This window comes from Diadema antillarum, unplaced genomic scaffold (genome assembly GCF_040938485.1).
Source record: "Diadema antillarum isolate AM-2024a unplaced genomic scaffold, OU_Dant_1.0 seq00000367_RagTag, whole genome shotgun sequence".
Classification (NCBI taxonomy): Eukaryota; Metazoa; Echinodermata; class Echinoidea; order Diadematoida; family Diadematidae; genus Diadema; species Diadema antillarum.
Genome location: NW_027271368.1, coordinates 725,032 through 785,979, shown reverse-complemented (window position 1 = coordinate 785,979; position 60,948 = coordinate 725,032). Strand labels below are relative to the sequence as shown.

General features: G+C 39.3%; 2 protein-coding genes across 4 annotated transcripts; one reads left to right on the top strand and one right to left on the bottom strand.

Moving 5' to 3' along the window:
• Window positions 1–1,279: 1,279 nt before the first annotated feature.
• LOC139731219 (uncharacterized) lies at window positions 1,280–11,623 on the top strand. The gene is made up of 7 exons (XM_071642104.1): window positions 1,280–1,468; window positions 2,171–2,329; window positions 3,821–3,949; window positions 5,042–5,133; window positions 7,316–7,515; window positions 8,354–8,466; window positions 11,489–11,623. The coding sequence occupies exons 1-7, from the start codon at window positions 1,280–1,282 to the stop codon at window positions 11,564–11,566; spliced, it is 960 nt and encodes a 319-aa protein (XP_071498205.1). The 3' UTR covers window positions 11,567–11,623.
• Window positions 11,624–29,083: 17,460 nt separating this feature from the next.
• On the bottom strand, window positions 29,084–46,571 carry LOC139731218 (beta-1,3-galactosyl-O-glycosyl-glycoprotein beta-1,6-N-acetylglucosaminyltransferase 4-like). 3 transcript variants are annotated; one of them, XM_071642100.1, is made up of 2 exons: window positions 46,482–46,571; window positions 29,084–30,691 (listed from the first exon to the last, which is right to left on the bottom strand). In XM_071642100.1, the coding sequence occupies exon 2, from the start codon at window positions 30,590–30,592 to the stop codon at window positions 29,180–29,182; it is 1,413 nt and encodes a 470-aa protein (XP_071498201.1). In that variant the 5' UTR covers window positions 30,593–30,691; window positions 46,482–46,571; the 3' UTR covers window positions 29,084–29,179. The 3 variants fall into 3 exon arrangements, with proteins under 3 accessions (XP_071498201.1, XP_071498204.1, XP_071498202.1); XM_071642103.1 differs by lacking the exon at window positions 46,482–46,571 and adding an exon at window positions 44,399–44,455; XM_071642101.1 differs by lacking the exon at window positions 46,482–46,571 and adding an exon at window positions 38,775–38,802.
• Window positions 46,572–60,948: the final 14,377 nt, after the last annotated feature.

The window sequence follows — 60,948 nt, the reverse complement described above, 5'->3', positions numbered from 1 at the left end:
ATGTGTGCGAAGCGCGAAATTCCTAGGGTTCTAGATGCTCTCTGGTGCTATCTAAGGCTTATTTTTTTTCAACATACAATAGCAATAAGTAAGAAATCTTTCCAACAGGAGACACAGAGCCAGGGTGGGAGAAATTAAATCTCAAGCGGGAGAACGGGAGATTTTATAAATATGGGTTTTCGGCGGGAGATCTCCCGTTGAAAATGGGAGAGTTGGAGTCTCTGGGTTTTCGGCGGGAGATCTCCCGTCGAAAACGGGAGAGTTGGAGTCTCTGCAACCTTCCCACAAGCAAACTCCTCCTCCAACTGTCTCTTCCTCGTCATGTTCGGATGTCCCCGCTTTCTTTGCTCATTTAAACTCGGTAGGCGCATGCTACTTGTTCCTCAGAACATCATCCTCGTCCTTCCTCGACACACGCCCATACCATCGCACTCCATTCGGCCTTGCCAAGCAGTGCGTACTGGTACAGACATGAGGATGCACGAACAAAAAGTGCACAGAGATTGATGAAATTAATATCAAAATTTATTCGACTGTACATGTTTTTGCACTAATCTGACATATGAATGAAATTGAAGATTATACCATGTACTGTACATAAGTGTCATAATTTGTCGGAAGCGATTGGAAAAAGTAAAATCTTCCTTCTAGTGAGGGTACAGTTTCAAATATTTTCACAACCTACAGCTCTGATTTATGCTTTTGCTTATTGCATCATAAGGGGAAATTTTATTTTAACAAATATTATCACCAACGTTATTTTAATTAGCATTCAAAATAATATCTTCAGATTGCTCAGAAAGATGGCAGTTGATGAAATGCAATCATCAAGACACAAATGCACCTGTGGAATTTCTTTGTGCATCCATAGAAAACTTACACTTACAGCTGTTTGAATAATTACAGCCAGTTGGAACTCCATTTCTCAAACCCCCTTGATACTCAAAAAAGTAATGATAAACCCTTTGCTCTTTGCTTCTGTTTTTGCCTACACCCTCTATGCAGAAGTTTAGACACTTTGCAGTGAAAATTATGTATCATCATAAAATTCCTGTCTGCTCATCAACTGATTACTCTGAGGTGACATCACTACCTGTGCATATTGTGAAATCGATGAAATAATCAATCTTTTCAGTTCTTTCCATTTTTCCCCTTGTATTTCCCATTGGAGAGCCTGCAGGTTTTATCCACAATCATCTCTTTTTGTCTTTGTACATTGTGACCTTATATTTGTATAATTTTTATCTCTATTTATGATAGGTGGTAGAATGCTGAAAAAATGGGAACCATCGAAGAGCTAGCTGTCTTTCAAGAGATGAGAAAAGAACAGATGGATGAATCTGTATCTGTCGAATTGGGGCCACAGGTCAACGCCAGGCTCAGCTTTGAGAGAAGAGGTGGGCCAAACAAGCCTGACGCGTTCGGCCATTACAAAACATACGCTTCTGACTTGTTCTTCACATATCCAGTGAGTATCAAAGGTTATATGTGTCGCATTTGTAGGATAATGCTAAACTGCTCCATATTATTTTAAATAGCAGATGACTAAAGTATTCACCAAGTCGTATTCTATTGAAGATGGCATGTCAAACTCAGTTAGGTTTTGCTGAAGGGAGATACAAATTGGTAAGGGATGGACTTTGTCAGACTGTGTCTAATTTTGTCTAGTAGGTTACTGTAGGTTTTTCTCTCTTGAAATTTTTTTGATTCGTAAAGTTGGTCTCAAGCAAACCTGTTAAAAACTCCCTGGATCATGAGATGTCCCTAATTCCAAGATAGCAGTACAATACGATACACAAATGTCGAGATTGCAGAAAATTTGAAGTATGATCTGCAGCACTGCACAAGCTCTACATGGTGTGTTACAAACTAGAAGCTATGAAAATCCCCTTTGCAAGCATAACTGTAGTAGAAAACATGGCTGTTTTTTTTTTTTTTTTTCAATCCAAAGTCTGAAAAATGTAATTCCAGACCAGTTCTTTCCTGTTGAGTGACAGCAGTCAACTAGTTGATTATTATGGCACTTTCAATTTTACCAGCACAACAGTGAAAATTTAATCAAAATCAGATCAAAATCAGCCACATTGCTCAAATTTTTCAAACTGGGAACATTATCAAATGATGCCTAATTTTAATGTCATCTCTCCATCTCTCCCCTGCTCTCATGCAGCTGAAACTGATGCTGCCAGCCTATGCCAGCTCCTCAAACTGCCAGTGGGTGTACAGCATCAACTTTGGGGGCGGTATAGTGTCTGGCGATAACGTTGAGATACAAGTGGATGTGCAGGACAGCTGTTGTGCTCTGCTGACCACCCAGGCATCCACAAAGGTATATTTGCCTTGTTGTTGTAACACCCCTGTCAATATTAGGGAGCTTTAGATTTTAGACTCGCGGACGTTCAAAGGAAAAAAACATGCTCTGAGCGTGCACAGAAGCGCGCGTCAAGTCAATCTATTTTCAGCTTGCGTCGCCTGAGTTTTTCACTACATGTACTGGGCTATTTTTACGTCTGCACAGTTTGCAACGTAGAGAACTGCTTGATGCACCGATCATATGGGGGCGCCATTTTATTTTTTATACATTGTGTCCCAGCGTAATCTAAAGCTATTTTTCAACACGACGCAGGGGAGGGGAAAACGTCCAGCACCAAAATCTAAAGCTCCCTATTCCTCAACATGGCAAACATTAGTGTCTTTAAATTCTGTTATAAAATGGGTTCAAGAATGTAGCCAATTGGAAGCGCTGAAATGAGTCACATATGCGTGTATTAATTTCTCACTAACATGCACGGCCTGACATCACAATGTTTACACTAGCAGTGTGCACTCAATCAGTTGTTACAAGTGCGTCGCGCTACTATACGCGCTGTCAATCCTGTAAACAACTTCTAGTTCGGGCTGCCGGCCGGCCTTTCTTGTGTGCATAACGTGTGGCGTACGTATACTCTTATACGAACAGTGCTTATATGTGCGGGATTTCCGAGTGCGACGTGCGTAAATGTTTGGGACGAACATCTTCGGACATCGATTCTTGAGCGAGTGCTACATGTAGCTGACTGGTATTGACCCACTAAGGTACGTGAAAAATGCTGTTAGTTTTCGACCCATTTTATAAAACAAATGATGCACAGGATTATTTCGTGGCGTTAGTGGAGATGCACACTAATGCACTCTATCCTGTGCATCATTTGTATAATATCCCTCGTTGGGAGCCTTTCTTCCTCCTTCTCATTTGTGGGGGTAATGCGTGAGATGCCCCCACAACCCTAACAAAACCAAAACCAAAACCAACAAAGAAGCATGACAGAAAGAAAAACATTGAGGCTGAATTAATTCAAAGTTCCAGAACGTGATGCTCAGTTTTATATTCTATTGGGCACCTCTTCCATTGTGCTGTAAAAGAATGTCCCAAATGATAGCGCATGATATCCTTGCATATTTACCAAAGAGAAAATTATATTGCTAGTGTGTTTGCAAACACAGCAAGCAGAGACCACAGTGTGCTCCCTGTATAACGAAGTCCTCACGGCCAGGACTAGTGGTTTTCTTTTGTTATATCGAAAGTTTGTTCAGTAGCCCATTAGTAAAGTATATAAAGATAATAGATGATAATGTAGGGCATCAGTTTTTACTTTGTTGCATCGAACATTATACTACAACCATGTTCGTTATAACAGGAGTGCACCATACTAGTTCCTTGAGAGTAACCTGTTGAAGACGAGTCCCGAGAATACTCGCGCTGGAAATGTGTGTTATAGCAAAATCAGTCTGTCCTCAACAGATTAATGATTGATAACCAGCCGTTTCTGCGTTGACCCAGGTGTACCACAGTGAGAACGGCATGACGAGCCAGCAGAAACTCCAGGGCCATGTGGGCGCTGGTAGCCTCCTAGCAGTGCTGCAGGACCCAGTGACCTGCTACGCATTGGCCAGATACAGGCAGACGCAGGTGAGTGACCCAAGCTTTCTCAATTCCTGTCTGAATATTCCCCAAGCTTTAAGGCAAGCCCAGAATGTGTCCTCCTTTCAGATTGGTTGATCTTCCTCCATCTCTTAACTCTATATGTGCCACGGTGTAAACCTCCTGTGTGCCACATTATTCTGAGACAGCAACGTAGTCATGCTTTGGGAAAACGTTCTGTTTTTCATGTCTACGTAACTTGTATAGATTTTTGTTACCCTGGACATTTAATAAGCGAAGTAGTAGAGAAAATGCCAACCTTTGTTTTGATGGAAATTGTACAACAAATGCATGACTGGTTTTCGTTCAAATGACCAGTAGCTACATTATTGTATAAGAGGCATGACTTTTGCACACAAAACAGTGACAGAAACTTAGAACTTACTCGCAAATTCAGTAGGGAATACCTCTTGATAGTCAATCACCACATAAAATGCAAGCTACATGTAACAGGAATGAAATTGTGAGAAACGCTTTCATTGCTCTGCGGCATTTGGCGATTTATCAATCGTTTTGGGAGGGCTTGTGCGTTTGAGCAGAATTTGCGAAGTTGGCACGCCGTCAACTGAGTCGGGCATGCGAACGTGGCACATAAAGAGTTAATCTGCACCCAGTTTTACTGACATTCCTTTCCATTCTTCCTGGTGTTTTCTCTTTTTTTCTGTCTTTCTCTCTTAAGTCTCAGCAGTAAGAACAAATTTAGGGAACCCGTGTGTCAAATTGATACCATGTTTACACAGTGACTTGGCTCGGGGATTTAACACGTGAGCCATGCTCAGCACTGCAATTTTGTTTCATGTGAACGCAATACTGTTTGACCTGCTTTGAATACCACAGTTTTGATCCACTAGAATGGCAGGTTACAATCTACAAGGCAAGTTGAAGTCACCTTGTTTTATGTGTGTAAACAGAAAGTTGTATTAAACCCACTTGATCTTGGTCAAACACAGCATCTGATACACTTGCCCTTGAAAAAAAATGAAGAAAAACTGTGTCAGAACTGATTAAAAACTTCTTAAATGAGAGTATGATATATTTCTCTGGCCCGTATCTCCCACCGTTTGTCTGTCATTACTAAAGAGTTTTGATGTAAGTGAAAATGGCAGCCTGGTTTTCATGGACTGGTTGACTGCCGGAAGGATTGCCAGGGGAGAGAGATGGGACTTCACAAGGTAAGAACAGTGATACGTGCCATATGGAGGGCTCGACACTAACGGTGGCCCGGTGGCCCAGGGCCACCAAAAACGCACGTCGGGCCACCAAAATTTCAGAAATGAAGAATTCGTTAGCCTGATCGGGCCACCAAAAGAGGTTGGATGTTTGCCTTTGGGCCACCAAAACTAAAAGTTAGTGTGGAGCCCCGCCATATGTGTGTTCATTTGTTTATTTATTTATTTATTCATTTATTCATTTAGTTATTCATCTATTTGTTTATTTATTTATTTATTTATTTATTTGGTTATTTATTCATTTATGTATTTATTTATTTGATTATTTATTCATTTATATATTTGTTTATTTATTTGTGTATTTATTTTTAATTTATTCATTTATATTTATATTTATATTTATGCATTCATTTTAGTATTTATTCATTTATTTATTTCATTGTTTTTACATATTTGTTATTTACCTGTCTATCTGTTAATATGTCTCTTTATCTATTTATGTATCGTTTATTCATTCATTCATTTATGCTCCACTTTTAAGTTGTATACGCAATGCTATATCAGCGATGAATAGACATCCCCTTGCACCAGTCTAGATAAACCATACACACCGATCTATTCAATACATTGCGGATGAAACTTCTCTTTATTCATCTGTTTATTCATTTATCTTTTTTTTTTATTGGCTGCTTTTCCAAGGATCTCTATTTCCTACTGCTCATACATGCAATGATTGTCAAGGGGCTCTGTTACTTGTAAAAAATAAGAGCAGCAATGAATTCCTTTTAGAAAATATATGGATATGTGGAAATATGGGAATACCCTGATTTCACCCAAGGCATCTTTTCATCACTTTCTTTGGAGAGACAATAAACAATAAATTCCATAATATTGCATCATGGGGGGGAGGGGGGGGGGGGGGAAGGGGGGACAGCTTCCTATCAGGTAGTAAAAATGTTTTTGATATCGCTTACTCTGTAGTTGTAGATTTGTCTTATAGACATCAGACGAAGACTGAAGGAGAGTATACTGCCCTACTTTGGCAAAAGGAAGCAAGTGACAAAAGTGACATTTCTCGTAAAAGAGCAAAATGTGTCTGTCATTTACACTGACGTCAATGGACTACCATGATGTCTTATCTATCATATTCTCTTAGTAGGATGAGTGTTTCTGCATGAAATTTGGCCTGGAAGAAGAACTCATTATGTGAATTATGAAAACATCAATAACTCAAATTTGGATGGTATGTCACTTGCTTCCTTTTGCCAAAGTAGGGCAGTATAGTATACAAATACACCAGGCCTGAGAGGCTCTTGTTGAAACTATGTGCATGAGCTGACTTCAATAGCGCTATTTTTTGAGGGGCGCTGCTCCAAAGAAAATAGTACTGTTGAAATTCCCGAAAGCACATAGTTTAACCGGTACCTCAAACAGTAGCTTGGTATATTTGTATTATATCCCTCACAAATTAAGTGGAATTTACTCACTGTTTACAGTTCACAGTTGACCGGTCACCCAGTTATACAAGTTCATTTCTTCTATGCACAAAATTACACACGCCAAGTGGATGCATGGTCTGCAGTGCACGATACCCATTTATTTGTATTTGAGAACCTAACCTGTCTTCTCGCGAAGCGAAGACGCCGTGTTGGTTGAAAATATGTACTGGATTTGTTTCATTAAATTAAGCGGGATGCAATACTGCTCATGCACAAAAATATGCGGGCCTGACGTGTAAGTGGTACATTTAGCAAATTACCCATGGGATTTAGTTTTTTACTTACTTCTCCCCTAGAGAAATAGTTGGACTCTGAAGGGATAAGGCTTTACATAGTGGAAATATGTTTTGTCACTTTTAATGCTCTTGACCAATCAGTTACGGATTACACTTTACTATCCTGCGCATAGGATGTGCCATGCCACCCATATACCTACAGTCATGGCAGATTTTAGATTTAGTGGGACTAACTATCATGATGTTGCACATATTATGTACCTAAATAAATGTACCTGGTATTTGTTTTTAATATTTTCACGTCAGCCTAGCATAGTGTATTCACCATCATCGAGTACGTTGTTTTCTTTGGAACGCAAACTTAAAATTGTGATGTTCGAAGAAGATTTGTTTTATTCGGAGATGTGCAATAAGAAAAGGTGATTAACTTTCACTTGATGGGCATTCCAGCTATTCCAGTTCCAACTCGGTCACCTTCAACGGCGCCCTCATCTACCGCGATTCCATCCACCTGGAGGATACTCCACTCCTTAGCGTCAAGAAAACGATGCAGGCCTACAACGTAGTGGCATCCTGTGTCCTCGTTGGTCCCGCTGTGGCAGGAATCGCTCAAGACATACTGTCTGCATATGGTGGCATGCGGGACTATGGTCAGTGCTGTTTGTTTTGCTTTTTTAAGTCAAATGATCATTAATTCCTTTTTAATTTTGATTTAAAAGCACACATAGCATATAGGTGAGAATGATTTTTTGTTGTTGTTGCACATGTATGCAATAATGTGTACTGATTTTTTTAAGACACATTTATCACATTTATATCTGATCAATTATACTCTTATTTTTTTTTTTCAGAAAAATTGTTTTTTCTGTTCATTTTTCCCCCCGTAATGTGTTTTCTGATGTGAACCTCACAGTATTAGCTCTATTTTCAGTACTTTCCTTGCCAATGCACAGGTACGTAAATACAACTTCATTAAGTTAGTTTGTCTATAAGACTTTTTGTGTGTCTGTACAGAATGAGGTTGTGGGAAATGGGATGAATGTGACCAAATAAACCATGCATACACTAGTTAAAGCATCAGTTCAGATTTTTAGTAACTGAATGGGTTACTCTGATCACCTTTCCACTCTTATTTGATAATGGGATTAGGACTTAGCAGCATGGTTCAAGTAGCCTCATGATAATCTTGCTATACCTTATTAATATTGTAGAAATGTGAAATCTACACACCATTCTCTCAGCTGAGTATGTTGGAGACTTTCAGATGATTACCAGATCTGGAGTTACTGTGTTGTATTTTTTTTTCCAATTATTCTTGTAATAGTGTGTGTTTCAAAGCAGTTATGTTATCGACGCAGTGAACTGGAAATGAACACAGGTAGAGTAATCACTGTGAAAAAAATCCTTCTAATCTAAACCGTGCTCTGTGAATTGCACTTTTATGAGAAGAGTGTTAAATTTTTCTGTGTGATTCTGATGTGTTCACAGGGGCAAAGCAAAATGCCAACGTGACCATAGGGGTCAGTCCAATCGAGAAGACGGTGAACGGCGAGACAGTACATGGAGCCGTCGTCAAGTTTGCTAGCACATCAGTCAGTGAGGTAATGTGAACAGCGTCCACAAAACATCAGGCATTCCTGTATTCGCCATATATTTAGCGTGTCTAATTTTTCACAAATCGGGACTTCCTGACAATTTCGCGAGTGGTTACATTCGTGATTGTGGAGTACAGTACTGAATGGAGGAATGTATACCTGCACATCACATTCATGTTGGGATTAGAGTTAATATTTTCATGTGTTTTAAATTCGCAAATAGCACTTGACTTACAAAAATTCCAAAATAAAATCTCGCAAAATATTCGGTGTAGTCAGTAGTACATGTTATCTTGATCATCTCACTTAATTGTCCCCGCCGAACGAGTTCGAGCAGGGGACTATGAAACAGGCTCCGTACGTGTGTGTGTCTGTGCGTCCGTCCGTGCGTCCGTCCGTGCGTCCGTCCGTCCGTGCTAGCGTCCGTGCGTCCGTCCGTCCGTGCTAGCGTCCGTGCGTCCGTCCGTGTGTGCGTCCGTGTGTGATCAAAATGTTCAATTTGCTACTTCTCTGTCATTTATGAGCCAATTTTGATTCTGTTTGCTTTATATGATAGCACTACATGGGAGCTTTAAAACTTCTACACAGAATTTCAGTTGTGACCTTTGACCTTGACCTTTGACCTATATTGTACATTTTGCTACAAAATGCTACTCCTTCGCCATTTCTAACCCGATTTCGATTCCGTTTGCTTTATGTGATGGCACTAGGTGAGGGCTTCAAAACTTCTACACAGAATTTTGACCTTTGACTTCTTTGACCTTTGACCTTGATTTTTGACCTTTATTGTACATTTTGCTACAAAATGCTACTCCTTCGCCATTTCTAACCCGATTTCGATTCCGTTTGCTTTATATAATGGCACTAGTTGAGGGCTTCAAAACTTCTACACAGAATTTTGACCTTTGACTTCTTTGACCTTTGACCTTGATTTTTGACCTATATTGTACATTGGCTACAAAATGCTACTCCTTCGCCATTTCTAACCCAATTTCGATTCCATTTGCTTTATGTGATGGCACTAGGTGAGGGCTTCAAAACTTCTACACAGAATTTTGACCTTTGACTTCTTTGACCTTTGACCTTGATTTTTGACCTATATTGCACATTTTGTTACAAAATGCTACTTCCGGCGGGGACATATATTACGCACCGCGTAATTTCTACTTTTCCTTGTTGTTCCTTGTTACCACGTGATTAACTTCATTCTGTCTTTCCTCTTTGGAGTCATAAAGCACCACATACGTAATAAATGTGTTACGTGGCAACATTCTATCCGTATGGTGGTCAGTTGGCTAGTTACTGTGGGTCAGAGCTGCCAAGTTTTTCTGTTTCTACGATAAGAGTATCGAAGTGATGATGTCACTGTCTTTTATTATAGCTTGGGTTGGAGCCAGGCGCAAGCATAGTTAGTAACAATATATTGTTGTTGGGGCGACAAAACCTTGTATCTGAAATATGTCAAATGTTCAGGAGAGCAAAAAAACATGGCAGCCAAAGCACCGTAACAAATGGGATAGTCTTTCCTTTGACATGGTGTGGTGGCTTCAGTTTTGGAGTTAGACAGCTAGGATTTTGACAGGACATCACATAACTGATTATATGACAATTAATATAAAAAAGAAAGGATTCCCGCCAAATTTTGAGGTAATCAGGTTTTCTCACCCCAGCGATGATATTTAGTGTTCACAGATGTTTGGGTCATGTGAGGTTGTGTAGAGCCAGTTTCCAAGGTGATGAATGGCTTATGACATCACACCTTTGTATTCTGTAGGCCCCCTGAAAACATCAACACAATACTACATTGTACTACCTCTTCATTTCCCGACAAGAGAATATTGCGGTCTCCTTGATTTGAGAGTCATTTTCACCTGCTGCATTGAACACGATAGCATCTCTGTGATTGATCTTGGGAATCCCCCTGACTTTGATAATATAGGAATGTTGGCCGCCCTGTGACGTGACTGTGCATGATAGAGCCAATAACGGGTGCAAAACAGGTGCATGATGGTGATGGTTGCTAAGCCACGCCCGGTTACTGGTATCCTTGAGCTTGAGGATTTACCCACAATGCTCTCCACTCTACTCCTGATTTAATTCAACACTGCTGATGAATGCTGGACTCCCTGGCTTATGAAAATAGAATGGGCAGGCACATTTTGGACATTGGAAAAACTTGACTGCTATTGGGTCACCTTTAGATTAGTTAGCAAACTAGTATGCATAAGATCTCCCTGTGTATTACCTTTCCTAATCCAGTAGAGTCCTGAAGTATGAAATGAATACTGACATCATAGACATTCATCGCCATGGAAACTGGCTCCAGACAACGTCATGTAACCCAAATATCTGTAAACATAATGGTTGCTAACCATACCCGAAGCCTTGGGCAAGGCTATTTTGTGTAGAACTAGTGCTAAGCTATAACAGAAGACTGTGACATCATCACTTTAGTACTCTGTAGCTTAAAAAAAAAAAAAAAAGAAGTAGAAAATAAAAGATATTGAGGTCATATATATATATTTTTTTGCCGTCATCCCATATTCCATTGTATGATGTCTTTCATCCATAAATCTTTTAAAGTAGTCAATTTTCTTCTCTAAAATTCAGTCAGATTGTAACCAAATTTATCTTAGATTATTCGTCATGACAGGAATAGACAGTTGTTGAAAGAACCATGTGCCCCCCCCCCCCCACACACACCCTCTTTCTCTTTCTTTTTTCTTTATGTGATATGTGTGTGCCTCAATGGATTTGAGGTAGACAAGGAGGATTACAAATTCTGTTATGTTCCCCAATCCACTGGGTACCAACCTCCACCAGTCCTCTTTTTTTTTTTTTAAAGAAAAAAAAAATGAATAAAATATGCAGAGATACTGTACATGTACCTCTACACATACAAATATTTTTTTTTTTCCTCAGTGCATCTTTGTTGCTTGCAAGTTGCATTATTGATGATTTGATGCTTGTTACCATGGCACCATCCTTTTGATTTTTGCCTTGTCTCTTTCTGTTCTATCATCCCCAGGTGTACTCCAAGGTGGAGGAGCTCCTACATCCGCTCTTCCCGACATTGGGGGGTAACCCCTTTGAGGACAAGCACTGAGGAGAGACTGTGACATGGAAGTGGGAGGGAGGCTTGGGCCCCCACAGGATTCATTACCAAGTCATGGAACCCCCACATGTACCATGTTGGGTTATAAGTTCTACATAATCATGTCACACACACCCAGGAGAAGCAAAAACTGCCTTTGTTTATTTGCTTGGTTGTGGTGGTAGCGATCGTTGTTGTTCCAGATGGGTGTTGGGGGCAGAATTGAGGTGTAATTTTCCATCCATCTATTGCTGTGACCTTCAATTTAGTTCAATGAAATTGATTTTCTTGGTATGAAACAGAATATTAAAAGCTTCCACAATTTCTCACATTACAATCAGACACAAATGTCAGATATGTTTATGAGTATGAGAAGGCAAAATTACGATTGACAAAAATGAGTTAAAACAGCTATGGGGTATAACAAATTATCATCATTATGTATATAACACCTACCTGTTCATGAATATATGATGCATCACAAGTTACCCTGGGTTACCGTAGTACCCCTGGTTACCGCGTTGTGTAGCGCCACCTCACGTCCACTCGAGGACAGCCGCAGAGAAATGCATGCACTGTGTGTGCGTGTACATAGTCACTCCCATGCCACTGCATGTAATACGATGCATGCATGGCAGGCTGTGCTAGCAATAGCATGTGCTTCAGTGCACTGCAGTGTAGTGGCTAGCGCCGCTAGCTTCTGCACCAAAATAATTTCCACTTTTGGCAACCCAGGGTACAACCTTTCTAAAAAAAAATAATAATTCAACAAAATGGCTGATTTTCATTTGGTACCCCGGGATACTGTTCATGTCATCATATATCAAAACTTTGAGGGGTGATATTTGCTTAGTGTGCTGTAAGAAAATGTACCAAAGAAGCTGACGGTTATGCTCCATACTATCACATACTGCCCTTCCCTAGTATAGTCAAACCTGTCTTGGTGACCACCTGTCTATAGCTGCCTCCTGCCGTATACAGCCACTAAAAACAATTCCCTCTCATAGAAAAAGCATGTTAAAGAACCTGTGTATAGTGGCCACCTGTCTATTTTAGCCATTTTTTTCATCTTCCTTGGATAGCTGCTATCAACAGGTTCGACTGTATATAGTCATCTTACATTATACAATATTTGTCTCTCTATATATTTTTAGACATATTTTTGAACATATTTACAGAAATGGATCATGTTCAACATGTATTAGATAAAAGCCTTTTGCGTATGACTGATTATGCCCAGGCATGAACCAGGTGACAGAAATGAACCAAATCAAATTCTAAGCAATTTTGTCAGAAATGTACTGATAGAACAGGGTGGTATTTGTTGAAGGTCGGTTCATTTTTTGAAATAATTGAAGTGACTTTTTCTTTATATGCTGCATACTAAAAAATCGGGGCTCTTCTCTGGCTCTGGTGTGAGGATTACAAGTAAGTAAAAAATAGGTTTTGTCACAGCTAATGAACTTGTACAAAGAGGCGCAGATTTTTATTTACTGTATTTTATCGATTTCTCTTCCTCTGTCTCTTAAGTCAGGCCTCTATGATATATACCCCGCGTTCACACTGGACCCTGTGTCGTGGGGACAGTCACCAGAGATCTTATCTTTTTATGACTGACCGTCCACACTGCTATCTTGACTGTCCCAAGCTGTGGGGGCAATTTGGTCTTGGGGGCAAGCCCAGCTGCTACTTGAAACCAGACTTCACACATGCACACATTTGGTGAATACAGCTGGGCGCTATCAATTATGGCCCACGGTCACTTTTCCCCTCCAATTTTTGTCCCTGGACCTGACTTGCTTTGCAGGGACGGGGGGACAAGTCCCAGTGAGTGTACACACTATGGTTTTGGTTGGGAAAGTCGATCGGCATGAGACTTTCCCTGTGACGCGGGGACTTATGTGAACGCAGGGTGTGAGAGACCAGGCAAGGTGAGTGTGAATGAAAAAGAAAGGTGGATATGAGTTCTTCCACGCTGCCTGCTTGTCTTTTTTGTTTTGTTTTGTTTCATAGATGTAATGCATATATATGCAAACTTTATACGTATTTCCTATATGTAGACAATTGGCCTTATGCGTCCATATCAGCATTTGTATAATTGTATAATGCATGATGGTGCAGTGTGTGCTGGTGATACCATTTGTTGACTTACTCCATTTTCCTGGGGGAACAGCAGGAGCGGATCCAGGAATTCTGTAAAGGGGGGGGGGGGGGGGGGGGGAGGGGATGGGGCTCAACTAATATTTCTGGTGCCACTTCTGGGTTTCATTTCATTTTTGTCTCGCCCACCGGAGGTGAAGGCGAGACTGAGGGATCCAAATGGCGTCCGTCCGTCGTCCGTCCGTCGTCTGTCCGTCGTCCGTCGTCCGTCACAAATGTTAAAGTTTACCTGCAAGACTCTCTTATGATGCATAACTTGGCAATTGTTACAGCAATGGCAGCCACACTTGGGTGATAGAAGCACTAGGGGTATCTTCATGTTATGGTGTTGTCGGAGGTCATGTGATGATGTCAAAGGTCATTTGAGATCGTATATTAAAGAGTATGTGCAAGACTCTCTTTTCTAGTTAAAGTTTACCTGCAAGACTCTCTTTTGACAAATAACTTCACATAAGTTGCTTGGATTACAACCTAACTTGGGTCATAGATGCACTGGGGGTACCTTCATGTTACGTACCGTTGGAGGTCACAGGATAAGGTCAAAGGTCATTTGAGGTCATACATCAAAGTTTACTTGCAAGACTCTCTTATCACACGTAACTCGACATATGTCGCTACAATGGCAATCAAACTTGGGTGATGGATGCACTGGGGGTACCTTCATGTTATGGTGCCGTAAGAGGTCACATGATAAGGTCAAAGGTCATTTGAGGTCATACGTTAAAGTTTACTTGCAAGACTCTCTTATCACATGTAACTCAGCACATGTTGCTACAATTGCAATCAAACTTGGGTGATGGTAGATGTCTCTTGGGAAGTTGAAGGTAGCCACAAGGTCAAAGGTACAGACAGGGTCAACGAACTTTTAGGGCCCAATGGTAAGCTTTTAGGGCGCATTTCATTTATGGCTCATAACTTTTGATCTCTATGTCCGTTTGTGACCAAACTTGGATGGAAGATGTCCCATGGGGAGGTTAAGGTCGTCACAAGGTCAAAGGTCACAGACAGGGGTCAACAAACTTTTAGGGCGCGTTTTGATTGTGGCTCATCACTTTTGATCCCTATGTCCGTTTGTGACCAAACTTGGATGGTAGATGTCCCTTGGAGAGTTAAAGGTCATCACAAGGTCAAAGGTCACAGAAAGGGGTCAACAAATTTTAAGGGCCCAATGTTAAGTTTTTATGGCGCGTTTCGATTATGGCTCATTACTTTTGATCCCTTTGTCTGTTTTGTGACCAAACTTGGATGGTAAATGTCCCTTAGGGTGTTGAAGGTCACCACAAGGTCAAAGGTCATAAGCAGGTCAATTTACTTCTGGGAGTTATAAAAAATATTAATTCCTTGTACGCAAATGGGCGAGACACAATTTGGCGATTGCCTTGTTTTCTTTTTATTTCTTTTGTTTTTAATGAAAAACAAAGGGGGGCTTGCGCCGGTTGCGCCCCCCTCTGGATCCGCCACTGAACAGCAACCGGTTGGTATCATTCAACAACATTTCCTTGACAGTATGTGCAAGGAACCAGTGTCCCTTATGTTCACCCTGCTCTTTGTGAGGTGCAAAGTGTAATGTCTGTTACAAGGCTGTAACCATTGCTACCTTGCAGAGTGCTAGGTCTCTGAAAAAATTTGGTGATATCAACAAGATGTGTGTGTTTTACTGTGTGCGAAAGATGTTGTTGGCAACACTAGGTGATTTCAAGTTCGGTGCTAGTGCTGGTGCTAGTGCTTTGTCAACACTAGCACCAATGATAATTCAGAACCTTAAGCCAGTTGGTGTTAGCAGGTTTATCTCAGAACTACACTGTATGACATAGTTCTGGTAGCTGGTGCTGGGGCTCAGTCCTGACTGTCCTCTGCTGAACTTAGCTCCACTATTCTTCTCGGCTAGATTACCTGCTTTCTCCTCTTCGCCTAACATCAGCTCCTAGGAATTATCAAATCTGTAATTTCAAGATCAGTGTTGCTGTTCATGTACTCATTAGATCCACATTTATATCAGCAAGTGCATAACATTATACTATGGTGTGTACATAGCCTGTCTGTAGATATTAATGCAGTAGTCAACCATGGAAAATACACAAACACTCCTGACATGGCTGCATAGATCTAAGCGTAGAAGCAAAATGAAGATCTTACGTTGGAGATGTTGGGGAAAGTTGTGGCATTTTGATTATGATTTTTCTGTATTGCTTGCTTATACAAAGCAGGCTTGGCTACATTTTTCCATATTCATTCTTGCATGACTTAGGTGTGGTGAAGACTGCACATGTGTTGGGATTCATAATCATGATCAGTAGCTCTTGTCTTATTCATATGATCATTGGTGGAGCTTGATTTGAGGCAGTTGTATTGTTAGATAACACCATTGCCAGCACTAGCATTGAAATAGATATCACCCGTTTTCTTGTAGAGTTTGTTGATCCATAATTTGGCCAACTAACTTGAAATGTCAGGCACGTTTAACTTATGCTCTCATGTTTTTGTTTTTGTTTTGTTTTGTTTTTTTGCACGTCGATGCTCAAGTGAAGTTTTACTGAGAAGCATCCCATGTGATTACTTTGATTAGGACCATGGTGTCAATTTCCATCTCTGTTCCTGTCTGTATGACCAAAACAGAATTTAGTGTTTACTGCATAAAGAAAAGATAGAGCAACATTGTGTTCATGAGGCATGTATCAGGAATTTTAAGATGCAGAGATATGAGAAAATAAACTTGTCATTGTTGTAAAGGCAGAATAACTGAAAATAGTCACGAAAATGTACAACGTTCTCGTTTGTACAGGGGGCCTTATATTGTTTGTGGTGCAGTTGCAAGCACTTGCCACATTATTAGGCATAAAATTCTGTAAATTTCAATCTGATTTCCTATTTGTTTGTTCTTTCTTCTCGGGTCTGTACATATTTTGCTGCTACTCTGCATAAAAAGCACCTGAAATGTTCGATTTCCAAAACAGTCAATATCAATCCTACATAACTCTGCTTGAAGAGGCCTACAGTCTTTTCAGAAAATGAGCATTTAATAGGAACTGTTTCTCATTTGTGTTGAAGGTATCAACTCAGGGAACAAGCTCCTCAGGTATCCATTGACCTTTAAAGGGAATAAAACCCATATATATGTGACAATTGAGTTGTACAAAAATATTAGTAGAGTACATCAGTGAAGTGTGAGAAATATCAGACGATTTGTTCAAAAGTCATGAACTTTTGAAATGAAGGTACCGCAATTGTGGGATGAGAAGATTTCAACAATTTGTGATGTCACACATGGATGACAATACAAAGAAAATTTAAAAAGTATCAAACACTTTGATTTTCTAGCAATAATGGAAAGCAAATGCACTTGGCTTACCTTGCTTTCAGATAGCAGGGGGAATAATATTTCCCTCAAGCTTTGTCAGTTACAAGAGGAAGGAATGTGTACTTTTCATAAAATATTACTTTGGGAATTTTCCTTTTATTTTCTATATCATTTTGCTGTCCTTAAGGTGTGGTTGTACCAAAACTTTTGAAATTCATAACTTTTTAAGGGATCGTCCGATTCTCCTCATATTGTGATATGTTCTGTGATTTCTGTATGTGTGTAATCCACAACATTTGGTTCTCATTCTTTTTTGAGGAGTGCAATTTCTAAGGCAGGGGTTGCACTTAACTTTTTTTTTTAACTAGCCAGGCGGACTACTTAGAATCAATTTTGACACTGAAGCAATATTTTGGCTAGCCAGACGGACTAGTAACTTCAGAATTTTATGATTTGTAGCTAGTCCGACGTGATTTCGGGTGGCCAATGGCCAGCGGACCATCGCCAATTTCAAACCCTGTAAGGCACCTGGTAGCTGGGTGCACACCAGTGCTTGGGACAGTATAATGATTTGATTGGATGGCAGCATATGACCGTCAGTTGCCAATCATGAGAATACCCCCCACAAAAAAAAAGCAACAGCAAATCACACACACTCTCTCTCTCTCTCTCACAACACACACAACACATGCATACAAGCACACAGACCAGTCCCTTGAGTGTATTCCTATATGTATTGGGGGCGCTGTGGCATAGTGGATAAGACTCCCGACTCTCGAACGGAGGACCGTGAGTTCGAATCCCGCCCAGTGCTTACATCCTTGGACAAGATGTTTTTACCCACAATGTCCCTCTCGACCCAGGTGTATAAATGGGTACCTGGCAACACTAGGGTAATAATAATAGCAGGGCCCTCTGGTAGAACAGTGGCAACACTGAAGAGGTTACCCTGGGTAAATAAGACCATATTATATTATTATTATTAAAAGATGGATATTGAACTGCAGTCACCTATAACATCAGTGTATATACATTGCATGTGGCATGTGTAACACTTGATGTTGAAAGTAAAAAACAACTGGTGTTTGACAGTGAAACCACATTTCGCCGTCTCTCAAAATGTACATTTGTCAGAATGTGGTAATCAAGAGATCCTTTGGACTTTTGCCTGTGCAGATTAAACAATTTTTGACTCATACAGTAGTAATTTGTACTTATTGTGTTATGTTCATGAATCGTATCAGTATGTTTCTTCCTGGACGTTACAAGTGCATGAGTGAGAGGATGAAATTCAGTCTTATTTTCGCACACCCTTTTCACTTCTTAACATATTATACTGTATATTAAAGGCAAAATTTACCATTTGCAGATGAAACAAAAACCCAGCATTAGTGCTTCAAAATACAGTGTACAGTTCTAAAATGTGAGTTAAAGAAACAACCAATGTAAAAATTTGAATCAGTATAATCGATGTTAAGTACACATATTGTAAAATATACTAAATGTGAACAATAGTTATACATGTAATAAAAATATTGCCAGATTAAACCGTCTACAGTTATAGTTTATCGAGAAAAATAGTGATATCCTTACATTTTAGGCTTTGCTGCAAAAATTTCATATGTTATGATGTTTTGTGATACAATTAACCTACACATACATCATGTATGCATCAAATGTGATATCTTGAAAAATTTTTAAATCACTGCTCCCAAAGGTAAACAGGCCCTTTAATAATGTGTTTTGACAAGACTAATGGGGTGTCACAAGAAATTTGAGTTGCAATAGACTGCAATGTCTGTTTTCAAGCTTTGCAATTGATAGATCAATTGCAACTGGCACTCAATCGCAAGTTTCTGTTACTAGAAGGGAGCTTGCAATTAATTACAAGTTGCAATTGATTTGCAATCAGTTGCATCTTTCTTGCAACATAATCGATCATAACTTGCAGATTTGTAACCAATTGCAGGAACTGCGATTAATTTTGGGGAGTTGCAACACCCCTAAGCCTAAGGCATGAACAACTGTATGTATAGGTTTTCCCATCCATTTTCGCACTTTTGTCATTCAATTTCAAGATTTTATTATTCAATTTCGTCCCGAGAAGCACGTGGAACGCAAATCCTAACTTCAATTTCGTCAAACATTTTCGAATACATAGCATTCAAAATCGTCAATTGTCATTCATATTCATTCCTCCCGCTGACCGATCGCAGAATGTGAAGATCAAATTAGTTTTTGTTCACACAATTTCATGAATTTTTCATTCAAATTAGCCAAATGTCGGTATGCGAGACGTTACGTCTGTTTGTATCAGTGTGTACTAGGATTGCTTGTGTGTGTGTCTGTATCTGTGGTTCTGTGTGTGTGTGTGGGGGGGGGGGGGGACACTTGTGTGTATGTCAACTCCTGAATGTAAAATGTGAACGGTTACAGAAAAAAAATACATGAATGACTGTTAAATCACACCGGATAGGAGATATGAGACGAACACTTAAAATTTAACGAAAATGATTGACAAAAGACGAAATCGATCCTGCTGTTTCGAGTGCTGCGAGTGAGACTGACGAATTTGAACTGTAAATGACGAAAATATATGCCAAATGACTAAATTGAATGGACTTTATTTGAAAATGAACAACGAAAGACGAATTTGAAAGTAAGATTGGTCTATTCCCGACATCCCGCGACGAAAACCTACATCACATGTGCTTCTATGTACTGTAACTATCGTGCATCTGCATAAACTTTGTAAAAAAGTTTACCGGTATTTGTAAACTGTAGATTGTGTCTGTCTGCTATGAGATAAACTGACTCAACAGGAGGACATGCCATGATTGATAAGGAATCATACTCCGTTGCTCGATACCAATCAAGAATAAAAAATCCACTGGCAATGCACTTATTTTTAAGAATACGGATATTCAAAACTATGAATTCATCATTATGCAAAGATAAATGACGTAATCATATGTCTTTCTTCATTCATAAAGCACATGCAGGGGCAGATCCAGCAATTCCGTAAAGAGTGGGGGGGGGGGGGATGGGGGCAAAGCAATGTGCCACTTCTGGGGTTTCATCAGCTGACAAGCAAAAACAAGAATTTTCTTGTACATTGTACCACTTCCGGGTTTCATCAGCTGACAAGCAAAAACAGGAATTTTCTTGTACATTGTACCACTTCCGGGTTTCATCAGCTGACAAGCAAAAACAGGAATTTTCTTGTACATTGTACCACTTCCGGGTTTCTTCACCTGACAAGCAAAAACAGGAATTTTCTTATACATTGTACCACTTCCGGGTTTCATCAGCTGACAAGCAAAAACAGGAATTTTCTTTTACATTGTACCACTTCCGGGTTTCATCAGCTGACAAGCAAAAAAAAAAAATAATAAAAAAGATTTTTAAAAAACCTAAACCTTCAGAGGAATTTTCAGCGACCACTGCCAGATTTCTATGATCAGCTGACAAGCAAAAAAGCTTTAAAGGACAAGTCAACCTTCATAGACATGTGGATTGAGTGAATGCAGCAGTACAGTATTAGTAGAACACATCAGTGAGAGTTTGAAGAAAATCAGACAATCCGTTCAAAAGTGGTATTTTTTCTTAAAGGACAAGTCCACCTTCATATACATGTGGATTGAGTGAATGCAGCAATATTAGAACACATCAGTGGTATCTGCACAGTCACTGCTGGATGAGAAGACTACTGCAGTGTATGATGTCACATGCGTGCAACGCTATAAAGAAAATATAATAGAATTTCACAAAATGTTACTTTTTGAAAAAAAAGTGTACATTTCCTTGACTCGTCACTGATTTGTAAGGGTCATATTATTCCCCCTTGCCTTCTGAAAGAGGGAAGTCCACTGTTCCTTTTATTATGCGAGAAAAGTGAAAACATGTTGAATTTTCTTTATATTTTCGTTATATCGTTGTACACATGTGACATCACAAGCTGTAGTAGTCTTCTCATCCAGCAGTGACTAAGCAGAAATTTCAAAAATTCATAACTTTTAAACGGATTGTCCGATATTCCTCACACTCTTGCTGATGTGTTCTATTAATACTGCTGCATTTAATCAACCCACATGTCTATGAAGGTGAATTTGTCTTTTAAGTTTCTGCTCAGTCACTGCTGGATGAGAAGACGACTACGGCTTGTGATGTCACATGTGTACAACGATATAAAGAAAATATAAAGAAAACCCAACATATTTTCACTTTTATCAAATAGAAAAAGAACACTTGACTTGCCTCTTTCAGAAGGCAGGGGGAATGATGTATTAGCCTTAACATACGTCAGTTACAAGTCGAGGAAATGTGCTCTTTTTAAAAAAATATATATAATTTTGTGAAATTCTCTTTATATTTTTCTTATATCATTCTACGCATATGACATTCGATGTGACATTCGATGTAGCAGTCTTCTCATTCAGCACTGACTGCACAGATACTTTAACAATTCATACCTTCTGAACGGATCGTCCGATTTTCCGAAACTTTGTCTTCTACTAATATTGCTGCATTCACTCAATCCACATGTATATGAAAATGAACGTGTCCTTTAAAAAAAAAAATTAAAAAAAAATATATATATGCATATATATATATATATATATGCATATATATATATATATATATATATATATATATATATATATATATATATATAATAAGGGGGACGGAGTGGTGCGCCATAGTGGTCCGCCGTATAGGGGGTGTGCTGGATAGTGCAGAGCAAAGAGTATAGCGATTCTATACTCCTTGGTGCAGAGTGTTCACTGCCACCGTGAGGTGGGTGTGTGCAGGTGTGAAATGAGCTGTTAATGCAGTGTAGGGTGTGCAGAGCCAGTCTGAGTTTGGTATATGCAGGGATGCCAAGTTCAAAAAATGTTCATGAGTGAGATTTTCATGACTCGGCATCTCGGCGCGCGAATGTGCACGTGAGCGAGGGTGTGGGATGGGTTTTTCCTCCCTGTGGCCTCCCACGTTAGGGAGATTTTTCAATTTTGAGCTCTTAATGGTGCGATCAGGTGCATACTTAAGTGACTTTTTTTACTTATTTTGAAAGACAAAAGGGAAATATACCTTCAATTGCAACTATCACTTTAATCCTTTGAGCTATGCTCCTTATTACAGGCCAGTTGCAGACTTCTCCCGATGCGTGAGAAAAATGGGTGCCATGCGTGAGATCGTGAGAAGGCCCCTAAATGCTTGAGTCTCACTCAGAATGCGTGAGACTTGGTAGCTCTGTATATGCCTTACACTAATGGCATAGCTATTAAAAACAAATACAAAACTGAGCATGACGAGGATGTTTGTCAAGAGGAAACAAAGAAATACACTGTAGTAAACCTACAGGCTTAATTTATCGAGTACATATACATTCCGTGAGTGACTTGTTTGTGTGTTAAACAGGGGCCGCGGAACACACATACACTTTTGGATCGTGGAAAAAAAAAAGAAAGGGGAAAATCGGGGGGAAAATCACACTACCCCGAATTTCTCACAAAAAAGTGTGCTTCAGATCGCTTTATCTTGATTTTAAAAATGCAAAAGCTCCGTCGAGTGGGAGGGGGTATCCCCCTTCTACACCCTCCCCCTCTGCCTCATTAGACTTTGCACATACACACAGATGATGCACACGCGGAATAAGAGCTAAATGCCGTGATTTTGCTATTAACACTTTCCTGAAAAAAGTCCAAATCATTTCCATAAATATATTTTTTTTTGGGGGGGGGGGGGAGGGTGAGGGAGCTAGGAAAAAAATCCAAGTATTGCACCAAAAGTTTCCACCAGATCGCTGAATTTCAGGTCTGAAAATGTAAAATCACCTTCGTGTGGGAGGAGAAATATCCCTTTTGTATATACACCCTCGTGAGCATGCCTTTTCTGTTTGATTGCTTAACAGACAACGTTCATGAAATTAATTGTAACAATGAATGAATACAAGAAGTTTATTTAAATGCTACCACTTTATAGACAAATTGTTCAATAATAATCCACATCAAAATATCCTGCTACCTTAAACAAGTGGGGCCCTTTCAAGTCGATAAAAGACGGAAAAACATGCATCAAATTGCACCATTTACAACATAAAAATGCAAAAAGTTCTCAACGTGGGAGGGGGAACACCCCCCTCCCACGTCCTCCCCCCCCCCCCCCCCCCCCCCCCCCCCCGTTCCCTCCGCTCGCTCGGGCTCGGTCGCTTCGCTCCCTCGCATAGTAACCACCGCCCTCCCAATATCACAAGATCATTATCCAGGCTACGCCGTCGGTGCGTCTAAGGGTTTCAAGTCGATAAAAGACGCAAAAAGATGCATCAAATTGCACCATTTACAACATCAAAATGCAAAAAGTCCTCCCCGTGGGAGGGGGGAACATCCTCCTCCCGCACCCTCCCCCTTCCCCCCTCTTCCCTCCGCTCGCTAGGCCTCGGTCGCTTCGCTCCATCGCATAGTAACCGCCGCCCTCCCAAGATCATAAGATCATTATCCAGGCTGCGCCGGTGCGTCTAAGCGGGGGGTTGACCTTGATACACCCCCCCCCCCCCCCCCCCCCCCAAACTGAAAAACGTTCCGCGGCCCCTGCATTATATGCTGTGTACAATTAATCGGCACACCGCTTAATCGGTTAAGAAAAATGCTCTGCCCGACACTACCCGATTATGCGGAGACTGCTGTACATCGGGCTATTCAAAGGACCGTTCAAGAGTCAACGATCGCGAGTGGCGCACTTTTAATTCACTGGCGCGACACGATTGGAGCTTTCCGTCGTGCGCTAATCTGTCAAGGGGTGTCAGTGATCGAAGATCATGTTTGTTCGAGTAGTATTTCTATCTCTGCTTCTTCTCTCGATTCCCGCGGCACTTTGGTGGTTTTGCATCATGTCTGCGGTCCTTTCAATCATCCGGCCGCACCCCTTTTAAGTGATGCCGCCGTTGTGATATTTATCAAATGATATTCATTATATTTCAGCATTCCGTCATACATGGCAAACATAAACAACTATGTCCTATGGTGAGCCGATCAAGAGAGGCAATTTGCTCCAGATGTTGTCATGCTTAATATCCCAAATTGGCTTTTACAATGTAAGGGGGGACTGGTTATGGACTGCGAGTGGTCACCACTGCGGTGGGCCTTCGCAGCTTCGCTCACTTTCACAGCACAATAATTTGCGTGCATCCGCACACGCAATGCAGTAATATTTGTGTTCAGTGGCAGATCCAGAGGGGGGCACAACCGGCGCACGCCCCCTTATTTTTCGTTAAAAACACAAGAAATAAAAAGAAAAGAAATGAAATGAAACCCGGAAGTGACACCAGAAATATCAGTTGCGCCCCCCCCCCCCCCCTTTACAGAATTCCTGGATCCGCCCCTGGTGTATGTGTGTGTGGCATGTGTTAGTATACTTTTCTGTGTAATTTCCAAACTGATGATATTTCCGCGGTTGAAATCTTAAAATTCATCTTCTTCGATTCCCCCATACCCAGAATGAGATGGGTCTTTTGTGTGAGAACAAGGGGACACAAAGTAATAATCCTATTGGTCGAACAATGAAACCCCGATAATGGTTATTATTTTGAATTGAGTGGCCCACATTTCTACAGGCTAGTTGTCTCCGCGTAGGTGGTTTTCTCTTTTCAAAATAATAATTTGGCCTTTTTTCAAAACAACTACACAAGAAGTTGCACATGTACAAAACTGTTGTAATACATTGTACGTTTTGTTTTCCTTGAACTTGTATCAACAACAAAAATGCGCTTTTGGAAATGAAATTTCGTTTGAATTGAATTGATGCGGATTTTTTTTTTGAGGAAAATCGGACAATCTGATCAAAAGTGACGAATCTCTACAGTTTTTAGTGCAGCATTCGGTGGAGAAGAAGTCTATAGTAGGCCTAGGCCCTACAACGTTTTTTGACGTCACGTATTTAAAACCTACAGAAGGAAAATAATGCATGTATAAAGAAAATGCTACATAGTGACCTATTTTCACTTTTCTAGCATAATGGAAGAGCACTTGACGCCCTCTTTTAGAAAGCAGGGGGATAATGTTAGCCTCAACATTTTGTTAGTAACATGTTGAGAGAATGAGTTCTGACATTGTGTGGAATTCCTTTTACATTTTCTAGACCTTTATCATTTCCCATGCGTGACGTCACAAAGTGTTGTAATCTTCTCATCCAGCGATCGAAGCCTGCACCAAAACTTTTAATTTTCGATAACTTTGAACCTATTATCCTATTTTTCGCAAACATTGCTGACGATGGAGGACCTACTACCTGCATGGTGATTCGGAGACCCTTTAAATTGCTGCATTCACTCAATCCCCGTGTAGGACCCGGGCCCGTTTAGTGCGCTCACTTTGGCCACTCTGCACTACTTATAGTATGTAGCCCGTGCCGCGCCTTCACAACCAGGGAAGCATGGAACAACTCTTGCTGAAAGGTCAGTTGTCATGGTAACAACAAAAATCCAGCTTCCTGATTGGCTGTTGCTATTGAAAGTTGCCATTCCAGCAAGAGTTGCTATCATAACATCTTTTATGAAATGGGACCCAGCGCACGCTAACTCTGCTCTCTCTCTCTCTCTCTCTACACTACGGGCCTTAGGACCTACAGCTCGTGTTCATGCACATACAATGAGCTCAGGCTGGCTCAGCACACTCTACACTATAGCGTACACCACTGCACACACCCAGCTGACGCTGGCTCTGGACTTTCGATCCAAACTAATATTGCTCTGCACACACCCATATCATTCATCATGTGCACTCTGTTGCAAAGCCCATGTCACCCGGCCGGGCCGGGACTGCACGCATGCGCAAACAAAATCACACAGACACATAAAAATACGTTTAAATCAGCTTGAACGTGATATCAATACACGTGTAAACAAACAAAATGCGGGAAAATCAATGTACCTGGTAGCTCTTCCACCTTTTGTCATTAGACGTTTATTGAAACTGTTCCGTCAGTACGGTGATCAGTTAAATTGTGCATTTGCAGTAAATTATTCAATACTTTTATCAAAGAAAACATTCGAATTCATGGCAAGGCACAGCGATCAGTATGAAATCATTTGACGAGATTCTTATCCAGAATGTTAGACTACCATATACACAGACATACGCACACACAAACATCTCCGTACGTAATGGCACGCATTATTCGCTCAGAACTCTGCCTAAAAATTAGGAAGTACATGTAAAAAAAAAAACACGGTGGCCCAGTGGAATCTAAAACTTACTTTCGGCATCCTCGTTGCTTTTAATGCAACTGTATTGCATTGACTTCATTCAAGAGTATCATAAAGAGTAGTACCCCCATCTAGCGTTCTATTTATCTATCATTTTATATCATCCAAGACCTGTTACACCTCAAAGGATTACACAGGGCCGCGATGTTTTGTGTGTGTGTGTGTGTGTGGGGGGGGGGGGGGTGGAGGCTTTGCAACTGAGGGCCCGGGCCGGGGGGGGGGGGGGTCGAGGCAGTGCTCAAATTAAAGAAAAAAAAGCATTGGGAGGAACCTTCCGAAAGGTTGTTTTTTACGGTTTTTGTTTTTTGGTGGGTTTTTTTTTAAGAGCCAAATGTAAGGCCGATTGCAGCCCCCACCCCATCCCGTCCCGAGGCACCTGTCTACTCACCATCCGGACAGTTCCCCTCGTCAACAGATCAATATGCTTCACGTCCCACCAAAGAATCATACTACATGAGTATTCGACTCATACTAGTCAATCTGTCTATAGATGCTAAAATATTTTATCTTTCTTGTGGGCCTGCGAGCCATTTTTTTTTCTGTATGTATTAAACATTGTCATTCGGACATCCAGTGGATTCCGATGAAATGAGCACTAGCACCCCCCAATATATATATATATATATATATATATATATATATATATATATATATATATATATATATAATGAGAGGCTACCTATCAGTGCGACTGCACACAATCATTATCACCCAGGTTTAAGTCGTGGTGATTATTCCAATCGATGATTATAGCAAGCATTTTGCTAGATCCCACTTCATTGTAGCCTCGTCAAATTAGCAGTTGCCCAACCTTTTCGAGTCCCATTCTCCTCAGACATGCAGGCACTTCATTAGGTCGGTCAGTCATTACACATTTTTACACTTACCCAATAACTAAGAAGTACTGATCAGAGCTTCATTAAACAATAAAGAAGCATAAAAGGTACAGTATTTTTTTCGTCTAGGGTACAGTAATTACCTGCCTGAATTTTGAGAAAGATCCGAATTGAAGGCGATGGTCAAAGGCAAAGATAAAAGTCCGCTTTGTAACGTTCATGTTCACGTAACATTGTATGAATTTCACCAAACACTTCATGAGTAATTTCATTCCGTCCACAGTTAGCAACAAACTGCATTCTAAGGTAATCTTGTGAACGCAAGGCTAATGAAGATCAAGGTATGATTTTATCATTTGGATGCTTATCATAATAATATACAGTATTTACAAAAGTATATTAAGGCACAGTCACGACATCACTTGCAAGATCTGATGAAGAAATAATTTGATTCTGAATTGTCGCCTTTTACGCAATATTCACGTATATACATCTGACTTGGCACTTAATTTAATGCGGCAAGGCAAACGAAATGACTGATTACACGAAAGGCACCGTTTTGATTTATGATTAAAAATCCAATGTCAAATTTTAACATCACACTTTCAGCACATGAAAACTCAAGACGTATATTGGAGACTATTGCACCATATCTTACGCGGATTATTGCGTAATGATTATCGATTGACTGTACCGAAGATGAAGTGATGATTAAGATGGTGTACAATGTAAAGTTGAAAATTCACGAGGAGAGAATATCCTACGCCATAGGAGTCGACAATGTTTTGTCGATTCTTTTATTAAGGTTTGAATAAATTTTCTCCACTCTTTTTCAGCACACAAAAATGAATGAAAAAAGTTTTTCATCATGTTTACCAACAGACGAAATGGTGGCATTCATTAAAAAAACAAATAATTTCTTGTGGACACATTCTTGTTAAGTTTACATTCCAACTCGCTTATAAGAGAATATTATACTTTCATGTAAAAAGTGTTACGTTGTTGCTGTGACCAAGATTTCTACAATATAATGAAAGTATAGTATTCTCAACTTTTCATCAAAAGTTTGATGGATACAAAAATGAATATTAGAGCTGAAAAAGCTTTAATCCCGAAGTCCCCAAATTTCTGAATAAAAACTAGGATAGACAGTTACTGTATTAGAATCCTGTTCCAACAAGAACTATGTAATATCGTAACGTAAGTATAATACGGAAGCGATTTTCACAATGTAACTAAGAAATATTTGAGAAATGTTGCAGTAAAACCTGATTAATCTATTTCAACAGGAACATGTCTTTAAAATGTAACAGTTATACGAATTGTAGTTTATGAGCAAAATGATATGTCGTTGAAGCTTAACGTTGAATTGAAATGAAATACGTAATCACAAATACTTGAAACATCCTCAAGGAGTTACTAACACTCAAAGACACTTCCAGACACTTTATGTTAAAGTTCATTTCCCATCATGGATACATGCATTTTACCTTCGTCTTCATGTCTAATGTAAACACGGTAAAGTATGCATTATACTCTGAAACTCATGTGTCCTGGACTTGAATGTTCACCTTATAAGATTTATCATAAACGGAATAAGTGGAATAGATAAACAATAGATGTTGAGTGATTCCCGTCAATCTTGCCTCTTCAAACCCTAAAACCCTCAAATCTCCATCTTTATTCCCGTCAACTCTCTTATCTGAATCACAAGTAGCCATGTCCATATCTTCTCTGACGATGATCTTTGTTCACCTTCGGGATCTTCCTTACTGACAGAAGGTTGTTGGGACAAAGACTGATGAAAACACACCTGACATTTTTCCTCATGTGTGGGAACTTGCCTCTGCTTCAATCTGTACATTGATGTTGAATTCTAACCAACATACAAGACGTTGATATAGTGACAAGGATTATAAAAGGCGATATCATCTGAGACGTAAGTGAAGAAAGTTTATCTCGTTCATCTTATCGAAGCGATCAGAACGATACGTCCGTACTGGCTAAACGCATACTTAGAGAGAAGGGGTTCTCGATGAGACATTCTTCGAGAATGATATCCATTTTGATCAATACCATTTTCGCTTTGCGGGGAATTCCGGATAATACTCCTTCGTGAGTTTGGGATTATAAGTCCTATTTGTCAGCAGCTCTTGCATACACTGCATTGTTATAGGATCGTATGAATAGTGAAATTTATTGGCAAAGAGGTGGGGCAGTCGTGCGACATAAGGCAAGTAAGCTGTACCCATAACACAGATGCCCCTGACGAAGGTGCCTTTGCATGGCTTGAAGAACGTCTCACCAGCCCACTTGACGAAGCTGGTGTTAATGTCTTTATGGGTGACATTCGTGTAGCTCCCGGGCGCACTGGGGACTCTCTGAAGACTGCTCCAGAAATGTTCGTCTGGGGAGTAGGTCATGTTGATCCACTCCAAGAACTTGACGGGTAGTTCATCGTTGAGGACGTACTCCACGAACTTGCGACTTAGTGTGTTGTAAGCATTTCCAGAAAATAGAGAGATGTTGTTTGGTGGCGGGTATCTCTGTAGCATCTCATTAGCCGTCTTAAATTGTCGCCGCTTGGGACTAAACACGTGGAATCTACCAAGCTTATGAGGCGCTACGTAGCCTTCAGCATCATTGCGACCATGATATGCCTTTAGCTGTCTCACCATCTCCAAATTCGTCTTCAGTGGAAATGCTTCCCCACACTGATTGATGACGTAACGCCATTTCACTTTGTGCTTCACCAGATCTTTCATGCAGTTGATATCGGCCAAGAGACGTGTAAACCCAGCGTATTTCACTGCCTCTAGTTTTGAGCAGACGAACACGTTGTCGAAACAGCGCGCAAGATTTTTGATGGCGCGAAGAAACACGGGTGGACTCTTGGAGTCAGGGTGGATGGCATAAACATTATGAGGTTGGTAAATCGAACGTAGTAGAAGTTCTGTTTGAGCAGCGTTCCTGTGAGTCAGTATGATAAAGGCTAGCGGGAAGTTCTCTTCCTCTTTACTGAGTACTTTTGTCGGGTAGTCTCTGGCCTCCTTGTAGTACGTACAGTTCTCACTGAATGATGCTATCTCATCATCGTTCGGTATTGGAATTTTGCTATCCTTGTTCTTTTGTTTTTCCGTCCGGAGCAAAAGTTCCGCATGTTGTATTTCGCGCGTATTGTCGTCGAATATTGCACTGCAATTTACTGGGAACTGATAGAATGGAGAGGATGGGACATGGGACGTTGACGCGTCCAGAGAAACCGTCGCATGGAGTGTGATGTTGACATGTTTTGCTGGGCTCGGCTTGGCAGAAGACTCTTCGACACGACGTATGGAGGACATTTTGTTGTGGCGTATTGTTTGGAGTTTAGAATCGTGCGAAGAATACACGGCAATCGTCCAGATCAAGCATGCAAGGATGACCCAAGAGCCAATAAGCAGCAAAACGCGGAACTGCCTCTGCGGATAGTAGACCCCCATCCTTCGTAGAATGACCTTTGCTGCTATTCGTAGAGACTTCGAACCCTACAGACGTATGTGATGCTAAGGGTGCAGCAAGACTCCAGTTGCTCCCACATACTACGGAGAAAAGGAAAGAGAGAGGGAGTGAAGGGTTAAGAAACACATCCACGAACTTACTGAATGCATTAGGTAAGGTAAACAATATTAATAAGTACGTCATGGCATGTACAGTGAGGTCATCTTCAGTATTAGTACTGCCCTCTTGCATACATAAGAGCTTATCTTTATATCCTCCGGAAATGCAGAGATGCTTACTCATTAATACATCATGGTCAAATGGGATTTTGTGGGATTTCTCTAAGATGATTTAGGACCTTCTGTTTCAAATCCAAGAGCCATATCCACCATTACACCATCCCCAAAATAATGCGATATCATAAATAAATGGAATGTTCTACTTGTTTAGGAATACCACGGTAATTAATTGTTACATGAATAGAATCATTTTTCAGAATGATCATTGTGCCTATCATATCTAGATTATTATAGTTGCTGTCCTTTTACTGGGTAATTTCGCGACAAATTTAAGCAAATTTGAACTGTTCGTTTAGATCATTTTGTTGGGGTGAATGTCCAACAATGGAAAATTTGAAATATACTTTGTGACAGTCGCCATTTTTCTTGCGACGTCTAAGTAATAGTAATGCAAGGTGTCGCTATATTTCCAAACTCAGCCAAATCACACGTTTCCTGCTTGATCAATGACTAAATCGAAAGCGTGACATCAGATATTAAACACCTGCAATGGCAAATATACCCAGAATAGAAAGCAGTGTACGATGAGTGGGTGTACGGATCGGTCTGTGATAGCACCCTGCATGCTGCAAAGAAACACACGCCATGCGGAGCTTTTGTCAAGTAAACATCAAAGGAAACACGAATTTTGCAAGGTGATCAACGCCGCCAAACACCCTTATTTGCATCCAAAGTATGACTTTCATTATACTGTGTGTTTACAATAACAGCACTACTGTCTATTACAACACAACGTTTATCGCAGAGCAGAATGCTGTTGTGATAGAAAGACTATGTACTTTTGTCCACCCGATATCGAGGATACAGTGTATCAAAGAGTTGTAAACGGGTGATATCGTTATTAGATAAAATTGTCAAGGTTCGTTAATCCCAAAATGAAATTATTAGGATCATTATCATCATTATTCATGCGGCAACATTACAATAATTACAAGAAACAGGTAAAACCAGGCTTCACCCATGTGCTTCCCTGCATGAGCTGCCGGGCGGAAAAACAAAACAATATAGTAATATATACAAAACAATCCGAACTACTGTCAATGACTGTATGGTTCTTTATTCCGAAACACGCAAATCCCAACACCCAGATGCTACGTCATCATCCGAACATTTGTGGCGTTATTACGAAGGTTCGTTATGCCGAAGGTTCGTTATGCCAAAGGTTTGTTATGCCGAAGGTTTGTTAATACAAAAATGAAATAAGGTTCCGAAAATAAAAAGAAGGTGCGTACTAACGAGCCTCCGGAATAACGAACCTTATTTCATTTTCGGATTAACCGTTGGAGTAATGAAATGCAACTTGTGAAAACTTTTATATTCCAAGGGTCACCCACAGCGCGGAATCCTACATTATGACAGTGGACATAATTATAGTGACCAGGGAATTCCAGAAGTTCTCAATTTAAATACGTCTAAAAAATAAAAAAAATAAAAAAAACAAGAATATAGGACTCGGTGTTCACATTGTGTATCTATTTCAATAGATAGTCAAGTAATAGTAATAGTATAGTCGTCATGCACTCACAATAAAAATCATTATTTTCAGTAATATTATATTTGACATTGTGTCTACAGTTTGCAGTGTGCTAATACGCCGTCGACAAATGAAATGGCTTATCTGGGTTCTATTGGAAAAAAAAGAGAGAAAAGCGATATAAGCAATTCTTGCACGCTGCAATGGTTATTATCATGGTAATGACAACACCACTGATTGGCTGTTGCTACAAGAAGTTGCCATCGATAGGGAAGTACAGGATTGTATTGCTATCCTCTTTTATCTTTAAACATTATGCCATGTGTCACTATTGATGCATGACTATCCATGCGTCGGTAATTTCATACCAGACGGGTGATTGAATAAAATAGATTTTTGGCAAACATTTGTCCGCCGTTCTCTAAACAGATGATACATGTGTTTTTTCGTGCGTCAGTAGGAATAGCGGGCGTGGGTGCGGTCATACGGAAAGTGTATAGTCTGCCTTTGGTTGCGCCTCATGAATACATGGATAAAAAATAAATCCAATTTACCTTAAGCACACAATTCATGCCGACGCACTCAGACTTACATGCTATACATCATTTTGTATATTAACAGTGTGACATGTTCGCAAAGATGAAATGAACACTCATTTCACTTTTTTTTTCACCTTGAAGTGACATTCAGAAGGCAAAATGTTAAAGCTTTTGATATGTATTTTTTTTTTTTGGGGGGGGGGAATCTCCACATTTTGTGTTGTTATAGAGAGTCACGTCACTCCTATTTGTTGACTGGTTGATGCAGATGAATGTGGTTGCCATGGCAAACAGCTAGGTGCCGAGTAATGTCTATTTTATATACAGGTGATCCGAGTTATTTCATTATTATTACTTTTTTGTTGTTGTTGTTGGGAGACCCTGGGCAAGTCATGGGTTTTCTCGGGGTTCTTTTTTTCCAGTTTTTTTTTTTTAAGGGCCAAAAGTATGTGTGTGTGTGGGGGGGGGGGGGCTGGTACAGCTCCTCCCCTCCCCTTGCCGCTGTTCCACTCTCCCTGTGAAGGACAAGTGAGTGTACTGTCAAGCTGTTCACCGCAGCCGAGTCAGGTGGTCTATTATATCTAAATACATGACAGTGCAGGTGCTCATCATTGAATAGGTCAACTGGCTTGTAATGCGTGTGTATAATTATGTTTGTTTTCTACCTATCTTCTCTTTCTAGTCCGCAATTAGTTTTGATTTATAACAACGCGATATTAATGGAATCAGATTCTGAGAAAACATGCGCATCTAGGATATTGATTGCGGCTTTGTGCAGGGAAGCAGATGGGTGCACGCTGCCTGAGCTGGGTTGGTTGGCCGTGTCATGCAAGTCAAAGACGAGTGTAATATTGCCTCAGCCAGGGAAATTATCGATGATGTGCCCCGGAAACATAAAGGCCAGCCAAGTATTTTGGGTGCCACCATAGCATCAAATATCTTGCCTCGTGTGTATGAGACAAGACTGTAGGAATGGCGCGTTGCATGAGAAGCAGGTTATAATGCAGTGCATCAGAACGTGCAACAAGAATGGCCATCTTTATTATGTTGTTTTTTTTCTGTATCCAGCAGCGTATGATAGAGAAAAGTTCCTGATTAACGCATTAACAAAAACAAATTCAAAATACAGGTTGTGCGGCATCACCTCAGATATTACCTAAAACTGATTATGAGGAACTCATGAGTCACCGTACAGTAGCTAGATAATGTCGGCAGTCTTAAAGGCAAATCTGCCGCACAGTGAACAGCGTTATCGTCTCTCACTAATTCAGACATTTTGTGCAGCCAATTGTATTTTTACTTTGATTTTCTCGTTGGTAATATTTTTTCTTTTTGAACCATTTTAACTGCCCAAAAAATGAACACAATTAATGGGTCAAACATCTGTTTGTCTTTCCAAAATCAGATTTCCGTTGAACATGACGATGATGAAACCCATCGCTTTATAGAAAGTGCGTGCACCATGTAATAATAACCTTATGAAAATCCCCTTACCTCGGAGGCAACTGCTCAGAAAATAACCAAACCCTAGAGATCATTCTTGGAAACTATTCTTATGGGGAATGATGTTGTTCGGTAAACTTTCTTATCTTACAGAACAGTGTATCAAACACGTCCGTTCATAATAAAAAAGTTATTTAGTAGACGCAACGGCATCTACACTGTTATCAGGTGTCGCGGAACGTTGAGGCTGTTTCTTGTTTCTGTTTTTTTAACAGTCCAAATTCTAGGAGGAGGGCTTCAGCTCCAGGCCAGGGCTGTTCTTCAGCATGTCCGTGCACAGATAAAAACAGACCAAAACAAGCATACAATGAGAGTTCTAGCTTTACAAAGTAACTTATAGATTAACATACGAAATCATGACAAGAAAAATGAAAAAAGAAATAGGATGAATAACTACAGCAAGAATACAAACTCATAGCACATAAATATGAAACGGGTAAAATGTCACTCATATCATTTTGATATTATATATCCGATTAGCGATCGCATAACATTCACCATATTCTTCGAAGTTACTCTATAATGGTCTCTTTCAAAATATTCACCTATTAGTCTCTCTTTAAAACAATCAAAACTACGTTGGTATTGAAGATCTGATGAAAAGTTTTTCCACAATATAGCTCCGTAATTATTGAGGCTTTTCTTTTCAAAATGAGTGTTTATCTTGGGCAAGAAGAAAATTAATAACGAGCTTCTTGAATCATTAGAAGTGAATCTAAAATTAAATTCATTTGTTAAATATCCAGGAGTTATTGTGCCGTAATTCTATGAATCAAATGAAACGTGTGTTTCTCACGTCTTTGTTCCAGTGTGTCAAGAGACAAAGCTTCATATGAGGTTAGCTGGATATCTTGTTTGTACTCTTAGCACAGTTTTGAGACTTTGTCTCTCACGTGCAATATTTGTTTCTTTGTATCATTCCAAACGACATCGCAAAACAGCCTAATTTACTTTGTGGGGACTTGTCAAAGAGCAGTGCCTGTGGTTTTTTTTTTGAGAAATGGAATGTCTTATTCTTTCAGCAAAATGTATTTTTTTCATTGTAAATTCACCAATATATTCAGCATGTTTATCCCATCTTAAACAACTGTCAATACGTATACCAAGATATTTAAACTCAGTGACATGTTTTATTCTCTTATTAAAAAAAAAAATCAATGATTTTTACCGTTTATTCATTGCTGGAACCTATTAACATAGCTTCACATTTCTTTGTTACAGGAAAGTCACTGAGATATCTTGACCAAGTCACCATTTTCTTTAGCAGGCCTATAATCGCCTGCGTAAATAATGACGCACAACACTTGGGGGGGGGGGGTCATTATCTTGTATAGACCATGAAAATAACTGCCCAAGGTTCGACCCCTGTGGCACTCCGCATTTACCAAGCTGAGGTGAAAACTCGACACTATTTACAAAAATTAATTGTACCTGATCACTATATTTTCATCTTAACTCATGAACAACAACTTCGTTAAAAAACAGCATGTATTTTCATGTCATAAATAATTGCTTAGTGTGTAATGCATGTGTCCACGTTGTAAAAACTTACGGCCAGAGAGTGTATATGATATAATATTATATAAAGGCATACACATAAAGTTTTAATGGTACCTACAATGGCAGCATGGCTTGTATATCAGTCAACATGTCAATAAGAGCAGATGTTGAAGAGTGTGTATTGTGTGGGTGTAGGCCTATATACTGAATAGTACAGCAAGCCTCTAAAGGAATAGTTACAACGGCCATTGGAAAAAAAAACCATTAAAATCCAATCGTCAACAAAAAAAGAAAGAAAGACGAACCATAAATATACTTTATAAAACACTATTTCGAAACTGTGTATGACAACCAATTATTTTGTAACTTCGCAAATATAACGGCCTGATGGCAAACCAGGATACGTGTGTGTGTGTGTGTGTGTGTGACTATAAACCAAAAGTGTGTTTTTTTTTTCTTCTTCTTCTTCTTCTTCGGCGAACATTAAGCCTCACATTTGCGATTTTGCAGATTGACATTAAAGGCATTATATACCATTTGCAGATGAAAAAAAACAGCTTTAGTGCTTCAATATAGTTCTGAAATGTGAGTCAGGGATAGAAACAAGCAATGCAGGAAATGTTAATCAGTATTATCAATCTCAAGTATTAAGTATATTAAATATACAGAAATTGTGATCAATAGTTGTGATGAAATTGTTTCTAGAATAAACAGTGTACAGTTTTGTTTATTGAGAAAAATAGTGATCTCCTTATATTTTAGGCTCTATTGCGATATTTTTATATGGTAATAGTTTCGTGATAGAGGTAAACATATGCATCAAATGTCATAACTCGAACATTTTCCAAATCACTGTTCCCAATGGTAAACAATACCTTTAATTTCTGCAGCGAATTGAGCACACGTACAAAATTTTATGCTCTGGATTTAAATGTGTTTATTTTGAACTGCAATTGGTTGACAGAATATCATCTCTCAATATGAGAAGCATAAGGTGAAACATCGCTAAGAAAATTAGATTTCTAAAGGTATAGAAGTAGGTAGGAAGTTCTCATCATCTTCTATTCAGGAAAGGACGTCGCATTGGTGCCAAAAGTTTTTGGTTCGTCGAAATGAACTTATATCCCAGGGAAGTAGGCCTATGCGTTTTATCATGACCCATATTTTATTACGGATTCAGAGAACTGATAAGACAGTGCGATCATTTATGCATTTACAGGTGTGAACGTGATTTGATTTCATCTTTCCATCCACACACACACATATATATATATATATATATATATATATATATATATATATATATATATATACAAAAAGGAAATCACAAGAAGGACATGTGACGCGAGTTCTCTCGGAGGTAAGTCCTCTGACTCAGACATGTCAAGTCGTGCTTGGATGCAATTTCGCTACCAAGCAAATCGTCGGATTTGCGTGTGTGTTTGTTGTAACTGTAGGTTTGTTTGTTTGTTTGATTGTTTTACAGAGAGGGGACACAAGCTCCTGGAAATTATAATTGATAGAATTCTCTCTACAAGATATCCCTTCGACCAATACCTGTGAAAAGCATCCCACTTCAGATGTCTCTTTTATATGGCAAGAGTATAAATAGCAGTCCCATGTAGCTAGGTGGTTGATGTTTGCAAATTACATAGTCTAGTTTGTTCATCTAGAATGCATAACATTAAGATTATCATCCACCGATTATCAAGTGCGCATCTAATTTGCCAGGGTCGTATAATAACAGACAAAAGTTTTGTGTCCACGTGGCAAGACTCGAACCTAGTTGACATATTGGCAGAGCCCTGTCCACTTTAAATAGTGCTCATACACGGAAACCGGTACGTTATGAAGTTATTATAATCTCACTGTGATTCACCCTTCTTTTTGGCAGCGTGTGCCCACAAGACACCCAACTGCCCTAGGAGGCATCTGGTGATATAACCTTTTTTTTTTCGTGAGTGAAAGGTGATGTTAGTGAAGTTGACAGAATGATTTACAGCGTTTCCTGTCTGCATAGTTGCACTTTTTGCAGGCAAAAGGCTCTGATTGGGGCAAAAAGTGTTATGTGTTTCGCTTTTGTAGTTTTGGGGTAGGTTTAAACAAAAATCAGCAAAAGCAGTAATTCACTATAAACAAGATAGTCCCAGACGAAACTTTGAAATTCTAATCCCGTAGTAATTTATAATGCGATGAGCAGGAAAATGAGATTCTATATAGATAACATTTTCTCCTAATGATTCATAGCAAAGTGTGAATAAAGGAAGCAAAATCTTTCAGAATCCACTAACAATCTGAAACAGGTGGCAACTGTAAGTGGTGTTTCGATTTTGAAATAAAAGCAGACACAATTTGATTTATCATTCAAAGAGCTCACATGTAAAGATACACAAGCTTATATACTAACACAAGCTATGTATTTGAATATACAACCAACAAATTCACATTCAGTCTTCTTTCTTAACAATACACCACAATATTACTGATATTTTTCAACATTATTACATCACTGTGGACGTCATAGGCAGTGGCAGATCCAGAGGGGGCGCACCGGGCGCGTGCCCCCTCTTTATTTTTGGTTAAAACAAAAGAAATGAAAAGAAGAAAATGGAGTGGGGGGGGGGGGCTGCGTGCGCCCCCTTTAATTTTGCAAAGGCGCCTCCCGTTTATGGAATTCCTGGATCCGCCCCTGATAGGCAGCGAAACTAGTCTAACACTCATCCATCGTGTACCATACCAGGGATGAGGAAAGTTAGGTATAGGTTAATACGGCAATCAAACTCTCGGGTTCAAATACAATTTGGTTTTATCCAATTCGAATAAAAGAGTAAAAGTACAGTGTAATACTGAACAAGTGGTAAGAACTCACTGAAATGTCGAAGTCATGTGAGAAAAATCATATGATGAATGCATTAAGAGAGGAAGTTTGCAAGTAAATTTCTCTGTCCACCGTACAGCAGCCACTGACATGAGGAGCCTGATGACCGACATCCAGTGTGCCTCCTTTCGGACCACAGACACATAATGCAAAAGACTTTCGCGCATTAGAGTACCGAGCGGTGGTTGCCGAGCACTGTCAATACAATATATTAAACACTGCTGGCTTTTATGCTATTGCTTGTTGTGGGTGGATGGTGCAAGAGACTTTGTGTGTGTGTGTGTGTGTGTGTGTGTGTGTGTGTGTGTGTGTGTGTGTGTGTGTGTGTGTGTGTGTATGCGTTGGATGTGTTCGTATGAGATGCGTGGGGGCGTGGTTCTGTTATATTGAGATTTGAATTTTGAGAAATGTAGTGGGAGACAGAGGAGGGATTCCGGAAGTCACGTGATTAAGAGGGAAACATGCATCGTTATTCATACGTTCGTATACCATCCAATATAGCACCTTATAAAACGAGTTCTTCAGAATGACAGAGAACCTTAGCTAGATCTGAACCATAGGAAACCTTTTCCTGTCATTGAAATAGTAACTTTCATAGATGAATTAGGCATAAGAGTAATAAATGTTCTATGACGATTTGGGAAAGTCTTTCAACAAGAGATATATAACTATTGCCATATCGATATCTAGAGTTGGACGTATCTATCTTATCTTAAAGATCTTCTAGTCATGATGAATTATCTCATATCATTGGATTCAGCAATGATATTAAAGTTACGTATTGAGTGCTATAAAGGAAAATAACAATGACGAGAACATCCTCTCCCAATTCCCTATAGAGAGGGGGTGGGGGCAACAATGTTTGCAGATCTACGTTAGATTTATGTCTGTACAAACAAACGCCATTTGTCGTTCGACATTCGAAGTTTCATAGTTATGAATATAATAATCATCAAGCACAATGTCAATATTTTTTTTTTTGCACTTACTTAAATAAAATATACAATGCACAGGCCAGAGTGACTTAGTGGGGATGCAGTGCACACACAGAGTATTACAATGGTGCAACATGCACACATGCACGAGGCGCCGCCGCTCTGTTCATTATCAGTTATATAAAATGGGTCCATGAAGAAAGGTATCATCTGGTAAAGCTGTACATTGCAAAACAATGGGCCGCACTTCAATTGGACGTACAGACGATCGTGTAAATCAAGGCGATTGTTTGGGTTCGTCCGATACCATGGGCACACCTGCCTTGCACAGAGCAAGTGGTAATCTGCCAATAGATGGCACTAATGAACTCTGCATAGATAGGAAATACCCTCGTTTCTGCCTATGAATGTATGGACCATGTTTATCTGTATGTTATGAATGCCAGCGGTCCCAACATCAAACTTTGTGTACACAATCGTGTTAATATCCAATCAATGTTAACGTGCAATGAAAAGTAAGATGTAACAAAGGGGGAATAGTCTATACAGCCGTATTCACAAACGATATGGGTAAGTTGATTTGTGCAGACTCTTGATTGATGATTATCCTTGAAAAGGTTTCATAAGTATCACTGCCTCATAAATAGTTTTCAGTTTCATGGTATTCATGAAGTGGCGCGTTAGCAGAACAATATCTAATTGTTATACCGAAAGTGCATGTAAGTGTACTACGTATATTTTGCACATAGCATGATCATCTGCCGTGAATAGACTCAAATGGTTCAATGCCAGAATAGATGTGTCTCTCCTTAACCATTACTACGTATACTAGTATAATACAGTTATGACAGTCAGTCTGGCCTAACTCGAGTATTAAGAGCCCCCCAGCCACCCCACCCCCGCAGAAAATAATTCGGGTTACGCGAAATTCGAGTTACACAGCAGCTCATCAACACATGATTACTATTAGGCATCCATAGTTGCATTATTTCTTCGACTATAAAATGAATTTTTACTACTTTCACCCGCCTTTCACACAGCTAGATGTGATACAGAAGGCTTGTAAATTTCGTTTTATGCCCATTCTCTTCCCATTCACGATTTTCTCTGTTTCTGTATTTGTCTTCTTCTGAAATCATCGCTGCAATTCTTCTTGCCGGAAACAAAGAGAAATGGTTACGTAATCAGGGGGGCAACAAGCGGCATCAGGTTGTCACTGCCAAGCTGCTAGTTCCTGTGACTAATTCGCCAGCGGGATTCATAATTGTCTTTTTCGTATCTGACAAGTAGCACCTGCAAAAAATCTCTCTTATTCGAAGCCACGTTTTTCCAGCTTTGAAGCAATGCTGACCTTTAGAAAGTGTGGTATAGTGTCTCCATTGTATTTTAAGATTTAATCATCAAAGGTCTCTAAATCTATCATAAAATATCTCAAAGGGAAACTTCATTTCAAATCCACTTCGAATTCACAATTCCTAAATAGAAGGAGTGAGATCAAACAAGCGAAACATTTGGAATAGACCGCTACTGTAAGTTATAACAATTTTGGTTTTTATTTTTGTTTTGTATACAGCCTACTTACGAAGTACAGTATTTCCTTCAACTGCTCCCAGTTAGTAAGGTTCATGGGTGGGAATTCACCTATAGCTGTTGCTCTGTCGGGCAAACCTCGTGCAAACGTTGTAGCTGTTAAGGGCAACTTTTGCCAACAAAGCATGCATAAAATTTGAATACATTACTGAACCGACCTATTCCTTGAAATTTTGGAGAGAGAAAAGAAAAGTATCGAATAGTATATAGAAAAGTTGCTGAAAATATCATCTATTTCCACACAAGGAGGAAACTGATAGCAGATGCTGTAATATATCAAGCAACTTAGTTGAGCCTATAGTTATGACGCGTCCGTATCAAAACTCGGCCAATGTATGGTATCAAAGTCGAACAGGGGGGCATTGCAAGAGATACAACGCGTCGTATAGGTATAATGAGTGCTGAATATGAATCCTGGCTAAACTAAGTTCTTGGAGAGAATTGTGTCCACACAGAATTAATCTACTCTGCACTGCAAATCATGTTGGCCATAACAGGTGGAAAAGTTTACAGCAAGAATTAATCCAGATGGTTACTGTGACATCTGGCATGGAATAGTGAACAGTTATGTGAGGAAGACTAAGAATGGTCGTTGCCAGAAAAGAGAAAAGAAGGAAAATATCTCAAGAGAGAGAGAGAGAGAGAGAGGGGGGGGGATAAGGAAAGGCGTTTCTGTGTTTGCTTTAATCGTTCGTCCTTTTATTATCCAGACAGGCACTACTAGATCCACGAGATTAAAGTTTCTCTTTAATAAAACAAATGATGAGAAACTAAACAAATTTTAGAATCCACTGTAGGAGGCATCCTTCCAAAGCACGACTCTGACTGGCTAAGGGCCAATTTATGATGTCTCTATTTGCCACAACGTTTCGAAGCATGAAAAATGAGTGGAATACACTACTAGCATATTGCAGGCCACAACCTGGCTTTACTCCTTATTCAATTAGTGTTATTCTAAATCTAAAAGCCTAGATCTAAACATAGTGTTTGCATTTAAGTATACGTAACTTTACGATCATTTCACTTTATATTATAAGAACGGTCTGGATTATGCTCTGTACATTATCTAGGAAATACTTGGGAAGCACCTTGTGAGTATACTTCTTATCACCAGTATAGTATTTCTAACAAGGATGCAGCTGACAGGCTGCTATCTATTATGGCGAACGAAGGAAGTCCGAGTGCAGAAAATACAGCTTTATTCTGGACAAGCATCCATCTTCTCACGCTATTATGAACATAAGATGCCGGAAATTTTCATCAAAAGTGCACCTGCCAAGTTTTAGGGCAGCCTGTACTGTGCTATGTTCGCTTGTACTGGTTTTCCCCTTCTTTATTGAGAGGGAGAGGGGGAGGGAGGGGGAGGGGGAGAGAGGGGGGGAGGGGGAGGGGGGGGGGGGAGTGGTGGGCTTCTGGTGTTTTAACATCTTCAGGTGTCCTCTGTCATGGTAAATTGATATCAAAACTACACTGTAGTCGCTTTGTGACCTTGAACTAACTATTACGCTGCCCGTCCTCTGACACGTTATTGAAGTTTTTATACGCTAATCCTGTGCTTGCAGAACCCCTGTGCCTTCTAGCCTGTGCTGGCAGCGTATCTCAAACAGGTGCACCATACACCGTGCAATGAGTTGGCCTGAATAGACGGTTAGGGGTTGTGAGCACCACTGTTTAGTTTAGTTCTTCGGCCTCTCTAAACTAAATGTGTACAATGTGCCAGCATTAACCCACAGATAACCCACAGATAAGCACACGCACTTTACGTATACGAGTTTCCCAGAGACTTACTTAGTAGTTGAACATGAACGAAAATGAATGACTGAAACAAATTGTGAAAAATGCAAGATACTCAGAGGTACAAATGCTGGAATCCGAAAAACCTGTCAAGTTCCAGGTTAACTTTCACGCCTGATCAGGGAAGGTGATGGGTGGATTTGGAGTCAAGGGGTAAATATCGTTTAACAAACGAATTCTTAAAAGTGAAATTAACTCAGAGTTTTTCTGAAAAATTTCTTCTAAAATCAACAAAGTGTGGCATAATCATGTGAATTATACACATCAATACTGTATACTGTAGTTCAATCGTAGGAAAGACGTTTAAAATAAAGATAATTATATCTATGTTATATCCCATATTGAAAGTACACTAACAACCGAAACGATTCGAATTAAGTGTTATTAAAAGATATTTTTAAATGCATGGGTTCATCTTCATAAGCGCAGCTTGACTAGGGAGATGGTACAGGTAATGTTGCAACATGAAATAAACTATCATAAAGTAAATCTATAAATCTTGCTACTCACTGAGTAAACAGTGGTGTAGAATTTCTTTTTGAGAACATCCCCACATGGACACAACGTGGAGTCAACATCAATGGAGCCTAGTAACCATTTACAGTGAATGATATGAAAAGAGAATAGAGTATAGTTCGCAAACAATTTTGTGAACAGCAAATAATACGTGAAGATGAGATATCTGCATAGCTCTCTCTTTTTGAGGTATGACCAGCTCATTTACCAAAACCCAAAATTGATCAAGTGAAATGTGCTGTGTTCGTTTTCGTTTTCACGCAGTTCTCGTTCGGCTCATCGACTTGAAGAGGACATTACATCTTAGTTTTACTGGAAAATCTAGCAGAAAACACACTTTTGAAACCTTTTCTTCCCATGTTGGCCCTGTAGGTATGTAATTTGTTAAATAGTGAACATTTACGACATTTTTGACGTTTCCTGCCAGTACATCAAAGTAGCGAGAGGGTCACAAATGTTTCGTTCGGAGTTCCCTGTATAACCCAAGTGGGAGCTAACAGCAGAGTATCTCAATTAGTCGATTACACCGAGTAGGACGACTACCCAAGGTGAACGGATATTGCATTAAGCAACTAGAGTAATACTAGTCCTAAAAGACCGTTGGCGCGAGTAATGCTAGAATCAAGCGGAAATGCCTATATTTACTGACCGGGTATGCACCTTCGTTGATATCAACGTCTCCCTAAGTAAATAATATGACCACCAACTGTCGATGCATACACACCAAGACAAAAAGAAAATACTTATTAAAAGCAAAAGAAAAAAATAAATTAGCATTACCATTTTGAATATCTCAAACCACTCAAGGATGCAAGAGTTGCACCATCCAGATTCGGATTCAGCACCCTCTAGATAAGGTAAAACCCTTAAAAACATCGGGCAGACGGTTAAAAAAAAGTTATAGGCCCAAAATCTGACTTTGGCACCCAGACTATGTGAACAGGTGGTAGCTCTCATATTCATATATCGTTTACAAACGATGGCAGGGCAACTATCCAATCAGCAACAGGAATGCGACCCCTTTAAAAAGAAAATAAGAACATCTTGCACATCTCTTCCGTGGTGTCTTCACAAATGTCTTTTTTTCCCCTTTAAGAGCACAGCATATCTGGTTGATTCAGTTCCCTGAGAAATTACTAGCTACTTGGAGTGAAAAATCTTGTATTTGAACACCAAGAAAATGTATAAGATATACCTCCTCATATATCCTCATATATCATATATATATATATATATATATCATAAAAGATGGGCACAAACAGATGAAGTGCACTAAAGGAAGCAAGATGGAAAAACGAGATTTTAAGAGACATGAAGAACTGCCGATGAAAATGGAGGATATAGGAAGAGACAAATTAAGAAAGAACGAAGGAAGGGGGTTTTGAACAAGTAAAGAGAGAATGAAAAACAACTATGGAGAGAGGGTGAAAGAGAGACCAAGACAAAGGAATAAAACAGGTGAACAGAAACAGGGGCGGATTTTTTTTTTGAATGAAATGTACAAAGAAGGAAAGGAGGGAATTGTAATGCACAATCTATGCATCTCTACCAGCACCTATTTTTGTGTGCGTTCAAATCGAAGTGAACGGATGTTGGGGTGTCAAATGTCTTTGAGCCAAACAGGGTTTTTACTTTCTTTTTAGCTTTCAACTTTAATTTAAATTTCAACCTCAATTCACTTTTGATCATACAGTAACAACTTGAGCAAAAGGGCTTAATCTGATGGTTCTTTTGTAAGTAATCATTCTAAAAATATATGTTTTAACAATTCGTGATGCTCATACCGATATATCATTAACCCATCTAGTCGTTATATTTCTCCTTTTTGGCATCTGTGAATTTTATTGTGTATCCTACGTTCAAGAGAGCTTAGATAAAACTGGATGAATTCATAAAAACTCTCGAAAGAAATTTAGATATGATGACAAAGGTGGGGCACTGCATGGAAAAGGCTTTCGATGCTTTTGATCAACCGAAATAAACGATGGTATGTGACCAAGACAAGATTCAAATAAAAGAGAAGCAGAATTTTACCTTATCAAATACTAACAATGAATGCTGAAAATTGTGATAAAAAGGTGTGACATTAGTCCACATAAATACAACTTCCGGGATCCCTTTGGTTGAAAAGTTCGTTAATCCGGAAACAAAAAAGAATAAAAAATGTTCGTTATTCAGAAGGCTCGTTAACCCGAAAAAGAAATAAGGTTAGTAATTCCCAAGATTCGTTAAAATATACTTTTTTATTTTCAATCTAACGAACCTTATCTGAAGAACACCGTCACACAGCGGGGTTTTTTTTATATGGGCGTTTCCATGCCCCTTCTGCGTCACGTTAAAGTTAACTAAACATAAATTCGTATATTTCCTTGGACACGATGATAAGTTCGTGCTTTCCCATTAGACATAGGTCATAATAATATCTAATTCGCTGCCATGACAATTTCAACGAAAACAAGGTTAAAAAAGAAACAACTTTCTACACTTTTTGTCTCGAACGAAACCAGTTCATATTCAAAACGGAATTTGCTTTATAGAAGCGAGTCTAACATGAGTAACACCTCTCAGCAATGGTAGCCGAATAACATTCTTAACTTCTAATCTTCGTGGCGGAAATCTTATTAAAGAGATGAAGGGCTCGCGATCAGAAAATAGTAGCAAGAAATCCTCAATCATCTGCATTAGGTCTGGAGAGTGCACATGAAGACGCGTTGTGACTCAGAATACCCCACACAAGTCAAGTCTAATAGTTAGCTACTGTAGGAGCACTTCATGCAGGAAATATAATACTTTTGATAGCTACAAACAAAAAATCAAATTCTGCTGCAACAGCTCCCTTTCTTTCTAAGTAACTTCGACTTACCTGTAACGCCATGTGATTACAAATGATATCCTTGAATAGGGATCGCATTCCAAGTGCGGCGAATTGTAATTATCCAGGACTGAACGTTTATGTAGTCTCGAAGGCGCTGTGTATGGTTAATACGTGATTTGCCAACTGTCTGAGAAGACTGCGCTATATGATCTAGTCGTCGAGAGCCCGATGTGGGCCAGGCGCATGTGAAGCTGTGAGCTGTCTCGAGGAGACGACGGCATCCGGGCTATTCGTCATCCATCACGCGCACGCGACCACCTTCTCCGAGACAGAGAGAGAGAGAAAAAAAAAAGTAAGCAAGTTAACCAACCAACAACGAACCAACCAACCAGCTTGACATCAACTGACCACCGGTGTAGCGAAAAAGGTCTCGTCAAGGGTCGGCAAGGAGTCTCTATGAACAACATTGATGAAGATGTGTCATTTGGACGCAACCAGTGGCTCAACTTTGAACACAGTGACTCATAGACTTCGGATGTGAAGTTAGATCGGGCAAGCATGTCTTGAGGTTGCCTCGTGCTGTATTCAGCATCACACTGAATTTTGGAAAAAAAAAAACTTTCAGAAGTTGGTTATCATTCTCGTTTCCCTAATTGCCTTTTGATACTTATGAAAACAAAGTGCGACTCTAACATGGTGCACCGCTGTGTTTTCTTTCTTCATTTCGAGATAAATTCTTTGCAAGGAATATAACATACTTTTATTTTATAATTGCTGAATGTAATGTAGAACCCGTGGCTCACATTTTAAGCCTATTATCTAAGTCACTCTCCATCTTTTTTTTTCTTTTGCTTTCCTAGAACATCAGAGAAAAAATGTTGAACTGAGATTATCAGTTACAACGACTTTGAACTAAAAACACATGAAATGCTACAAAGTTTTAAAAATTACAAGAAAAAATCTGTCCTAGTCTGAGAATAAATGGAAATCACACTCTTTTATAAGGTCAGTCCTTTACTTCTCGTCACCATTCTCTTCCCAGACTTCAAAGCATTCTTATAATGCACCACGTTTGATGCAGCTGATGTAGTTACCAGAGCTGACATCACCAAAATAATGTTAGAGGCCCTTTGTTTTGGTCATTTCAGCATAGCTAACTATCCCGACCGTTGATAAATATGAAAACAAATTGAGACTCTAAAATGGTGGTTCCAGAGTAAGGTTGGAAGTGTAGAAACCTAGAGGAGCTGAAAATTAAAATAATGCGACGTTTTTTCAATGGACTAAAACAAAAGAAAACAAAAGACAAGAGAAAAGGTAGACAGAGAGAGTTCTAGACAGAAAACAGAAAATACGATGAGTCCGGAAATACCAAGTTATACGACGTCAGGCTGACTGTGCACGTGCGAGGAACTGAGACCCCCCATCCTTACCCCCCTCCACCCCTCCCCCGCCGCTCCTAGCGCCATTGACACTTACTGGAAGTGGCTATTTAGTAACGTGGCTGACGTTACCCATACTTCCGGTATGGGTTCTTTGTCACGATTATCGAGCGCACCTCGCCTCATCTCGGCAGGACGTGCGCGAGGTTCGAGCGATTTAGCCAAAATTAACGAACTTCCAGATTACTAGTACAAACTTGTACTCGTATTGAACGTTGTGAAGTCTCATTACGACGTGCAGCGAAACTAACCGAGGCTGTGGCTTGAACCATTGCTGGAGCGACATGTTTTCCATGCAAAAGATAAACAGGAATTGATAACGTGCTGTGCCTCAAGGAAAGTGCATAATTGCCCCCCCCCCCCCCCCCCGGCCCTTATCATTTCAGTCGGCTTCAGTAAAAAGAGTGGCCTAAAGATACAGACAAACAGAAAGGAACTATTTTTCTTCTTTTTTTCAAGTTGAGCATAATAAACATTATACAGAGAAGAACGACATGGGATTTTCAAGCGTCTTGTCTTGTAGGTCCATGGTCTTAAAGGCATAATTTACCATTTGCAGATGAAACAAAAACCCAGCATTAGTGCTTTAAAATACTTCCAAAATGTGAGTTAGGAATAGAAACAACCACTGTAAAAAATTTAATCCGTATAATAGATGTTAAGTATTGTTGAATACACAAAATGTGTACAATAGTTATAATAAAAATGTTTCCAGACTAAACCATGTACTGTTATGGTTTAATGAGAAAAATACTTATATCTCCTTATATTTAAGGCTTTATTGCGAACATTTTTTTTATGGTAGGATGACGTGTTGTGATACAACAGACCTATACACATATGCATCAATGCTGTGATGTCTTCAAAAAAATTTAAATGGCTGCTCCCAAAGGTAAACAGGATCTTTAAGTAAAGTTGTTATGAAGTGCGCACAAATACTCACATAATATCTGCTTCTAAAATGGAAAAAAAAAAGAGAGAATGAGTTGTTTCTTTGGCATTCGCATTTAGTATATACTTGTAACAGCCTGGCAATGACTTTTGCAATAGCCACTGCGTTTGTAGCATTCATCACTCATAATTTTGAAATATTATTCCATTTCAGCTATATATAACAATCTTTCGGGTAGAGTATCACACCTTTACTAATATTCCTTATGACAAAACGGTCAATACGATGTTCCAAAATGAGAGAGTTTTGAACTGCTGGTGTCAAAAATATAAGGCCCATTTACGCTTCATATCAACCAGATTGTCCTGTATATCAAGGTGATCTTCGTTATAACTTCCTTCTACTGCTGTACAAGCCATCCCAATGAGGATGTCCCCAATCGACATCCCTTTACAGTTTCCGACTTGTGATGGCGCTGTAGCTCTTCTTCTTAGACATGACATTGGATCTGTTTTCAGGAGGTATACTGACCTCATTGGGCAGCATAGCGGAAATTCGCATTTGTCAAGGGAGACACTCCGGTAGTAGTGTAAACTCTGGAAACTTTATAGTACAGTCAAAACTGTGTAAGGCGGCCACCCAAGGGAGATGTAAAAATGGCCGTCATAGACAGGTGGCCGCTGTAGACAGGGTCTTTGACATGGCTTTTCTCTCGAGGGAAATTGTTTTCTCTTGGCCGATACGATATTAGGTGGCCGCTAAGGCAAGTTTGACTGTAAAAGGCATGGTTGTGTAAAGCTTGATAGGATAATTGGGTTAGAAACTAGGATTCCTTTCTTTTAAAAGGATCGTATAGTATTTGTTGGGTGAAATTTTAGCTTTTAACTCTTTGCAAGAGACTTAGAAACCACTTTAGGTATTGTAAAAAGTAAGAGGAATTCCAAATTTATCTGATGTAAAATGGTCGTAAAATGGCTAAGATATCACAAAAGAAAGTAAAACAAAGCGGTCCTAATAAAAGGTGGGTCCCACCTTTCATAAGGACCGCTTTGCTTTTGGATATCTCGGCCATTTCAATCCCATTTTTCATCAAATAAACTTTGAATTCCTCTTAGAACTGTATGCTTCTTTGAATTTCATAAGAGGTTTGTCAATGGGCCGGACGCATAAAAGCCAGCAATTGCTTGTGTTAGCCTTTTACTTGAATCCGTATGCATAAAACAAGCAATAAAATTGCTTGCGAGCCAAAGCTTTTGCTAGCAAGCACAAGCAATTGCTTAGAGACCAAGCATTTGCTTAAAAACGTATGCATAAAACAGAGCTTTTGCTTGTTCTTGTTAGCAATTGCTTACGATTTTCCAAGCTCTGTTCAATGAGCTTGAGCTTTTGCTTAACTTGGGACGTTCCCTTTTACGTATTATTATCCTTATCATAAAAGAAAGACCAAACTTGTGCAGGAGTGGTATAAATCTACACGAAATTACTAATAAGTGGTGTAAGAAACTTTTTCGTTTCAATAACGGGAATGTCCAATAGTTAGCACGCAAAATGTGATGAAAAACAGGTAGAATGTCTGACTTCGATGGAGAGCAAGGAGACCTCTCTCCACGTGCGACCTGGCAGATCCGGGCTACTATACTGAAGTAAGCAGTGATGGGAATCAGCCAGTACGTGTGTGTGTGTGCGTCTGTGTGTGCATTTATGAGTGTCATTTCATAGCTCCTTTGCTATGTCAGGAAATGTTTCCGTACACACACACGTCCTTTCAACCCTTGAGCTGGACCTTTTGCTAAACAAGCTTGTGCTTTTGCTTGAAGCAATTGCTTACGAGCAATTTTTATTGCTTGTTTTATGCATTCAGCCCGTTATATAAAAAAAAAATCATTATTAAAAAAAACAACAACAACAACATTGGAAACCTAAGACCTTATCTCAACCGAAATTGTACCACCCCTTTAAAACGTGATTGACAATATTCAGTCAAATCTTGTTTTAATATCAACTTCTGGTAAAGATGTGTCATCATTCTAAATTGAACATAAATTATTTTCGTCTGAAAACACAAAATCTATAAGACTAAGTTGACTGTGTAAAGATGATTGTGTGTGAATTAATATTCTTCTTGTTCTTTCCCACAGCCACCCGTCCACTGATGAGACGCGCGCCGTGTCTATGAATGTCATTCTTCGCGTTTTTTAATTTTTAATTTCATATCATTTTCAGAAATGCCACAATGCTTCATAAATAATTTTGGTCATTAGAATTCATGGTCCCTGCTTAGAATGTACACTGTGATAGACCTGACATTGTTAAAACTAAAACCCTTGCATTAACACGTCAAACACACACACACACACTTATTTGCAAAAGATAAATCGAACCCTTTTTAACACATTAAAACTCTTACAATCCTATTATGAATATCAAACCCACTATAAACCAGGATTTACCAGGAATTTCACCCCAGTGCGCCCCACCCCAGTGCGCCCCACCCCACAAGCGACATGTCGCTGGTATAATTTTTAAATTTTAATGATTGACCAAACAAATAAAACTAAGAAATAATGACGGGCACATAGTATCTGACCCTATTTGATGAAAGCGTTACGGCAATTTCTATTCCTCGCCCTTTATCATGTTTATACAGATTATATATCCCACAATCATGGACATTAATGTTTAATCACATCCCTTTAGCTTGGTATAAACCCTATCTAGATACCATATCGACAACGTCATAACATTAGTGGCCTCATCGTGTATCACGAAAATAACCCCTGTAACAACTACAAGGACACCGAAGGAGGATGTGTTATCTCGTGGCTCGGGACAAGCTAACTAGAAGGCTGTTAAAAGAAGAGATACACATGCTGCAGTGATAGGTAGAACAGGATCAAGAAAAGGGCGTGTGACGTACTTATTTCATGTTTTTGTAGTTATACTCGAATCACGTCAAGTAATAAATAGACATTTCTTACCCCAACCTCATCTCTTCTTATCCAGAATATGTAGAAATTGAATTTATCCTTTCTTGACAATGTCTCTTCCTTATACTGACAGGTATCTTGCAGGTTGCAAAACTTGCTGCACTTGCTTCTCACAATATTTTCAGGAATCCGTGAGTATCCCTAAACCTATATCCAAAATTGTATGAGGAATTATAACAAACGAAACAAAAGTTTGCAATGGGTTTTCAGTACACAGTAAAGTCCACGGAACATTATAATACAGTATTTGAAAACAGAGTCTACTTACCAATGTATGAGCATGCAGATGAGATTACTGAATTCCGTTACAACGCGAAACAATTTATATGCCTGTCTATAACTGGCAGGTGTCAAACAATAAATCAGCTATAAAATGAATACTTCACAAAAGTATTCTGAGCTACTATATTACATGTTTGCCGTTTATTAGACAGTCTTTTTGTCTTATATGACACCTTTTCATTTTTTACAAGCATGTCTGCTCATTTTTGATTTTCGATCAATAATAATGGAAACATAGAACAAGAGCGGAAACGTCGCTCTGTCTGTGAGAAACTCACACCCCTATGGTCCAGGTGGCGCCCAGTGCCTCGGCCAGTGAACAATGCATGTGACGTGTAATGTAGTCTGGTCTTGACGTTTATTTTCAGAGTTGAAACAACAACAGCAACAACATGACATGCTCCAGGCCTATACGCAGCTACTTTCTGTTGCGTGCTTATCGGTTTATATATTCATCGTCAATTTTTAATGGTGCTTATACTTTACGTTTCTTTATATATATATAAAATCACAGCAGTGACGTTCGAAGGCGAAATTTATGTTCAGCTGGAATACCCATGAAGTTTGATTTAGTAAATTTTGGGTTGATTACAAGTTCGAGCAGGTTCTTTAAAAGAATCATGTCCTTTGATTAGAAAAAAAAAAAGATCTCAATGTAAAGATGAAGTGCGAACGTAGTTATAAGAACCCACTGTATCACGCTTTCCTAACATGCTGAAGTACACGTTTATTCACGTATGGTCTAATTTGACATTGTGCAATGTGTGTGTGTGTGTGTGGGGGGGGGGGGGGGTAACAAACTTGAGGTCAAGACTGCGTGTCAAGAGTCCACTCCTGGGCACTCGTCCGGAGTTACTAATGCGTATCTGTTGAATCAAAGCAAATAATCAGGAAAAAGAAAATTTTGTCGAAAATGCTTAAGTTTTTAGGTCTTGCTTAAGTAGGTCTTCCAAAGTGGCGCCGTGTTTTGATCATCTGTATAAAAAAAAATCAGCATGTGAAACGATACAAACACTCCAAAACGTGATTTGAATTAAAGAATTCTTCCTCCATCCCCATGCACACACACACAGACACATGCACACTCAGACCTTCACACACACACGCCCACACACACACACACACACACACACACACACACACACACTTACACAACCAATCCTAATTGATATACACATAGAAAAAAAAATATATATATATTTTATTCATGTTCCATATTTCACATTTCATACAAGTTTCATATTCTATTTGACTTAAAAAAAGAAATGTTTTTAATACAATGGGCAGTTTGAAACAAAATTGCACAAATGTATAATGACGTATATAATTGACGTGTAATATGAGGAACCCACTAAAAAGCAAAGCAAATACTTAGAACACTTCTCAGTTAAGAAATGTAAAAGTTTATCTGTAATGTCAGGTAAAAATTGGCAGAGATAAAAGATTGAGAGAGAAAGATATGTAGATAGATATCTGATGGAGAGAAACAGACAGACAGACAGACAGATTTTAACGGGCACTCCATGGAGGGCCAAAGCTATATACAGGAAAATACTACTTTATGACGTAAGACACACTGTAAAAACATCGGTGTTAGATTTAACACCATGGGTGTTTAATCTGACACCGATCAAACTTCAATAGAGGACCACACCCACAGGTGTAGAAAATGTATTGTGACGTTGTTAAAAAGTGTTCGCCTGGCACTTCGTGGTGTTAATTTGACACTGTGGCTGGTGATATTTTTGACACTGCGCTAGAGTTAATTCAATAATGACACCGCATGGTGTTGATTTGATATTGGAGGTGTTAATTTCAATGGTATAACACCCGTCCAGCTTCAATAGGGGACCACACCAACTGGTGTTACTGTGGTGTAAATGTATTTACAGATTTTTTTCAAAAATCAAGTACTTTATCGGAAAATTCTTTATCGTCTTGTTGAAGTTCAAAATTAACAAGAAGTGCAGTAACTAAAAAACTATTCAAATACAATTTGAAATTTTGAAATGACACCCGGAAGTGTTAATCTAACACCATGAATGAGCACCGGAAATTTAACACCAGCTCGGTGTTTCATATTTAACACCGGATTTTTTGCAGTGCAGAAACAATAAGCTTTTCCTCCTACTGTGGCAAAATAGCGTGGAAGAGACAGATACTGAGACAAAGAGAAGAGAGAGAGAGGGGGAGGGGGGGTGGGGGAGGGAGGGAAACAGAGGGAGACGATTGTGCTGAGGGGAGTCTCTTTTGGAGTCGTTTGTCTTGCTTCTCTAAAATGACAAAAGTATGCAGCAATAGACACAAGAAACCAATAGGTCAAACTTTCGGTCTTCTTTATTTCATTTCAGTTATCTATTTTCAATTTCAACAAAGAATATAAGTGCACAAAACACATCTGGAGAAAAAAAAACCAATATATAGAAGTCTATTTGGGAAGTCTATGTGGGAGCGATGTGGCATAGTGGATAAGACTCCCGACTCCCGATCGGAGGACGCGAGTTCGAATCCCGCCCAATGCTTTACGTCCTTGGACACGACGTTTTTACCCACTGTGTCCCTCTCGACCCAGGTGTATAAATGGGCACCTGGCAGAGCTATAGGGTAATATTTATAGCAGGGCCCTCTGGTAGAGCAGTGGCAACACTGAAGAGGCTACCCTGGGTAAATAAGACCTTATTATTATCATAATTATTATCATCATTATTTTCTACATCTGTTGAAATATGATATAAACACAATAAATTGAGAAGACTAGATGCATGATATTTATTGTTATGATGTTGAAAATGGAGATGAGGCTAGAAAGCAGAGCTTGTGATATGTATTCCCTTCAACAATCATCCTTAAAGGGACAGGTTAAAGTAACTGCAATGCAGTGTCTTACAAGTATAATAAAGATTATTCATTGTAACAAGTATGTAATGTCTTATGTGTAGAGTCACGCCTAAACACTGTATCTTCTATAATTTAAGATTATGATTAGTTCGTTCGTGCAGATTCTGTTTTCACTGAATGAATGTATCAACTATTGCACAGTGGCATAAATGATAGAGCGCCATCAGGAGACCGAAATTCACACATGAGTGGGGGTCCTCACACGTCGAAAAGCTTTGCGTATTCTTCATGTCCAGCACGTCTCTTAAGATATAAAGGCAGAATTGTGTTTGATTCACCTTATATCGTAAATATTATTCATTAATCTTAGTCTTATTAACGTCCATTACATGTCCTGACTTCTTATAGCGTTACATTATATTTTTTCGGATTAATAATGATAAACTTTTCTTTTTTCATTTTCGGAATACACAAAAACGAACCTTATCTAATTTTCGAACCTTTGGAGTAACGAAACTTACTTCATCTTCGCAATAGCGAACCTTCGGAATAACGAACCTTATGTTCATCTTCGCAATAAAGAACCTTCGGAATAATGAACCTTATTTCATCGTCGCAATAAAGAACCTTCGGAATAACGAACCTTATTTCATCTTCGCAATAGAGAACCTTCGGAATAACGAACTTAACCGAATAAAGCGCCGTCTCTCTGTTGTTTCTTTACAGCTATGCAGAGGCGCGGATGTACCCGTATTCTTTCTTGGTCATGAGTTTGTTTATTTGGTGGTGTTTTTTTTTTCAATATCAAGCCAAACCCAAATCAAAACATGTTGCGTGCGTTCAGAGTGTGTGTGTGTGTGTGTGTGTGTGTGTGTGTGTGTGTGTGTGTGTGTGTGTGTGTGAGTGTAACAGCCTGTGCTTGACTTTCTTTCGGGACGCCCACTCTCATAAGCATCTGCTTCTATATCCCACCACACTCAATTTTACTTATCCGTCATGAATGCAATGCACTTGAGAATGATTTCAATTGATTTTGTGCATTGTGAATGCTATTTGTATATACTGAACTTATAACTTATAATTCATGTGTTACTTTACATTGTTAAGGATGGATGTTGTGAACACAACACTATGATTTGTGTGGAAACTTAATAAATGAAATGATATGAAAATGAAAATGAAAATGAAATGTTTGTCTGTAAACTTATGTATCATAATCACCTTGTCATTGTCAGGAATCTATTAATACACCTTGGTGAATAAAGAGGGATATCGGGGGTAAACTATGAAGAGTTTGATTTCGAAACGGGCTGTTTTGTCATAACATTTTACAATAAGCTGATAAGTCCGCATCTTCAGAGAGCACAAGATGAGTTCTTTTTTAATAATACCGCAATAACGGTAAAAGGAGAATGCTTTTCACCAAGACAAGTCAAGGCGTGAGAATCATTCGAAGAGAAGACAAATGAGAAAAGGAAAAGAAGTAAGAACAACCTTGTAGAATCGCTACGGCATAAAGCGATTCAAGATACACGCAGGATCTATTAACCTTATCTCTTTTTTCTGTTGCCTAATCCGCGAGAGTTCAATCGCGAATCTTAAACCGAGCCCAAAGTTCTGCTCTCTGGCACTTATCCCGGCAACCCTTCAAAACATTTCCTACGTCTAATTAAATCAGCCGCTTGGGAGAGAGGTAAGGGGATGGGGGCCTGGTGTGCCGTAAGCACGGCGAGATCGAGGCAAGGAAACCATATGCGACGAGAAAATTTCTGGCCCAGCCGAGGCGCTCTAATTCTGTCGCGAAATATCCTGGAAACGCGAAAACTGAAACGTCGATTTCCGAAACTCGACTCTGCCATGAATTAGCTGGTAATTCTATCATTTTTTTCTCTTTCTTCCAGAATGTTGATGTGTTTGAACTCTGTTCTGTCTCCCGCTTAATAAATGCGCCCGTTTGCTGCTGAAGAGAATTATTTTTATTGTTTTTCCGTAGGGGGGGGGGGGGGGAATATAAATCATGTAGACCTTGCCTGATCTTGAGATGCCCTCATCTCCCAAAGTCACAAAATTCATATGCTATGCTTCTCTTGTGAATTCCTCTTTTCCATAAAGAGTTACAAAATAAAATTGTGTTACTTACTTGTTTATTCATTTAAAAACAAAGTTGATGTTGTTATATTGTATCCATGTTTTGCTGAAACTTATTTAAGTCAAAGTTACTTAATATATTATGTACTCATGTAAGCGTTATGTATATTGCTTTGCATTTCTTTATATGGATGTAAAATCATTTGAATTTGAATTTGAATTTGATAATACTAAGATGTGTGTGTGAGAGAGAGTATGTATGTGTGTGTGTGGGTATGTGTGTATGTCTGTCAGTATGTGTGTGTGTTTCCTTGATCTTTGTAACGTTTATGGAGGTGCTTTGTAACGGGAAATCAATATTCCTCACTTTAATCCTAACCACATATAAATTCTTGTCATGTTCATTGCCGTCCATTATTGATTCCAAAGAATTCAGAATTGAACATTTGGTTCATATGTACATTATGACTTTCTGGAAGCATGCGGGTAATCAGACCATGAGAGATTACTCATAGAAAAGACTCTATAGATATGTACGAATAAAGACGAATTGCAGGAGAATATCAACTAGAGACGAATACAAATTTATATATAAATTTTATGACATAAAAAAAGCATATGTTTGTGCACGACTTCTTTAGCATTCTCCATTTACTGTCCAAACTTACATGCAACGAATCCCATCAGAATGACATCGCTTTCAGTTTTACAATTGGAGAATGCCGTTGTGATGAGAGAGGGAGAATAATTATGTAACGTGCCTACACGACCTTGGCATACTGTCCACATATTGGACTCCATTGTGAATTCAAACCAGGCCCAGAAGTATAAGCAAGTAGACGCCTCCATGCACCGTTTGCTGATCGAGTATTCTGTGAATAAACCGGCGTCGGGGATAGAGATAGAATCGCAAATCAAGCTGTGTAGCAAACAGACAAACTCTTCTTGTCTCTTTCGAGCCAACAGGCAGTGCTAATTCGAAGTGTGGAACGAGCAGCAATCAATCACAGTGCGAACTCACTGGGTGATAATGAGACAGAAATCAATCTAATAAATTATCGTCTCAGCAGGTGGAATTTGTCACCCGCCATTACTTGGCTCCGAAACTGGCAGAAAATATCTTCGCTGTGTCGGAAGTTAAGTGCAATGGTACTTCAAGTTCAACTAAGGTTTTGATAAACAGAGGAAAATGTCACGAACAGAAAGTTGAAGTTTCATCAGAGTTGGACATTATGAAAGAAAGTTGTAGAATTTTGAATTTTCACATCAGTTTCCAAAACAAGAATATCGGCCACAACATAATGATTATGCTAACAAGAAAAGTTAATGTTACATAACAAAATAAAAAAAAAGTTATTGATACCATTGTCAAAAAGTCTCTAATTAACAGGTGCACGGATCTCTTTATATTGATGAATGTAAAAGAGAATGTATTGTATGCTTTGAATCAAACCATTAAGGCATTTTTTATCATTTTCAGATGAACAAAAACCCAGCTTCAGTGCTTCAAAATAGTTCTAAAAGGTGCGTTAGGGATAGAAACAACCAATGTAAAAATTTGAATCAGTATAATAAATGTTAAGTACTGTTAAATATACAAAATGTGAACAATATCTATAATAAGAATATTTCTATACTAAACCGTCAGCAGTTATTGTTTAATTTGGAAAATAGTGATATCTCCTTATATTTCAGGCTTTATCATTTTTTTTTATATGGCACCTGTATGGTAGGACGTTTTGTGATACAACTGACCTATACACATATGCATCAAATGATTATGATATCTCGAACATTTTTAAATCACTGCTCCCAATGGGGCAAACAGTACCTGTAAAGTGTATCATAAATAATCTAGCAATGGTGAAATTTGAATTATTGTTGTTGCAGAATCATCGACAAAAAGATGAGCCCGAGTATGTAGGCCTATGCCCATTATTTTTGTTATCATGTCAACTACTAAAACATTGATTAATTGGTGCTTATTCACGTAGATGTAGTGCAATTTGTCAATCAATAATTTAAACAAAAGCAGCTGGGCGCAACGCAAGGATTCATTAATTTGAATAGAAAATGAGAGTTACAAAATCTTCGTGTAAAATTCAGTGCGAGAGTTGCAAAAGGATGACGTAACCGTTTCTTCTTTCTTGCGTATGTATGTCGTCAGTGGCAGTGTTTCGTAAAGACGTGGGAAAAGAAAATGTCAAATAGCACATCTTGCTCGTATCGTGTCAGACTTATGCAAGGCTGACACTTGCACGACTTTTGGCCACGATTTTGTCTTGGCAATTCGTGCCATTTTGGAGCACGAACTGGGAGGCTCCCGCACTGTTCACGACTAGTTCACGCATAGTTCACGACGAGTTCACGACGAGTTCACGAATAGTTCACGAATGCATGCCCATGAGTGTCCACATTGACATGAACTGTCACGACGAGTTCACGCATAGTTTGCGCATAGTTTACGCATAGTTTACGCACTTCCCGCATTGGCACGACGAGTTTGAGCAATTCGGACGGTGTCGTGCCGACTTGGGCACGCCATATAAAAGGGGGCCTCCCCAACCCCTGGTCATTTTGGATTGGCTGTGGAAGAGACAACATGTTGAATAATTGTAAATATTTGTTGTTTGCTGTTTTCATGTTAATAAATTGTAATGTTATTTCAAAACACTTGTTTTTCTTTTTAAGCTTAAAATAAAGTTAAAGAGAAACGAAAACGAAACGAAATGAAAAAAAGAAAAAGAAAGAGAAACGAAAAAAAGCCCGAAAAAACGAAAAAATAAAGGACAACGAAAAAACAACAATAAAACTCCCCTCCCCCACTCCCCCCCAAAAGGAAACAAAAACAAAAAAGAAACGAAAACAAACAAACTAAAAAAGAAAAAGAAACGAAAAAGAGAAAACAAAACTTAAAAAAAGAAAGAAAAAAAGAAGAAACGAAAAAAAGACACGAAAAAAGAAACGGAAAAGAAAATTAAAAGAATAAAATGAAAAGGAGAAATGAAAACGAATAATAAAAGAAAAGAAGTCCCCTTCCCCACTCACCCCAAAAATAAAAGAAAAAAGAAACGAAGAAATGGAAGTAAACGAAAAGAGAAACGAAAAGAAAGAGAAACGCAAAAGAAACGCAAGAAACGCAGGATTTCGTTTTTTGTTTTTGTTTTTGTTTTTGTTTTTGTTTTTTTTTTGGGGGGGGGGTTGGGTGAGGGGACTTTCTTGCATTTTTTTGCCCTATATATACCCCCGCACCGACGCGAGCGCCGCTGTCGCGCAGCAGTCGTGAACTGCTCGTGAACTACTCCTGAACTCGTCGTGAACTGCTCGTGCCATGCACAAACTGTTCGTGAAGTGCGTAAACTAGTCGTGAACTGCTCTTGCCATCTATGCGTAAAGTACACGTGACCGTGTCAGTGGGAAGGCAAGACGCTGCGACGCGCACCAATTCGTGAACATGTCGTGAACTACTCGTGAACTCGACGTGAGCTGTTCGTGAACTATTCGTGGCAGTTCGTGACAGTCGTGGCATGACGCGCAATGCCACGTACTGGCACGCATCCTCCCGCATCATCCCGACGAGTTCACGACGAGTTCACGAACAATTTGCGCATAGTTCAAAATTTTGTCGTGACCAAAATTTTGAACATTTCAAAATTCTCTTCCCGACATGGCACGCAGTCACGACGGGTTTAAGCACACTTCACGCCAGTTTACGATTAGTTTGCGCACTGGCACGACTCGAGTCGTGCCAATGCGTGCCACAGAATCGTGCAAGTGTCAGCCTGGCCTTAGAAGCATCTACCAATCTGCGTGTGTTGTTATCCATTGATGTCAATGTTTGTACCCGATAGGGGTTTGCGTGCTGTCACGCTTTTATCTAAACTAATCCTCCAAGGAAATAAACGATAACCTTAAACCTCAGGAACAAATGACTGAAGGGATGGTGGATGAGGGTAAGCGTGGGGAGTTTATAAAATGAAATGAAG

Excerpts from the sequence above, each read along its gene's own strand:
- LOC139731219 (XM_071642104.1), top strand. The coding sequence starts at position 1,280 with ATGGGAACCATCGAAGAGCTAGCTGTCTTTCAAGAGATGAGAAAAGAA. Across the intron at positions 1,469-2,170 it reads ACTTGTTCTTCACATATCCA|CTGAAACTGATGCTGCCAGC; the intron begins GTGAGTATCAAA and ends GCTCTCATGCAG. Across the intron at positions 5,134-7,315 it reads GAGAGATGGGACTTCACAAG|CTATTCCAGTTCCAACTCGG; the intron begins GTAAGAACAGTG and ends TGGGCATTCCAG.
- LOC139731218 (XM_071642100.1), bottom strand. The coding sequence starts at position 30,592 with ATGGGGGTCTACTATCCGCAGAGGCAGTTCCGCGTTTTGCTGCTTATT.